This window comes from Anabrus simplex, chromosome 1 (assembly GCF_040414725.1).
Source record: "Anabrus simplex isolate iqAnaSimp1 chromosome 1, ASM4041472v1, whole genome shotgun sequence".
Classification (NCBI taxonomy): domain Eukaryota; kingdom Metazoa; phylum Arthropoda; class Insecta; order Orthoptera; family Tettigoniidae; genus Anabrus; species Anabrus simplex.
In genome coordinates, this window is record NC_090265.1 from 76,037,334 (window position 1) to 76,109,422 (window position 72,089).

A 72,089-nucleotide genomic window follows, 5' to 3' on the forward strand; every position below is an offset into this window, starting at 1 on the left:
CCACAGGAGCCTTGTGGGGGGGGGGGAGATGTGAATGGGGATGGGGATGGGGATAGACAAGGAAGAGGGAAGGAAGGGCCGTGGCCTTAAGTTAGGTACCATCCCGACATTTGCCTGGAGAAGAAGTGGGAAACCACGAAAAACCACTTCAAGGATGGCTGAGGTGGGAATCGAACCCACTTCTACACAGTTGACATCCCGAGGCTGAGTGGACCCTGTTCCAGCACTCGTACCACTTTTCAAATTTCGTGGCAGAGCTGGGAATCGAACCCGAGTCTCCGGAGGTGGCAGCTACACCACAGAGGCAGACTATTTATTTATTTATTTATTTATTTATTTATTTATTCCATCGTAAATGCTTAAGTTAGGGTTCTTGGCCTTTGTTTATACTTAAACCAAACCAAACGCCGTGGCGAAAGAGCTCCGAAAGGCCACTGTCAAACAACTTACCGCTGCTCAGTCCGAAAGCCTGCAGATTACAAGGTGTCGTGTGGTCTGCACGACAAATCCTCTCAGTTGTTAATCTTGGCTTTTTAGACCGTGTCTCTTACACGTACCTACATATTTCTTTTAAGATTTTACTGCACTAATTTTCAATATCGTGTATGGGACCCTCACCAGGATTACTTGATTCAAGAACTGGAAAAAATTCAATGAAAAGCAGCTCGATTTGTTCTGGTCGTTTTCCGACAAAAGAGTAGCGTTACAAAAATGTTGCAAAGTTTGGGCTGGGAAGACTTTTGAGATAGGAGACGAGCTGCTCGACTGAGTGGTATGTTCCGAGCTGTCAGTGGAGAGGTGGCGTGGGAGGACATCAGTAGACGAATAAGTTTGAGCGGTGTATTTAAAAGTAGGAAAGATCACAATGTGAAGATAAAAATTGGAATTCAAGAGGACAAATTGGTGCAAATATTCGTTCATAGGAAGGGGAGTTAGGGATTGGAATTACTTACCAAGGGAGATGTTCAATAAATTTCCAATTTCTTTGCAATCATTTAAGAAAAGGCTAGGAAAACAACAGATAGGGAATCTGCCACATGGACGACTGCCCTAACTGCAGATCAGTAGTGACTGATTGATAACCATTTAATGAAAACATATAAATTAAGTAAGGAGTAAACAATCATAAAACTCATTATTATTAATTATTTATTATTATTATTATTATTATTATTATTATTATTATTATTATTATTATTATTATTATTATTATTATTATTATTATTATTATTATTAAAGTTAATGAAAATAAGTGAAACATGAATAGGGTATAAACAAGTAACAGCAAAATCCACATTAAAAACTGAAGAACGTGTAATTCTCAGTTATATACTAACTAGCTTGAAGTAAAACTTATTATATTGAAAATTAGGAAAAAAAAGAAATTTAATAAATATTACTGTTACAATCTTTATTCACTAAGAATCAAGTCACTAAAGTTTGTACTATTTCTAATCTCAGGAACGAAAGTATAATCTTAAATGAGAAGAGTAAAATATAGTGCCGATTTCCTGAATATTAAGGCCCTTTAATAGCAAATAAGCATGAACAAGTAAAATGCAGGCGTGATAACCTAATACACTTACATTTAATTTATAACAGTTCATTCACAAATCGTTCACTCGTGCATTCATTCAATGCAGCTGGGGGCACTCTAGAAGAATGTCCGGCAGGCTGTTCTAAACGCGCTAGACGAAAAAGAAATGTCTCTAATATATGCCGGCACCATATTCCCTAGCCTAGAAGCAGTGACCGGGAAGGAATGGCTGTAGGCAGTGACGGCGATAAGGACCCCACTGACCCCGCGGGGCGGAGGGCTCCCTCGGCTTGTAAGGGGCCCATGAGTGTTCCTTAATTCAGTAGTTGAAGAGTGATTTTACCTATTGATAAAGCTACAGCACACAACACAGTATTATTTGTATTACAAAGGGTTATTCCAAACTTAGGCCGGCGTAGTGCAGAGCTTCTTTCGTCAACAGGAATGCGGTAGTTTTTTTAAATTTTTTTTATAGAATGTGGGTATCCCAACCTGTTTCAATAATAACCATCCCTTGCTGCCACTCACAAAAGTATCAAAAAGGCTTTTGAAGTAATTAGCCAGTTCTGAGAACCCAGCAGTCAGCTAGGATGTGATAACAAGGACAGCCTCCTTGTCTAAACTCCAAATACTGAAGTTTCAAGCCTGTTTATAACTCTCGGCATTCATTGTAGATAAGTAAGCCTACGATGGACGCTTGTGTTATAAATCGTGGTAAATTATTTGGTCCTAGGAACGAGATTATTTCTTAATGTTGTGACGGTCAGCGTGTTTTGGTTACTATAATTGGAATATGCATTTCTTGTGTGTGTGTGTGTGTGTGTGTGTGTGTGTGTGTGTGTGTGTGTGTGTGTGTTCGTACTATATGAGTGTATTATTTTTATTCCTTCGGATTTGAAAACTGAATTGTGTAACATTATTACTATTATTATTATTATTATTATTATTATTATTATTATTATTATTATTATTATTATTATTATTATTATTATTATTATTATTATTGCTGTTCATTGTAACAATATACAGCCTTGTACTACGAAATAAACTTGTAACTTACCTTATCAGGAAGCGAGGGGTCCATTTTCAATTATTGCGAGGAAGGGGGGGCGAGCTTCTTAACGCCGCTACTAGCTGTAGGTATTTGTTAGATGTGGTGATATTTGTCTGGAATGAGTATTAATTTCATGAAATGAATAAAGAAGCCTCTAATTGGACGATAGGTAGGTGGGACAGTTTGCAGAAAGCAATTGGGAGATGAGGGTCCTTTGGTGGGGTTTTCTGCGGTCGTTTAAACATAACCATAACAACTATCTTTTATACGATCTTATATGAGCATCATGTTGCACCTGGAAGATGTTGGTGGTGATTATTGTTTCAAGAGAAAAAACAACTAAAGAGCAACACTAATCAGAAGGGGGAAAAAGGAGGCCCGACACCTAGAACGAAAATATCGGAAAAGAAAACGCAAGGGAGACGAATGACGTGAATATAGAAGATTCCCTAGGCTTCGAAAACTTAATATAGTCGGGATAGGAAAATAACAACTGTAGCACTTGAGAGTCCAGAGAGGAGAGATTAAAGCTAGAAGACTGCTATAAGTGGGAGCAACGTCAGACTTAGCTAGTGCTTCCTTGGTCGCCAAGTGCACTCCCAGGTTAATAACCCCTAGGATCCCTTTTGGTCATACCTTACTACAGGCAGAGAATACCGTACGGGAATTCTATCGCTACGTGGGCGTCCAGGGGAAGAACATTAGAATGACGCTTTAGGGCAGGGCCTCTCAAACGCCCAAAATCTCACGCGTGCAAATCGAGGCGCAAGAGCTCCGTGCACTGTGCATCGGTCCCGCTCGGCTTAGCTCGGACCAACGCTTAGTCTCTGTGCTACTCGGCTAAGCTCGGCAGAGCTCGGCTCTACTCGGCACAACTCAGATCGGATTTGGAGCGCTACGGAGCAAGTGTGGAAGAGGGAGACAGGGGGAGCGAGCAAGACAGGCGTGAGGAAAGAGAGAGTAAGCGCTATTGCTCCAGATTGAGGAGTGGGGGGGGGGGCTGCACTCTGGTCAACCAAGCGAAGTCGTCTTTTGCACCGTGCACAGTGCATGCACCCTGATAGGCCCTGCTTTAGGGGATAGAGGGATGTATGACCTTTCTTTCCAGATTGAGGTCTCATTTATGGTGATGCAAAGGTTTGTAACTGTCTTGGAGTATGGCACTTCAGTATATCGAATAATTAATCGGAGGGGGAATTTGGTTATTGAGAGCACATAGTCATTTCTGGTGTCCTATAATAGTATTTTGAGTCTTCCATGTGTTGATGATTAAGGAGCTGCTTCTGGCCTGTGTAGTAAGTCGTTGTACTGTAGGTCAGTATTCATACACTGACTGACAGAGCAAATGCAACACCAAGAAGGAGTGGTCAGAACTTTATGCCAATTGCAGGGTAGACTGACGTCACTGAGGTATGCTCATGATGTGAAATGCGCCGCTGTGCTGCGCACGTAGCGAACGATAAATGGGACACGGCGTTGGCGAATGGCCCACTTCGTACCGTGATTTCTCAGCCGACAGTCATTGTAGAACGTGTTGTCGTGTGCCACAGGACACGTGTATAGCTAAGAATGCCAGGCCGCCGTCAACGGAGGCATTTCCAGCAGACAGACGACTTTACGAGGGGTATGGTGATCGGGCTGAGAAGGGCAGGTTGGTCGCTTCGTCAAATCGCAGCCGATACCCATAGGGATGTGTCCACGGTGCAGCGCCTGTGGCGAAGATGGTTGGTGCAGGGACATATGGCACGTGCGAGGGGTCCAGGCGCAGCCCGAGTGACGTCAGCACGCGAGGATCGGCGCATCGGCCGCCAAGCGGTGGCAGCCCCGCACGCCACGTCAACCGCCATTCTTCAGCATGTGCAAGACACCCTGGCTGTTCCAATATCGTCCAGAACAATTTCCCGTCGATTGGTTGAAGGAGGCCTGCACTCCCGGCGTCCGCTCAGTAGACTACCATTGACTCCACAGCATAGACGTGCACGCCTGGCATGGTGCCGGGCTAGAGCGACTTGGATGAGGGAATGGCGGAACGTCGTGTTCTCCGATGAGTCACGCTTCTGTTCTGTCAGTAATAGTCACCGCAGACGAGTGTGGCGTCGGCGTGGAGAAAGGTCAAATCCGGCAGTAACTGTGGAGCGCCCTACCGCTAGACAACGCGGCATCATGGTTTGGGGCGCTATTGCGTATGATTCCACGTCACCTCTAGTGCGTATTCAAGGCACGTTAAATGCCCACCGCTACGTGCAGCATGTGCTGCGGCCGGTGGCACTCCCGTACCTTCAGGGGCTGCCCAATGCTCTGTTTCAGCAGGATAATGCCCGCCCACACACTGCTCGCATCTCCCAACAGGCTCTACGAGGTGCTTCCGTGGCCAGCGTACTCTCCGGATCTCTCACCAATCGAACACGTGTGGGATCTCATTGGACGCCGTTTGCAAACTCTGCCCCAGCCTCGTACGGACGACCAACTGTGGCAAATGGTTGACAGAGAATGGAGAACCATCCCTCAGGACACCATCCGCACTCTTATCCCATTTATGCCCAAGAATTTTTCTTTCGAATTTTATGGTTTTGACTGCTGGAATCAGTTTATTTATGTCCAAAAACGCCCCGAAAATTGTTTTTAAAATGTTTGTTGTTGTTGTTTAAAAATTATAGCATGGGTCGTAAACGACCCACTGGGCATGGACCCCAGGGGCATGTCTCCAACATGGGCTTTGGCTATTTTCATGTTTGGGTTCATCATGGTATATTTTTAACGATAAAAGGAGAACAACTGGTCTATTTTATGACTCCTTATTATTGAAAAATGAATATGACATATCTACTACAGAGGTAAGTACTGATGTAAGTATTATAAAGCACATAGGAAATGATAATAAGAAGTCGCTCTTCACTAAATGCCATGAGAAGGAATATTTCCTAAAAATGTAAAGAGTATCAAAATTTAACAATAAGAATATAAAATAGACTATCAGTCGAGTTTCCTAGTCAGTCTTACACATTCCTTTGAATACTCAGTACTGAAATAGCACAACAGGCTTTGGCATCATTATTATAAAACATATTGTCTTGAATAAAAAAAATTGAATCAGTCAAAATTACTAAAACTACGAAGCTAAAAAAACGTTCTCATTTACACAGTGCACTTTACTTCTTGTGGAATTCTCCAAAACAATAATGGTGTAAGGCAACAGCACATCTTTGGCATGCTCGGACAGTTTTACTTTTGCTGACGCGACAACATCGCTGGGCTGATTGTCCACCAGAAGATGACCACCGTGGCTTTCCAGCACGGCTTCAGTCACTGGTGCACTCGTGTTAACATTGCGAGGAGAGGTTCCGTACTTCTCTAACAAGCTGGACACAATGAATCGTCGGAACGCCAGGGCGTCAAGCTTCATGCCGTGAGATCTCGACAAAATCCATCATTGCTCATCGCAACGTCTAGAAGCCAGAGCATATTTTGGCAGTACCGCCCAGCTTCTTCAACAGGTTCTACGCCATGCTCGTTTGACAAGATGTTCACAACATTGTTGTTTTCCATGTCACAACCACTATTTGGTCATCTTTGTCAACTGCACTTTAAAAGTATTCCCTTTCTTTTTTATTCGTCGTCTTATCTGGGAATGGGCAGTCCTCCAATCGGTTAGCCCGAACCGTGCCAGTGCATCGCATTCCTCGCTTTTTTTAACTCAGACAACAACTTTGGGCAAGTAAAAATTTATTTCAGTAAAAAGAGAAGCATATACTGGGGTAAAACTTTGATAAAATATCGCATAATTTCAAAACAACGCTTTCTCCTAAGCCAACGTCTTTAGAGCGCTTTTCGTTAGCTTTTGCACCTTGATAAATAGTCTTGTGCTTCAGTCCCTAGTTGTGACCCACTCATTTTGTCTGGATTGCAGCAATCATCTTCGTCGCCCGAATCGGCGTCTGATATAGGACCCGTATCATCCGATGGAGTGATAAAAACATCCACTAATGTTCCAGGAATATCGCCGGCAGTGAATACCTCAAGCTCTGACAGAATTTCAGCATTAGTTAAATTTTTTTGCCTAAAAAAGGAAATATAAACAAATTTTTAAAAACTGTAAATTGCTAATTAGTTAATGAATAAACGACTTAAATGTGCTCCGAATGGTTGGTATTGTTTCAGAAACACTAATTTAGAACATTTTCTGCCAATCCCTTGTGTTGTAACCATCTAAATGCAAAAATACGCTAAAGTACTGAACCCTTTAGGTCCTTATTGAGGGATACCTACCTTCCTTACCTATCAGCAAAGTTCATGAGATCTGTCTCTTGGGTCGTTTCGGGTTCTTCGTCACTTGCTGAGGTAAAGGTAGGGTTCATTAATTCTAATCTATCTACTGGAATGAAAGGTCTGTTTAAAAGATTCCTATTTATTCAGGAAATTCTGAAGCAATCTGTCACTGGTATCATAGAAGTCAACTGTATCCACTGGACACCACAATCATTTTTACATAATGGTCAGAACACTGGTGTGAGACTTTAACGTAATTGCCTGATGGGCATTCTTACTAGAAACCATTGTCTCAATTATTAATCATTTAAGAAAGGAAAGTCTGGAAATCCTTAAATTCGGCTTCCATGTGAGATCACATGTACCATCATAGTGATTCGTTATGGTCCAGCCCCCGTAACACGAACTCTGGACTCTGAGTATAATTAAGGCCGTCCAATCGGTGTGTGCCACACAGTGGTTCTACGGCATGGACCCTTAATTGAATCGATGTGACCTGCGTCTATGTCATGGACCGACCTCTAATCTTCTAAGTTACTTTAAAGTCATTGTGGATGATGACCGCAAGGAAATGATGCTACAATGGCATATGGCCCTAATCTAAGTCACTGAGGTTGATGACCCCCTGACCATCCAAGCTTCTAGGCTGAAGGCTAAACACAATTAAGTTACATCGGTTGATGACCAAAGTTTCCACTTTACTATCCCCAGCACATTCACTGCTCAATCAATCAAAGTTCAATAATTACAACAATAGCAATGCTCACAAACTTTGTGGCAGTAAAATCCATTTCCTTCGGATATGTCCCTTTAATCTTTACTTTATTTTTAATATTCCCCAGACAACAAACTAAAATTTCCAGAATGCATCTCCAAGTTATTCGCTTGATTAAAGTTATTTCAAAATGCGGTTTCACTGAATTTAATAATTTAATAAATTTAAATGATTTAACGAAATATTAACAAACAACAAATTTTATCTCCGCGGACTCTGGTTTCCTCACAAATTTCTACGCAGCTGTGATGTAAAATTCAATATTGCGATGTTTATCTGGCTGGAAAAGAATTTGTTACCTCATTCATGTCCAGCTATATATATCCCATCTCGTGATATCACACTTTAAAATTCAATATAATCCTAACCGTTATTAACACTTGGATATCCTAATAATCTACGTACAAACCAAACAACTCGCCATATAATTACGATGTCATATCTCGTCATTACCATCATGAAATTTTGCACACCCCTCACAGACAAATCGATCATCACGACCATCGCTCTATATTTTGGACAGCCCTGAAATTGGGTTACTCTGTTCCTTATACTCAAAGTTCATGGTTTCAAATGTTCATTACGTCCCCAATTACAGTATTTCACAATACTTAGATCATTACCGGCTATGAATTTTCAACTAAATCCAGCATTTTAACGTTTTCCTGGCCGAGAATACAGTCTCAATACCAAGCCTGTCCCGTTAGATAGCTGAGGTGTCTCACCCCCCTCGCTCGCTTGGCAGTTACAGGAACCACCTGGTTTATTCACAGTTGACTGACTTCTCAAATGTTCCCTTTAAACTCTGCCGACATAATTAAACAAATACGATATTCTAACCAACAAAATGCACAGATTATGCTTCAAGATGCCCACACTAATTATACACGTCGCCAATTATACCGCTACGGATTTCTATGAATTTCTTTCCATTCTCAACATTATAAATATTCCTCGGGCTATCATATCCCGGCTTCAATGACAGGACTCTAACCTGATTCGCACATCTCATCTCAACTCATATAAAACATTCCTCGGGCTTCCGTATCCCGGCTTCAATGACAGGTCCAACCTGATTCACAAAACTAACCTCTGTTTCCCAGCTCCACAATTATCATCGACCAAGAACTGGAATAAAATCCCCACTAGAAATCCCAACATCTAATATCGCACAATGCATTAATCATGAATAACTTCGCATAAATTATATCGTATTTAATAACTTGATTTTTACGAGAAATGACTGAAACATTCTACTAGATCTTTTTTTTGTCAGTCAGACACAGTTTAAAATGGGCATTAAAAAAGAACGTTTCTCTCCGTGACCAAATTCATCATCCTTGGCTCTCACCCGGCAGCGCGCTTCCTCTCGATTGAAAATGAGTAACCATGGATTATTATTATTAACGTCAAATTGCAGACAGAAGAATTTTACATCGAATGAACATCTTACTTCGACATCACAAATACAGGCAGTACACTCACACGGATGACGATCTACATTGGACGTGATATCACTTCGGAACCCTATTCAATAACTTTTTACAACATTATATGGCACTCGCAAGACTTCAAAAATTTATCCAAGTGGAAAATAAAACAAATGACTCCTTTAGTCGTACTCTCACATTTACAAAACTTAGTAGGGTGACCACTGCGTCGTATATCCCCATTCAAATACACTTTTAGAAATCACGAGACGAGATATAAGAGGCAGTAAGATGGGAAGTCACCTACCTCATGTCGTCACGCCAGTATTCGTCTTAGGGCTCACCTGTGACCCTGGCATTTTATTTAGCCATCTTTACATTCATGGCTGTACATCTCATTATGTTTCTTCAGGTTTCCTGGAATAAAGCATAAAAAAAAAATACCCTTCACTTGTTTGCTGGGCGCACACGATGGACTATAATTATTTCGGCACACGAATTACTTAATCACATTAGAATATTTCAGTACTTTGACCGTCCTATCTGATACACTTATTTCTCTCAAGAAAACTATCTCCCCATGGAGTCAAGACTTAGCCGCAATGGCTAAAATCTGCAGTCGAACTTAGTCTACTTTCGTTGATTTGATTTCGCAGAGCAGCTCAACAATTTCGTCCGCTTTGTATCACAAATGCCGGAGAAGGAAGCTTCGTCATGGCGTCCCTTCATATTTATAGCAGTTACCCCCTCTCTTCAGGTCTCTCCCTTTGCCGCCAAGAAAAATTTTATAAATTTTCTGACTTACCTAAACTGTAATTTCAAGAGTTTTGAAAGTGACTACATGCTTGCTACATTTCTGGCGGTAGTGTTCATGGACATTTAAAAATTTTACGGGTTCGATTTGTGAGATGATTGACCTCCTTTGATAGGCACTATATTTTTTTGACTTGGCGTGGTCACGCCGTGTACACGCGCTTTGAAATAGTTCATAAAAATGACTTGAGATTCTTCCGCCGTCGACACGTGTGGTTGACGTCACGTACCCCAGAGCGTGGGACCGAAGGTAATCACCCCCTCGTCACGTGTCAAATCCATGCTATCAAGAATCCAACTTTTAATTTAATTGTTATATAATGCATAATGTTCTTAGGGCACAAAGGTCATGGGTTCATATTTCCCCCAAGACACGAATTCCTTTCGCACAGTGACAAGGAATTTCCTTTAAATACTCCAGATGGCGAAATTTCTAATTTTGACGTCTGATGAAACATGACCTTTGAATGTAAATTCCTTTCCTCTCTCTTATGCAGTTGTTCATCTCCTGGTATACGGATGTTAGTTGATGCCTTCAGCTTCCTGGTGGTTCTTGGTTGCTTGGAGCGTTCGGGGTTGCGGGGTAGATCTCCAGTGAATTGTAGTTGACTTATTGGAAGTTAGGTGGTTTGTCCTTCCAACTTCTCGACGAACTTGCATTCACATCAAAATGCGAAGTTTCTGGGTTCAAATCCCTGTCCTCATTACTGTCGTTGTCACTGACTTTCTTCATTTTTGCAGGTGGTTTACCGTTCTTCTTCTTCATCATTCTCCTCATCTTCTTCATTTTAGCAGCTGGCAGACCCTTCTTCTTCATCATCATCATCCTCATCTTCATTTTAGCAGCTGATTTACACATCTTCTTCATCATCATCCTCATCTTCTTCATTTTAGCAGCTGGCTTACCCATCTTCTTCATCATCCTCATCTTCATTTTAGCAGCAGGCTTACACTTCTTCGCATTTGCTTTAGCCTTTCTTGACGGACTATAATCGTCATCGCTGGCATCCTCGTCTGAACGTTCATCACTCCTACGTTTCTTAGGCCTCTTCTTCTTATTGGTACCAAATCGTTTAGGTTTTGCTTTTTCCTCTTCAGACCCATGCCATAGATCAGAATGTCTGGATTTGTAATTATTCCACCTTCTATCGGCTTCATTTCCACAACGGCGTCTGCGTCTTTGGTAAGAATTTTCCCGACATCGACCCTGGTTCCTCCTACATGGATCACGGCGTCTATTCCACTTTCCGTACAGGTAGCTAGGTTGTTCCACGTTCTTACTATTCTGGTTTAGTATGGTTTCAAACCCTGGCCCATTATTCTCTTGTATGTCTGCCTGCGAAACATCCCTTTCCGGTCTACTCTCTTGGATATGAATTACGACATCCACTTGGTTTTCCACATGCGTAACTACTTGTGGCGCTGATTTAGGAGACTCCATGTTAGTAAAATATTCAAGTAGACGGGCGAATATAACCTCCACTGTTTCTAACTTCTTGTTCGAGTCTTTCGCATCCGCCTTTATATTTTCACTTGGTTCCTTCAAGTCTGCCTGTACCTCCTCAATACTCCTAGGCGTTTCTTCCTGAGTCGTACCTAAATTTCTTATATCCTCGTCTACCTCTGTCTTCAGATCGGCCTTAAGCTCAGCTTGATCTGACATCAACTGCTGATGTAGTTCCCTACTTCCGTTGACGTGCCTATCGAGGTCTCCTCTACTTATGTCCCGATTTTCCCTGAGAACACGATGTAGCTCGCGAGTTTCTATGAACTGCTGATCAATGTTATGTTTAAATTCACCAATGTCCTTCCTAATATCAACGCTAGCTTCCTTACAATTTTCCTGAGTGTTCTGCACTTTAATGTCAACATTTTGAACGACTTCCTTCATACCCTTCCTACACGCCTCTACACTATCTAACTTACTGTTCACTGTCTCTAGCTTATTATTCCACCTTACACTCATAGATTTAATATTCTCACTTAAGTCCTTCCACTCCTTCCTCTCGGCCTCCATTTTCTCCATAAAGTCCTTCATCATTTGGACCACCTGCCCTTGGGCCAATTCTCCCTCCTGCATAAACATACTGTATTTAACAGAAAACGATAGGTCATCGGTGAGCCCGAGACTTCAACGGCGTATAATACGACTACAACGATAAACATCACAACATCCTCCTATCTAACACATCACACTGTTAATGCAATATTCTCTAAAATTTTATTTAATAAAATGTGAAATTCAATGTTCACTCGATCAAAGTGATCAGCCAAAACACTCAAACCAGTATTCAAAATTTTGGGAAATTACACTAACACACTTAAATTATACCTTTCATTCAGCAGATAAATTATTCTCATAGTGGTATCTCCTAGCCTTACTCATCGGGCGTTTATCTATTTCTTCGAGTTCACTATCAACTCTGGCGCACGATTTTATCATCCATAATGTGGCATAGCCTCAACATTATTTCTCTTTTCCTCTAGTACACGATTTTTCCAAATATCCTTATCGTTATCGTGACTTAGGTTCCCTCATCGTTATCGTGACTTATGCCCCATCGTTGGTGCGACATTTTACTGAACCCTTTAGGTCCTTATTGAGGGGATACCTACCTTCCTTACCTATCAGCAAAGTTCATGAGATCTGTCTCTTGGGTCGTTTCGGGTTCTTCGTCACTTGCTGAGGTAAAGGTAGGGTTCATTAATTCTAATCTATCTACTGGAATGAAAGGTCTGTTTAAAAGATTCCTATTTATTCAGGAAATTCTGAAGCAATCTGTCACTGGTATCATAGAAGTCAACTGTATCCACTGGACACCACAATCATTTTTACATAATGGTCAGAACACTGGTGTGAGACTTTAACGTAATTGCCTGATGGGCATTCTTACTAGAAACCATTGTCTCAATTATTAATCATTTAAGAAAGGAAAGTCTGGAAATCCTTAAATTCGGCTTCCATGTGAGATCACATGTACCATCATAGTGATTCGTTATGGTCCAGCCCCCGTAACACGAACTCTGGACTCTGAGTATAATTAAGGCCGTCCAATCGGTGTGTGCCACACAGTGGTTCTACGGCATGGACCCTTAATTGAATCGATGTGACCTGCGTCTATGTCATGGACCGACCTCTAATCTTCTAAGTTACTTTAAAGTCATTGTGGATGATGACCGCAAGGAAATGATGCTACAATGGCATATGGCCCTAATCTAAGTCACTGAGGTTGATGACCCCCTGACCATCCAAGCTTCTAGGCTGAAGGCTAAACACAATTAAGTTACATCGGTTGATGACCAAAGTTTCCACTTTACTATCCCCAGCACATTCACTGCTCAATCAATCAAAGTTCAATAATTACAACAATAGCAATGCTCACAAACTTTGTGGCAGTAAAATCCATTTCCTTCGGATATGTCCCTTTAATCTTTACTTTATTTTTAATATTCCCCAGACAACAAACTAAAATTTCCAGAATGCATCTCCAAGTTATTCGCTTGATTAAAGTTATTTCAAAATGCGGTTTCACTGAATTTAATAATTTAATAAATTTAAATGATTTAACGAAATATTAACAAACAACAAATTTTATCTCCGCGGACTCTGGTTTCCTCACAAATTTCTACGCAGCTGTGATGTAAAATTCAATATTGCGATGTTTATCTGGCTGGAAAAGAATTTGTTACCTCATTCATGTCCAGCTATATATATCCCATCTCGTGATATCACACTTTAAAATTCAATATAATCCTAACCGTTATTAACACTTGGATATCCTAATAATCTACGTACAAACCAAACAACTCGCCATATAATTACGATGTCATATCTCGTCATTACCATCATGAAATTTTGCACACCCCTCACAGACAAATCGATCATCACGACCATCGCTCTATATTTTGGACAGCCCTGAAATTGGGTTACTCTGTTCCTTATACTCAAAGTTCATGGTTTCAAATGTTCATTACGTCCCCAATTACAGTATTTCACAATACTTAGATCATTACCGGCTATGAATTTTCAACTAAATCCAGCATTTTAACGTTTTCCTGGCCGAGAATACAGTCTCAATACCAAGCCTGTCCCGTTAGATAGCTGAGGTGTCTCACCCCCCTCGCTCGCTTGGCAGTTACAGGAACCACCTGGTTTATTCACAGTTGACTGACTTCTCAAATGTTCCCTTTAAACTCTGCCGACATAATTAAACAAATACGATATTCTAACCAACAAAATGCACAGATTATGCTTCAAGATGCCCACACTAATTATACGCGTCGCCAATTATACCGCTACGGATTTCTATGAATTTCTTTCCATTCTCAACATTATAAATATTCCTCGGGCTATCATATCCCGGCTTCAATGACAGGACTCTAACCTGATTCGCACATCTCATCTCAACTCATATAAAACATTCCTCGGGCTTCCGTATCCCGGCTTCAATGACAGGTCCAACCTGATTCACAAAACTAACCTCTGTTTCCCAGCTCCACAATTATCATCGACCAAGAACTGGAATAAAATCCCCACTAGAAATCCCAACATCTAATATCGCACAATGCATTAATCATGAATAACTTCGCATAAATTATATCGTATTTAATAACTTGATTTTTAAGAGAAATGACTGAAACATTCTACTAGATCTTTTATTTGTCAGTCAGACACAGTTTAAAATGGGCATTAAAAAAGAACGTTTCTCTCCGTGACCAAATTCATCACCCTTGGCTCTCACCCGGCAGCGCGCTTCCTCTCGATTGAAAATGAGTAACCATGGATTATTATTATTAACGTCAAATTGCAGACAGAAGAATTTTACATCGAATGAACATCTTACTTCGACATCACAAATACAGGCAGTACACTCACACGGATGACGATCTACATTGGACGTGATATCACTTCGGAACCCTATTCAATAACTTTTTACAACATTATATGGCACTCGCAAGACTTCAAAAATTTATCCAAGTGGAAAATAAAACAAATGACTCCTTTAGTCGTACTCTCACATTTACAAAACTTAGTAGGGCGACCACTGCGTCGTATATCCCCATTCAAATACACTTTTAGAAATCACGAGACGAGATATAAGAGGCAGTAAGATGGGAAGTCACCTACCTCATGTCGTCACGCCAGTATTCGTCTTAGGGCTCACCTGTGACCCTGGCATTTTATTTAGCCATCTTTACATTCATGGCTGTACATCTCATTATGTTTCTTCAGGTTTCCTGGAATAAAGCATAAAAAAAAATACCCTTCACTTGTTTGCTGGGCGCACACGATGGACTATAATTATTTCGGCACACGAATTACTTAATCACATTAGAATATTTCAGTACTTTGACCGTCCTATCTGATACACTTATTTCTCTCAAGAAAACTATCTCCCCATGGAGTCAAGACTTAGCCGCAATGGCTAAAATCTGCAGTCGAACTTAGTCTACTTTCGTTGATTTGATTTCGCAGAGCAGCTCAACAATTTCGTCCGCTTTGTATCACAAATGCCGGAGAAGGAAGCTTCGTCATGGCGTCCCTTCATATTTATAGCAGTTACCCCCTCTCTTCAGGTCTCTCCCTTTGCCGCCAAGAAAAATTTTATAAATTTTCTGACTTACCTAAACTGTAATTTCAAGAGTTTTGAAAGTGACTACATGCTTGCTACATTTCTGGCGGTAGTGTTCATGGACATTTAAAAATTTTACGGGTTCGATTTGTGAGATGATTGACCTCCTTTGATAGGCACTATATTTTTTTGACTTGGCGTGGTCACGCCGTGTACACGCGCTTTGAAATAGTTCATAAAAATGACTTGAGATTCTTCCGCCGTCGACACGTGTGGTTGACGTCACGTACCCCAGAGCGTGGGACCGAAGGTAATCACCCCCTCGTCACGTGTCAAATCCATGCTATCAAGAATCCAACTTTTAATTTAATTGTTATGTAATGCATAATGTTCTTAGGGCACAAAGGTCATGGGTTCAGTACTATTGTTCTGTGGTTTGTGCCCAGCGGGTCGTTTGCGACCCACACTATGTTATTCGTGGTATATTGTAAGAACCAATTGACATATTGAAATAGTAAAGGCATCTAAAGATGCGTCAGATATCCCTGAACAACATCAACACCCTGAACACTACATTTTAAAACTCTTAACCACTCTACTTATCAATAACGGCGAGAGAGCGATGCAGGTTCCACCATGACTCAACTAGCCGCCGCGCAGCATCTGCGTTGTGGCGGGAAAGCTGCTCCAACCAAGACACAGCAGTACGGGCAATCTTACTACACACACTGAATGTGCTACCAACGCGAAACAACAAAAAATACGCTCGGCAGAATTTTTTTTTTGGGTGGGTCGCAAACGACCCGCTGGGCATAAATGGGTTATTGACTCTGTACCTCGACGTGTTTCTGCGTGCATCGCCGCTCGCGGTGGTCCTACATCCTACTGAGTCGATGCCGTGCGCATTGTGTAACCTGCATATCGGTTTGAAATAAACATCAATTATTCGTCCGTGCCGTCTCTGTTTTTTCCCCAACTTTCATCCCTTTCGAACCATTCCTTCTTGGTGTTGCATTTGCTCTGTCAGTCAGTGTATATTGGACCACTTCGCATTTACGACCATACTAGTATGGTAATCCACCTGTAAGTCATCAGCATATAGATGGTATATACAATGAAGTGGTAGGGATGAGGTGTCATTGACATGAAAACTGAATAATACAGTTCCCAACACAGATTTGTGAGGGACGCCGGATAATCCGATAGCCCATTGGGATTTTACATTGTTTTTCGAGACACATCAATGAAGATTTGTGAGATAGGATATAAAGAAATTGAGCGCTCTCCTGTCGGAGGAAAGAAAGAACCTCAGCACCAAGAAAATCCTGAAGAAAGTTCCAGAGAGGCTTTACTGGCTGTGATGCCGAGCGGAAATGGTGGACTTCTGAGGCAGCAAGTGACCAAGCTTGAGACGTAAAAGTCGAATGAAGACGTACAACGTGGGAATGCCCCTCGAGAGAGTGGCATTTAGTGTAGCCGGACCATTCCCTACTATTGGCATGGACTATCACTATAGATCCGTCGTCAGTGACTAATTCACGAAGTGGCCGGAGGCGTATGCGCTCCTGAACCAGGGGGCAACTGCAGTGCCGGAAACCCTCGTGACTGAATTCGTCAGCACATTCGGCGTATCGTTAGAGGTACATTCAAAACAATGACGGAACTTCAAGACAGCGGTCTTTCAAAACTGCTAGGTATCTGTAAAATCAGAACCACGTCTTTAAACCCCAATCAGATGGAATTGTGGAATGATTTTACAGGACCATTGAGAAACAAAAGCTAACAGTCATCAGCAAACATCAGAGAGACTGGGGTCGTCATTATTCCCCATTCCTCTCGATATACAAGTCTGTGGTGAATGAGGCCACAGGATTCACTCCAGTAAGGATGCTGTTTGGAAGAGAACTGCGCCGCCTGCTGGATTTAGCATTTTGCCGAATTGAGAACCATCCTGCTCTCACCGATAAGTACTGCTTGGATTTGGAAAGAAAACTGGAGTGTATACCTGCCACTGTCCAGAATAGATTGAGAATAGAAAAGGACCTAATGAAGGCACGATACAACTACAGGGTATCATGAGAACGGCCAGGTGTCGCTTTATATTCTCACAAGGGAAATATATATTCCAAATACTTTGCAAACGTCCTGCGAGGGAATCGGCCGCACATGTGGGGAGGGGCAATGGACTTAACTGCCTCGTCTCCCTCTCCTTTCACTGCCCATTCTTCGTATGCAGACCGTGCCAAGCACTGTACGCAGTGGCTGAACACAAGGTGCCAACTAGCGAGTTAGCGAAATGGGAAGAGAGACAGCGTGCTAAGCAGACTTTCCACACTACCTATGTGACCACACCCCATCGGTCACTCAGAAAGACGTTTACTAACTATTTGAATTTTAGGTTTTCTCTCATGCTCCAGAAGACGTGGGAAGACGCTTACTACATTCCAAAGAGAATAAATGACGTCATCTACACTAGCAGAATTAGAAAATGTTATACCATGAAGTGCCTCTCCGATATTCATCAAAGTTTGAGAAGATGTTCATCACAAAACAGGTATTAAATGATTAAATTTATAGTCCTTTCGGAACTGTCCATTATTATCATCATAATCAGTATGAGGTATGACCCACACGGACACGAAAACACTCTTGTATTCGGTGTGGCATGGAAGCAAACAGTCTCCGAATGTCATCTTGAGGGATTTCTCCCCATGCCTGAAACACATGTTGTGTCAGTTCATGACGATTGCTGTCTGGTGGCTGGTATGACCGTATGTCTTCCCGTCACATCCAAGACATACTTTATGGCTGACAAATCAGCGGACCGGTCAGGCCAGTCAAGGATCCATACATTCCTAAAAGCGTTTCTGGTGTGAACTACAGTGTGAGCTCTTGCATTATCCTGCTGGGGTATGCCATTTGGTACCCACGTCATGGAAGGTATGACGACAGAGTTTAACATTCTTGCTACATACTGGCGAGTATTTAGTCTCCCTTCGACAAGTACCAAATCCATCCTGTTGTCATATCCAATTGCTCCCCACACCATGACTCCAGTATTTGGAGAGGTATACGCCTCGATAATCGCTGCTTCTTGTAACCTTCCACTAGGTCGTCTACGGACATGTTAACGTCGATCTGACCGCCACAAACCGAAGCGAGACTCATCGCTGAACACCACAGAATGCCACTCGATGTCCCAGTTGACTATGGCTCCATTCTATGCAAGTCTCGGTTATCTGTGGTTTGGTGTCAACGGTAAACAACACAAGGCAACTCAAGATCTGAACAAAGCTTCCAGCAATCTGTTCCCGACGATTCGTGGTGACACATTGCCTGTAACCTCTGACCGGTTTTCAGCTGTTGTCATCCATCCGTTCATTAAAGCCAGCCGACGAATCCTGCTATCTTCTCGTAGTGTAGTCCTTCTGGAAGGACCCGTGCCTGCTCTTCGTACCACACTGTTGCCCTGAGCCCATCTCGTTCTGCAAGTTATTGCACTACAGCCAACTGCCTGCGCAATCTGTCGGTATATTGCTCCCTTATCCCTCATGCCAATGATTCTACCTTTCATAAAGTCCGAACGACGACGATAAGCTGCCCTTGTACGTTCTCTAAGTATGTTGTATTGCAAATTCTACCTGAAAAGAGACAGTAACGTTTGACATACCTAACCGCCATTACGTACACACACCTGTCGCCATCTTTGAGAATGGCGTTTTCCTATACTAACAATTGGGTCGTATGAGGATAAAACTTTAATCACCATATCTCAAGGCCTAGAAATACTGGGGTATCAGTTTGATGACATTCGGTCAAGGTGTACCATTTACCATTTCCGCTAGTGTATCTCAGAATATGGAACCAAATATACTAGGTGAAGGTGGTGCAGTTGGATCGATTGGCAATTAGCAAGGAACAACTGAAGGAGATAAATTATCGGGATGATCAGATCTTGAAGGGGGATAATGAGCCCCCTTCAGTTAATCTTAGAAGGAATGAGTGAACTGGTTTGGGGAACTGCTGGGCGGCCTGCAGATACGTGACAACGTCCAATTCTCTTATCCCATTCGTCTGGTGACACCGTGAATTTTCTGGAAGGCGAAAGTAGAACACTCACATTCTGGCTGCACGTCGAAGATACTAGATCAACATCATCATAAATATATAAAAGCAGGCCTGCTTCGAAGAAAGTGTTATATAGAATGTTGAGTAACCAGTTACGAGTCGTGAGCGGAGATTTCAGTGACTGGAGCAGTCATGCGAGTTGAGTGTGCAAATTATCGGTTTTGTCTGAAGTCGAACCTAGTGTACAGAAGTCGTGTGGTATAGTAGCCAAACAACGTGCGTGGAGCCCGACTGCATGGAGATGCTGTGTGAAGTGACTGTGGTGCGTGTGCAGAGAAGTGGAACGTGAAACCGGTCAGTCAAAATTACGGAGAGTCGCCCGTTCCAGGTAAAGACTGCCAGTCGAAGACGCGTTGTGTAGACGGGTACGTTAGTAACTAGCAGTAATCTGTGATATGCTGTTACACATTTACTCATTTATTTATTTATTTATTGATTTATTTATTTATTTATTTATTTATTTATTTATTTATTTATTTATTTATTTATTTATTTATTTATTTATTTATGTGGCATACAGGGATGCTGTAGCAGAAACAGCAAGGGAATGCCTAGGAACAACTGTGTGTAAAGATGGGAAAAGGCGAACATCTTGGTGGAATGATGAAGTGAGAGCAGCCTGTAAACGTAAAAAGAAGGCTTTTCAGAAATGGCTCCAAACAAGGGCCGAGGCAGACAGGGATTTGTACGTAGATGAAAGAAACAGAGCGAAACATTTAGTTGTTGAATCCAAAAAGAAGTCATGGGAAGATTTTGGTAATAACCTGGAAAGGCTAGGTCAAGCAGCAGGGAAACCTTTCTGGACAGTAATAAAGAATCTTAGGAAGGGAGGGAAAAAGGAAATGAACAGTGTTTTGAGTAATTCAGGTGAACTCACAACAGATCCCAGGGAATCACTGGAGAGGTGGAGGGAATATTTTGAACATCTTCTCAATGTAAAAGGAAATCATCATGGTGGTGTTGCAAACAGTCAAGCTCATGGGGAGGAGGAAAATGATGTTGGTGAAATTATGCTTGAGGAAGTGGAAAGGATAGTAAATAAACTCTATTGTCATAAGGCAGCAGGAATAGATGAAATTAGACCTGAAATGGTGAAGTATAGTGGGAAGGCAGGGATGAAATGGCTTCATAGAGTAGTCAAATTAGCGTTGAGTGTTGGTAAGGTACCTTCAGATTGGACAAAAGCAGTAATTGCACCTATCTATAAGCAAGGGAACAGGAAGGATTGCAACAACTATCGAGGTATCTCATTGATTAGTATACCAGGCAAAGTATTCACAGGCATCTTGGAAGGGAGGGTGCGATCAGTCGTTGAGAGGAAGTTGGATGAAAACCAGTGTGGTTTCAGACCACAGAGAGGCTGTCAGGATCAGATTTTCAGTATGCGCCAGGTAATTGAAAAATGCTACGAGAGGAATAGGCAGTTGTGTTTATGTTTCGTAGATCTAGAGAAAGCATATGACAGGGTACCGAGGGAAAAGATGTTCGCTATTCTGGGGGACTATGGAATTAAAGGTAGATTATTAAAATCAATCAAAGGCATTTATGTTGACAATTGGGCTTCAGTGAGAATTGATGGTAAAATGAGTTCTTGGTTGAGGGTACTTACAGGAGTTAGACAAGGCTGTAATCTTTCACCTTTGCTGTTTGTAGTTTACATGGATCATATGCTGAAAGGTATAAAATGGCAGGGAGGGATTCAGTTAGGTGGAAATGTAGTAAGCAGCCTGGCCTATGCTGACGACTTGGTCTTAATGGCAGACTGTGCCGAAAGCCTGCAGTCTAACATCTTGGAACTTGAAAATAGGTGCAATGAGTATGGTATGAAAATTAGCCTCTCGAAGACAAAATTGATGTCAGTAGGTAAGAAATCCAACAGAATTGAATGTCAGATTGGTGATACAAAGCTAGAACAGGTCGATAATTTCAAGTATTTAGGTTGTGTGTTTTCCCAGGATGGTAATATAGTAAGTGAGATTGAATCAAGGTGTAGTAAAGCTAATGCAGTGAGCTCGCAGTTGCGATCAGCAGTATTCTGTAAGAAGGAAGTCAGCTCCCAGACGAAACTATCTTTACATCGGTCTGTTTTCAGACCAACTTTGCTTTATGGGAGCGAAAGCTGGGTGGACTCAGGATATCTTATTCATAAGTTAGAAGTAACAGACATGAAAGTAGCAAGAATGATTGCTGGTACAAACAGGTGGGAACAATGGCAGGAGGGAACTCGGAATGAGGAGATAAAGGCTAATTTAGGAATGAACTCGATGGATGAAGCTGTACGCATAAACCGGCTTCGGTGGTGGGGTCATGTGAGGCGAATGGAGGAGGATAGGTTACCTAGGAGAATAATGGACTCTGTTATGGAGGGTAAGAGAAGTAGAGGGAGACCAAGACGACGATGGTTAGACTCAGTTTCTAACGATTTAAAGATAAGAGGTATAGAACTAAATGAGGCCACAACACTAGTTGCAAATCGACGATTGTGGCGACGTTTAGTAAATTCTCAGAGGCTTGCAGACTGAACGCTGAAAGGCATAACAGTCTATAATGATAATGTATGTATGTATGTATTTATTTATTTATTTATTTATTTATTTATTTATTTATTTATTTATTTATTTATTTATTTATTTATTTATTTATTTATTTATTTATTTATTTATGTCTTTCTGTGCATGGCGGTGCTCAGGCTATGAGGCCTGCTATTATGCCAAACCATATAATTGCACACCTGTGTAAACAGAACATTATAACTACTTAAAATTAAAAATAAGTTTAATATAATTTAAAAATTAACGTGAAATGTAATTTAACTGAAATGTAAAGTATCATCATTTGTTTTTAACATTTTTAAATGAATTTATAGTATTTACTATTATTAAAACTATACCTCGAAAATTGTCAATGTTACCAATCTTACATTTACATTTTATTCATTTGACTTAATCTAACATTTGAGGGTACTTCCTGTAGTAAATTATTCTGAATGTAGATAAAAGTTCCAGCACATTCTTTTGAATACCTTTAGGTTGCTTATGTCTCTAATTTCAGCCGGGAGGGAATTCAAGGAACGTATTGTCCCCGGTACAAATGAGTTGTTATACATCCTACTGTGGTGAATGGGGATGGACAACAGGGATCGTGTTGATGACCTTGCGGGTGTTCCGCCTGAGGGAGAGAGGTAGCTGAAATCTATTCTCAGGTAGTCGTCGAGTATAATTGTGTATATGTGTACTGACTGGGTCATCTTCGATTCTGTTTTTAATGAAACAGTCAGTGTCTTATCCAGAACATTATTATTATTGTCATTATTATTATTGTCATTGTTACGTGGATACCCGTGGACCAGCAGAGGTGAAAGAAGGTGCCGGAGTGAATGGGTCTAACTACAAAATCAAAGTTAATCTAAAACTGTAACAAAGGTTATATTTTTTCCTTTTAAAAAAAAAACAAGTAACAATGTAACAGGTACCAGTAGCAATAAACAAGTCTTAAGAAAGACAAGATTGGTGGTATACACAGATCTTGGGCTTCAAGCCCTCACTTCACAATTCCTGAGCTACACGCTCAACTTTACAAAAATCACAACTTTACTTAAGGGCAGAATTCCCCTAATACGTGGAGCCCTTGCTCCAGCAATTACAATGTCCGGCCTCCCAGAGGCACTTTTACGACACTAGAAAAAGAGCTAACGTACTCTCAGTTTTCAAGCCTACTCAAGGCAATATCAGAAAAGTACAATTACTTGCCATCAAGGCACAACTTACAAAATTTGAAACCGGTATCTAGTACCCAACCTATTGAGCCGTACCAGAAGAGAACAGGTTAAGTAAATGGCCCAAAACACAAATAGAATGGAGGCGTGTATCTGCACTCCAAGATATGAAGTCTGAAAACCTAAGTGGCACCAGGCCGATGAAACAGGGGCTATTCCCAAACTATTGAGGTGACTCGTATAAGAATAATTTAAGACATTACGGAAAGGAAGAAAACCACTTACAAAACGTAGTCACCTCAAACCAATATGAAGGGGGGCTCGAGAGGGTACGTCACTCTCTATCCCGAATTACAGTTGGAGATTTTATGAAATTTTTACATTAGCCGGTAGAACTTACATTTTAGAGAAGTTGGTTACATAGTTAAGTTTTCGGACCTTTCCCTCAGGTTAAACTGCGGAGCTAGCAAAAAAGTAAGATGTTAGATGGCCATTACCTTGTTGAAGAACTGCTGCCTGATGAAAGAGGCGCCTCCGGCCTCCTGCTTGACACACACACTAAGTTAGATGACGATCAACTGGCCAAGAGACGTGAATATCCGCAGTTTATAAACCCTCGGGGAAAGTTCGAGACCTTTCATGAATAATCAAGACACACCCACAGGGTTTTATTGGTCAAATTTAAAAGTGACACTCAGAATCGAAGAAGAAATACGGGATTGGTTGGAAATTAATTACAAAAATTAGGGATTGGCTGGATTCAAAACTGCCGGAAAGAAAAGATCCAACAATGAATGAACGAAATTTAGTAAAGAAAAAACTTATGAATACAAAACTTCTTCAAATCAAGGTTCTTCCACTTCGCACCAGGGTGCATGATCAAAGTTTATGAGCAGTGGCATCTGTTGAAGAAAGTTCGAACTTCTTGATAAAAGGCTAACAAAACAATTAGAAATTCACACAGTACTGGAAACTTCACAATAACAAATTTACGTCAAATTACTGTAGTGACATCTTCTGAGTAAAAGTTTAAAAAGGTCTTGTCTCAAGTTCAGTGTTCCTCCCGTAGAGGAGTTCTATTAGACGCAACATTTAAATGCGCGGCGTCGGGGTGTACCTCCCGGTGCAGTCATTATTATTATTAATATTAATATTATTATTATTTACAATTTGCTTTACTTCACACCGACACACACAGGTCTCATGGTGACGATGGGATAGGAAAGTTATAGGATCTAGAGGGAAGCATCCGTGGCATTAATTGAGGTACAGCCCCAACAATTGTCTGGTGTGAAAATGAGAAACCACGGAAAACCATCTCTAGAGCTGCGGAAAGTGGGGTTAGAACCCACTATCTCCAGAACGCAAGCTGACAGCTACGTGACTCAAACCACACAGCCACTCGCTCGGTCAAAACTTATAATTTTTTTTGGTTATTTGTTTTACGTCGCACCGACACACGACATAGACAGGTCTTATTGCGACGATGGCATAAGAAAAGTCTAGTAATGGGAAGGAAGCGGCCGTGGCCTTAATTGAGGAACAGCCCCAGCATTTGCCTGGTGTGAAAATGGGAAACCGCGGAAAACCATCTTCAGGGCTACCGACAGTGTGGTTCGAACCTACTATCAGCCGGATGCAAGCTCGCACCTGCGCGCCCCTAACCGCACGGCCAACTCGCCCGGTATTATAATTATAAAAGAGGTCTTGTTGCATACTCATTGTCATCCAACAAAACTAAATTACGTTACTCAGTCATACAACAGTACAGTAGAATTCCACTTTCGTTGCTAGAAAGCAACACAAACTAATAGGCAGTCTGGTTGGCACCACGTCCAAGGGTCGCCCCTGCAGAAGCCTAGTACAGGTCTTTCGGGTGACCTGCGTAACTCCCTTTTCCTGCCTTCCTTCCTTCCTTCCTTCCTTCTTTCTTTCTTTCTTTCTTTATTTATTTCCCTCTCTCTCTGTGTGTGTGTGATGATAGTAAAGCAAGGAGAGATTGAAACCCGGTGTCGGCACGTAGCCAACTCTGCTCACTTCCACGTCCGGTGGGTGAATCACTTTCAACATAGTCAAACGCCCTCTCTCAACATGGACACTGCGGACAGGTTTGGAAATGAACCAGGCTTAAGGCTCGCCATCTAATGATTGCAAATTGTATGCCTTCTACCTTGACAGCCAACATTCTTTCCCACCAACTGGACCAGAATCAGCTAACTACGCGAACAGATCATGAAGGCTTGACACCATAGCAATCATGACAACCAGGTCGATTATATTGAACTCTGAAACGTGCAGCATAGGAAAAAATGTGCAATAATAGATCATTAATAAGGGGAAAAATGAACTTTGTATGTAACAAGCAACTTACATTATAATTTATTGTGCATGGCCAGCTACTTGGCTGAATGGTCGGCATAGTCGCCTTCAGTTCAGAGGGCCCTGGGTTTGATTCCCTGCCGGGTCGGAGATGTTAACCTTAAAAGATTATTTCCCCTAGCTTGGAGACTGAGTATTTGTACTGTTCTCAATATTATTGCAAATCACACACCACACACGGCACAATCCTGCACTATAAAAACATGCAGTTCCAATAAGCAGCAGATACCCCCCACCCTCTTTGGAGGGTCTGCCTTACAAGGGCTGCACCTGACGAGCCGAACATATCCTCGGACACTCCCTAACTGAAAAAGCCATTCGATAAATAAATAAATTGTGACTGTATAAAATGACAAACTAGGCACAGGGACCTGAAAGACGCGATTCGAAATTAATGGAATGAAGTTGATCTGAAACAGTATTTCAGAGTTGTTCGATGCTTCGAGAATCCACATGAGGTAAGGAGCCTTACCCTACCGAAACTAGTATTTTTTTACCTTTTTTTTTTTTTTTTTTTTTTTTTTTTTTTTTTTTTTTTTCAATTTACTTTACGTCGCACCGACACAGATAGGTCTTATGGCGACGATGGGGCAGGAAAGGGCTAGGAGTGGGAAGGAAGCGGCCGTGGCCTTAATTAAGTTACAGCCCCGGCATTTGCCTGGTGTGAAAATGGGAAACTACTGAAAACCATTGTCAGGGCTGCCGACAGTGGGGTGCGAAACCATTATCTCCCAAATACTGGATACTGGCCGCACTTCAGCGACTGCAGCTGCCGAGCTCGGGTAAAACCAGTCATAAATATGAATAAATTATTATTTTATCAGACACGTTTAGATAAATAATTCTCCAATATTTAAGCCTATACAGCGAGCATCAAACTTTAAATACTCATTTTAACTAAGACATTTTTTTCATTTGTTTTACATTGCACTGCCACAGACAGGTCTTACAGCGATGACGAATAGGACAGGGCTAGGACTGGGAAGAATGTGACCGTGGTCTTAATTAACCTACGGACTCAACTTTTACCTGGTGTGAAAATGGGAAACCGCTGTAAAGCATCATCAGGGAAGTCGAATCTGCTTTTCAAACCCACTCCCAGCTACATGGCCCAAACCTCGTAGCCAACTCACTAGGTGAGAAATTAATTAATCTGCTATTAAAACGCGAGGATTCATATCACTTGTATAAAGATATTCTCGCCATGAAAAGTAAGCATTCCTCAAAAATGAAAGAGCACCCATTCTTACAGGAAATCTCTCACGTAATTAGTCTTGAAGTAGAAAACAAAGTGTTCGGGAGATACTGTTGCTTAACGTACGACCTGCTCGTGGGACTTGTTCCTCTTCACGATCTAGTTACCTTGAAGATAATAATAATATATTCAACACGCGCAGTTAATCAACTAGTATAACTCGTAGATATGTAGATTATTGCCATTTAAGAACAGCCTTAATAAAGTAAGAACTAGACTCATTATGGAGACTTTAACTACTGACCTTGTAAATGAGGATTGCCCAGAAACGGAAAGAAGCAACTTACCTCCCTGATGCTCCATGGCTAAATGGTTAGCGTGCTGGCGTTTGGTCACAGGGATCGCGGGTTCGATTCCCGGCAGGGTCGGAAATGTTAACCATCATTGGTTAATTTCACTGGAACGGGGGCTGCGTGTATGTGTCGTCTTCATCATCATTTCATCCTCATCACGACGCGCAGGTCACCTACGCGCGTCAAATCAAAAGACCTGCACCTGGCGAGCCGAACATGTCAGCCAACACTCCCAGCACTAAAAGCCATACGCCATTTCATTTCATTACCTCCCTGATCATCAGGAAACTGTCCTTATGGTGATACATTGAGAAATTCCCGCCATCATAAAATAAGATCATTCACTGCCGAAGAGCTTCGTGGAAGAAGTTCACGGCGTGTCAACAAACGGAAGCACCAGAAGATAGATTTTAAACACGAGAGCAATAAAAGTTATATAATCGATCCCACAGCCAGAATAGGGCATCACACCGGTCAGCCTGACGTGGTTAACGCTGGAAAGAAGAACATCTACACACCTACAATCGAATTTTATAGGGGAAAATACCAAATAGAAGAGTTAGAAGTATCGAGTTTAATGGTAGTGGCACGTGGCATTATAAGTAGATTTTTTTTTATGAATTTCTAGAACAGATTCGGCTAACAGAAGAACAGAAACAATCTTTTGGCAATCGCCACTTTACGATGATCTTTGTCAATTCTAAAATCACATCTGTATTCACAACAGCTCCCTTTAATGTCCTAATAACCAATATACAGCATTGTTCTTTAATTTTTTGTTTTCATTTGCGTAATGTTTTAGATTGTATACATACATACATATATACATTATCATTATAGACTGTTATGCCTTTCAGCGTTCAGTCTGCAAACCTCTGAGAATTTACTAAACGTCGCCACAATCCTCGATTTGCAACTAGTGTTGTGGCCTCATTTAGTTCTATCTGTCAAATGGGAGTGGCACTCCATTACTCCCATAGGTCCGAGGCTTGCTTAAAGTGTTCTGAGCTCGGTAAATTCATGAAGCAGGCTGCTGCCCTACTTGCACATAGTCCAAGAGAGGATCTCTCCTCTAACGGGTTATGGACCACCGGTGAATTGTATAGTCCTAGCCGCCTGAGCACAAGGAGGGCCACGACTCAGAATATGTCCGAGATGCCCACTCCCTTTCCATAGCAACTGGTATCCCGACTCTCAGGACCACTTACTAGGCCACTCAGCCGTTGCCCATGGTTCACGAACTAGGACGTGACTACAGTGACTACAGTAACCCACAAACATTAACCATTTAGATTGCATAAGGTGTTATAAATTATTCAAATTTAATTTTGTTGTTTTTTGATGTACTTTGTCCTTGTGGCAATCCAGAATGTCTGGAAAGTCGTTCAGTTTCTCACTCTCTGTATATATGCACACACACGCACTGAGGAGAGGGCTGAAATAACGACTTAACGTAAGCTGGGTGGTTTTTCTAATTATTGCACAAATAATATCCTGCGTTCTGTTTTTGCCGACTTTGAAAGTATCAATTCGATACCTCTTCCATAGAAAGAGTGGTCTATATTTTATCATCTGAGCCTGCTAAGCAGTTATTCGAATAACGACTTAAGAAAGACGTTTCATTTACAGACTATAACGCACAGGATATGCAATTTCGTTTGATTTTTGTCACATATGCAACATAAATATTATCCACATTGATATTGCCAGAATTTGGTTGATCAATATCGACATGCAAGCACTCAATGTTGAAGACATCCTAAAGGTATGAGCTACGAATTTTAGGTAAATGAAATATAATACAAGTCCGCCTCTGTGGTGTAGTGGTTAGTGTGACTAGCTGCCACCCCCGGAGGCCCGGGTTCGATTCCCGGCTCTGCCACGAAATTTTACAAGTGGTACGAGGGCTGGGACGGGGTCCACTCAGCCTCGGAAGGTCAACTGAGTAGAGGTGGGTTCGATTCTCACCTCAGATATCTTGGAAGTGGTTTTCCGTGGTTTCCCACTTCTCCTCTAGGCAAATGCCGGGATGGTACCTAACTTAAGGCCATGGCCGCTTCCTTCCCTCTCCCTTGCCTATCCTTTCCAGTCTTCCCATCCCCCACCAAGGCCCCTGTTCAGCATAGCAGGTGAGGCCGCCTGGGCGAGGTACTGCTCATTCTCCCAAGCGTATCCCCCCGACCCAATGTCTCAAGTTCCAGGACACTGCCCTTGAGGCGGTAGAGGTGGGATCCTTCGCAGAGTCCGAGGAGAAAACCGACCCTGGAGAGTAAACACATTAAGAATATTATTATTATTATTATTATTATTATTATTATTATTATTATTATTATTATTATTATTATTATTATTATTATTATTATTATTATTATTATTATTATTATTATTATATCTTCATCAGCAGATAAAATACCAATTAATTGCTAATAAATCACTTCGGTGTGTTGTTGCTATGTGCGTGTTTGCAGGTTGTACAACATACATGAACATAAATTAGACATGCAATTGGGAACATGCATCATTTTCAAAAATATTTTTTTTGAAAAGTACACTAATGAAATAGTACGTAAACGTATTACATTGTGGTATGTTGCCTTGTTTTCTACCATTAAAAAAATATTTAATAGTGCCTTTCCGCAAGGCGAGTGAAACGGCCTCTGACGTAAGCGGCGCGCTGTGACGTCACGATCCAGTACCGCATGGAGCTCTACCAGCCGTTGTGCATCAGCCGTTGCTAAAAGCCGATTGTTTATTATTCATGATCGCGAATAACTTCGATATGACAGAAGAAAGGTTCAAAACAGCACAGTCAGACAATCTACCATGTGTAGATGTTATCATTCTTGAAAAATGTGACTTTTGTGGCCGCAGAAATTCGCGGATAACAAGCAAGTTTGTAAGTGGCGTCTTTTATATACGTGCAATGTACTGTAAACCATAGTATTAGGATAACGACGAACCTGGATAGATATCACATCACTTTCAACATTTCCTTCTAGACTGATTCCCCTATTAAAGAATAACATTACTAATGCTGAAAGCCCGAAAATGTAAAGTAAGAAATCGGATTTCAGCACTAACATAAACATATAGGTAGCATTATAGTACTAGTCCGCTTCTGTGGTGTAGTGGTTAATGTGTGCCACTCCCGGAGGCCCGGTTTCGATTCCCGGCTCTGCCATGAAAGTTGAAAACAAATAGTACGAGGGCTGGAACGGGGTCTACTCAGCCTCGGGAGGTCAACTGAGTAGAAGGGTTTCGAATCCCACCTCAGCCATCCTCGAAGTGGTTTTTCGTATTTTCCTACTTCTCCTCCAGGCACCTAAGGCCACGGCCGTTTCCTTCCCTCTTCCTTGTCTATCCCTTCCGATCCTCCCATCCTCCAACAAGGCCCCTGTTGAGCATAACAGGTGAGGCCCCCTGGGCGAGGTAATGGCCCTACTCACCAGTTGTATCACCATACTCAAAGTCTCACGTTCCAGGACAGTGCCCTTGAAGAGGTAGAGGTGAAATCCCTCGCTGAGTCCGAGAGAAAACCAACCCTGAAGGATAAACTGATAAAGAAAGAAAGAAGGAAAGAAAGAAAGATCATAGTACTATAGGGCTATAATCTATCATTCCCAAAAATATATATATATTTATGGTTGGGACAACTGGCCTACCCACTTCCGGGGCCCATGAAAGAGAATTAAATATCTTTGTGGAGGGAAAAAGTTAAACATGATAAAGGTAAATATGACTTCATCTAGTTTTCACAAGTCGGGCTGAGTGGTTCAGACTGTTGAGGTGCTGGCCTTCTGACCCCAACTTGGCAGGTTCGATCCTGGTTCAGTCCGGTGGTATAGTCGTCCCCGTGTAAGGACGTACCCTAAGGGTGCAACCTTACCCTTTCTCCCCTGTAATATTAAAGTATTGATTTATAGTAACTTTTCTTGCTGTTGGGTCTTTTTCAGTGTCGGTAACCATACAGTTTAGGGACCCTACTTGCCGATACGACGTCTTACATTTACCGTTAATCTGGCACGTTGGCAACGTTCAATCACTGTTCTAGCGTGAATTGCGTGTTGCCACCGCATTGGTATTAAAGTCACTAATGATACATTTGCGAGAATATTTAAAGAATATTTTCTTTTTCTGTGGGATTGTAAATCTATTTGGCTAATACCAGGTAAGTAGAATTGTGGCATGTTCGGATAATGCATTTAATAACATAGTTTGTGTGAAATGATGAGCACAACATTTTATTAATTACGTTCCTATTTCGTCCCATACTTATACGAACAGAATTCGATTGGGATGTCTAAGAAGGAATAAGGAAGAAAAATCTGCAAGAACTCCTCCGAAAAGGAAAGCAAGGTTACGTCCTTTACAAACATCAGGTCAAGAAATGCTTGTACATTGCTACGAGCAATTGAAACACGAACTACGACGAAGAAGGTATCAGTCGCAGTGATACGAAGCTAATGGCAAGAGTTTCATTATTAACTGGGGTAAGTGTTCGTTTTTATCTTGTTTCTATGATAAGTTTCTGACATAATGACAATCAGTTCAAATGGAGCAGTATTTCATTCTGAACCTAACCTAACCTAATCATGTAGGCCTATACCATGTCTTGTGTCGACTTCGATACGGTTTGTAGACTTAACCTTTGTGTATTCCTGTTGACGTACGGTGTATGTGTATGTAATATATTTCTGTGTGTGTATTCTTACAGGGTAGTGGTGAATATATATGTTATATTTTATTTAAAAATCTTAGAATAATTTATCTTCATCAGGTGTCTTTGGTTTCAAATGTGCATTTCTCTTTCAGGGTCGCCCACATACTCCTGGAATGAACCACACAAATCTGGACATGATGTTCAAGGAGTAATTCGTCGACCTGTGTCTTAGGGAGGAAGACTGGTTATTGTTCATGCTGGAAAGAAAGATGGCTTTATACCTGGTATGTTCTTACTTTATTTTACTTCATTTTATTATAGTGAGGTGATCTCTCTTTTCATAGTTATGAGGGTATTTAGGGTTTGTAGTACGGATGTAAAGGGGGAGGGCACGTAAGTCTCTGATAAAACCCCAACTTGAGTACAGTTCCTGTGTATGAGACCCTCACTAGGATTACTTGATTTGAGAACTGGAAAAGTTCAAAAGAAAGAAGCACGATTTGTTGTGGGTGATTTCTGACAAAAGAGTAGCGTTACAAAAATTTTGTCGAGTTTGGGCTGGGAAGACTTGGGTGAAAGGAGACGAGTGGCTGGACTAAGTGGTGTGTTCCGAGCTGTCGGTGGAGAGGTGGTGTGGAATGACATTGGTAGACGAATACGTTTCAGTGGTATTTTAAAAGTAGGTAAGATCATAGTACAATTATAAAGTTGAGGATGAAAAGTGGGGCAAATATTTGTTTTTGTTTTTTTTAAGAAGGGAGTTAGGGATTGGAGTAATTTACCAAGGGAGATGTTCAATAAATTTCCAAATTCTTTGCAATTATTGAAGAAAATACTAGGCCTATCCCTGAAACTACATCTTCCACCTGGGCGACTGATCTAAGTGCAAGTCAGTGGTGCCCGATTGATTGAAATTGACTGGCACGAGATCGGTAGTGGCATTATAACTTACCGCTCATTGGGTTCTGTACGTGGTTTTTGATTTTGACTTCTCCACTGTCAAGGGATCTCTTGGTTATTAAAAAGACTTGCAGGTATTCACTTTAGGCCAATGATTAACCTTAGAGAGGTACTTCAATCAAAACTTCCCCAGTGTATTTTCATATAATATTACTGGATATTTTTATCAGTAAATTACTTGTATTGCAGGCCTATTTATTATGTTTATTCTGCATTCGACAATCTCCACCTGAATCGGTGCTTGATACCTGACTGTTGAACACCTTCCAAGCTTCTTATTTCTTACTGCCTGATATAGGTTCAGTGTTCGCAGCAATTACATTTGTTCTAAGGTATTGAAATGGGTGTTTATACTTATATCTTTAATGCAAGTGATCGTGGACTTCTAATCCAGATATAGGCCTACTAATGGAAATACATTCATGAGAGATGTTAGGATAAAGTAGTGTAAGTAGTAATTCATTGACTTCATCATCAGGTGACTTTGCTACACAGTAGTTGGTTTCACTTAAAATCAGACATCTTTTTGTATCATTCAACAGAAATCACATTTTTTATCAATTAATAGGCCTATCCTTGAAGAGGATCTCATATTTTTAGGGAATACTTTTTTTTAGAAGAAATAACTTCAAACTAAAACTTAAAATTCTTACAGGTGCTGATTTGATGCTACAAGCTTGAAGAGAAATCAAGATTATGCTACATAAGATGAGCTGCAAAGGTTGTGTAATATGAATCGAAGTCACTTAAAGAGGTACAGAAGCACCTAAACATAAGTTTAGATAATATTGTTTACATTCATGTTGTTGACTTTCATGTATGCATAATAATATTTCTCTGTTTCTTTAAAACCAGGTACATTGTTGACGAGATGCTGCACAGTGAAGGCCATACTGTCCTACGATTTCCTCCATACCACTCATTTTTCAATGCCATCGAATTTGCATGGTCTGTGGCAAAACAGTATTATAACAAAACAGTGGCTTCAAGACCTGGTCATGGATTGGACAGAGCTACAGCTGTGTGGAAAGAATCTCTTGATCAGGTAGGCCAAGTGGAAATGTTATTTATTGGATATAGGCAAGTGGAGTTTATAATATACTTGTCAAGTTGTGATACTTCAATATATTCTACAGGTGACAGCAGAGATGTGGAGAAATGAAGTGAAACACACTGAGAAGAAGATTGTCGAGTCGGCCAACTAACTGGGTCATCTTTGAAAATGTCTTTTTCTATCGCCAGAGGCTTTTTTTAAATCGTCATATTTTGTATAGGCTACGCGAGATGGACAGTAGCCCACTGGTTTTCTGATTAAACATAATTTATTTAAGCTATTGCATCAGTCTACTTACATACTCACTGTCCACGTATACTGGTAACCTGGTGATTTGATTATTGAAGCATTGTGCAATGATGCGACATACAAACTGAGACAATTTCGAGTGGTCATGAGCATAACTCATAGTCATAGGGTAGGCTAAATAATAATGTTATTGGCTTTATGTCCCACTAACAACTTTTATGGTTTTTTTGAGATGTCAACGTGCTGGAATTTAGTCCTGCAGGAGCTCTTATGTGCCAGTAAATCTACTGACACGAGGCTGAGCACCTTCAAATGCCATCGCACTGAGCTCGGCCCTGCCAAGTTGGGTTCAGAAGGCCAGCGTCTCATCCGTCTGAGCCATTCAGACAGGCGTGGAGGCTAGAGAGCTGAGTTTAAGTAATTGTCGAACGTCAACTAGTTATAAAAATACTGATTGATTAAACTAATACGGTAATTAGAATAACCTAATTGCCTACCTACTTACAAGCTAGGTACTTTGGAATTATGTTCTGACTATCTTTTTAACACTGCAAATAAATCCATCTATTATTTAAAACTCCCTGTAAGAAGAGGACAGTGAATGCGAGTGGGTATTATTTTCAAATGAGCTGAGCTCGAGAGTCCATTGTAGCATATGATTTTTCCAGTGTACCATGACTCTGTATGTATTGCTTCAGAGGAAGTTTGGCTTCCCGCCAATGTCCAGTGTACCGATAATGAGCCGTGTGTGTGTGTTGTGTCTCACTGATCCGTGACTATGCACGATTCTTTCAGTGTGCCATGATTCACTGTGTCTCGCTGCAACGGAAGCTCGGCTCCCCGCCAGTGTCCATTATGCCGATAAGGAGCCGTGTGTGTCATGTGGCTCACTGAGCCGTGATTGTGCATGATTTGTGTGCCGTGAGCTTGCCGTTCCTGTGAATCGATTCACTCGGACACTTGAATGAATCGATACACTGCTTCGAATCATGCACTCAGTAGCCAACATTAGTACAGGTACATAGTACATTACCATTAAGACAGATAGCATTGCAAAGTAATTCGTCTTTACCATAATAATAATAATAATAATAATAATAATAATAATAATAATCGTATGGCCTCAGTTACCGTGTGTAGACATTTCAAGTTGACGCCATCTGGCTGTCTGCTCGTCAATTGTGACGTTCCGTTTTATTCTAGGCCCACTAGATGGCAGACCGAGTATACCGAAACTCTCTTGGGCGTCTCTGGCTGAGATTTAATTAATTTTGTCAGGTAAACACCAAATGTGTCGCCAGAGATCTTTTACATGCTGATATCGTACGGCATGGAGTGTCGAATGGACTTTTTTCTGCCCTTCAAAAATCCGACTACCTCTGCCGTGTTTGAACCCGCTATCTTGGGATCCGGAGGCCGTCACTCTACCACTGATTCACAGAGGCAGCTGTCTTTACCATGAAATACATCGTCAACATAGATTAGTGAGGTTGGACATCCCGCCCGTCATCATTCATGAGTCGCTGTTGAACATACTGTACTTGTCAAAACTAGTAAGTTTCTATTTTACACAATAATAGTGAAATGTTGATGAAGACGACATACACCCAGCCCCCGTGCCAGAGATATTAACCAACGGTGGTTCAAATTCGTGACCCTGTCGGGAATCGAACCCGCATCCTGTGACCAAAAGCCAGCACGCTAATCATTTAGCCATGGGGCCGGACAGTAATAGTGAAAAACCACGTTCACTGCAGCTATTGTTGACTGGATATTTCTTCTCTTTAAAGAACAGTGAGTACCACGAATTAATATCCTGTTTTGTTGATTCCTGTAAACTTTGTATGTACCGGTACGGTGTTGGTTCGCCAGTTCCTAGCGTATCTACTGAATGAAAACTTTGTAGATCAATGGATTCAGTTTTATGTTTATTGCCTTCAGTCATCACGGCAGTGCTTTCAATGACAACAGTCGCTCGAGTACAATTCCTGTCGAACCTAACCTAACCCTGTGACAATCAGTGGTTTTCGGTGGATCACAACCTAACCGGTCATTATAATTTGTTTTCGGTGGATCACAACCAAACCTGTCCCTATCAGTGGTTTTCGGAAGAATACTGTGGTTTTGTCACAAGCCAATACAGACTCTTGAATCAATGTGTGAAAATGGGAAAGTGCAGAAAACCCTCTTCAGGAATGCCAATCTCAAAGTCCATAGTCTTTTTAGCGTTGTCACACAGCTGAAATGTCACTTTAGAGGTAATTGTAAAAAGTCTTGTATATAGGCTCTACAGATACATAGTACATTACCAATTCCATCTCGATAGCTGTGAGACGCACACTGCATAGCGGTTTCACTCTATAGATAAATCATATTATAGTGAAAAAAATTTGTTTAAAAAAAATCTGACATGAAGGTCCAGAAGGAAAATACTTTCATTGGAATTCTTATTTATGTGTTCACCACCTTAGTAGGTTTAAATAAACCTTATAAATGCTTCGTAAGGCCCATTCTCGAATATGGATCTGCATGCTGGGATGCGTACAGGATGGGTTTAATAAATTCCCTAGAGAAAGTTCAAAGAAGAGCGATGCGTTTCGTAACTGGGAATAGGAGGAATACCATTAACTGGGAAAGTCTTGAATCTAGAAGAACTAGAGCTCGCCTGTGTGGTCTTTATAAGAGCTATACGGAAAGGGCTGCTTGGAGTTGTATTAGGAATAATTTGGAACCTCCCTCATACTTATCGAGAAATTATCATAAGCATAAAAACCAGCATACGGATGTGGGCAAGTTTTCCTTCGTCAACAGGATCGTAAGGGATTGGAATAAATTACCTTCAGCAGTCTTTGATAGATTCCCTTCTGGTATCAAGTCATTTAAGAAGACCATTAGTGTTTGTGTAAAGTGAAAAGTAAAAGTTGTAAATTATGGGCACTGAATTTGTGATTTTCTGCTTGGATTCGATTGTGAAACTGGGAGGTTTTTACTTGTGGTATTCTCTTTCCAGGAAATTGCTTGCTGTACTCATGTTTTTGTAATTGTTGTTGTTCTTGGTTAATTAACAATGTTTTTAACTTTATTTTTTATCACTTGTAACGTTAAGCTAGTAGTAAGCTCAATCTATAGTTTTGTAAGCCATAGTGGAAATAATTAAATTGTGTGTGAAACTGTACATGATGCTGGATTTAAAACGACTAGTAGTATTTCTTGTAATATTTTTTATGGAATTCCTTTTTGTACCGATACTTGAGTTGTTGTAGTTGTTGGGTAGTAGGTTTTAACTTTATCATCACTTGTAGTGTTAAGCTAGTAGCAAGTTCAGTCTGTAGTATTGTAATTTGTAGTGTTAAGTACTGGAAATACTTAAGTTGTGTGCGAATATGTATATAATGACACTGGATTTAGAAAGTTAAATTATTAGTATTTGTTGTTGTTGTAGGGTAATTACGGTTTAACTTCACTTTATTATCACTTATAATGGTAAGCTAGTAGTAAGGTCAACCTATAATATTGTAAGCCATATTGTTAAGCACTATAAATACTTAAGTTGTGTGAGAATTTGTATATGATGTTGCTCGATTTAGAATATTAAACTAGCAGTAATGCTTGCAATATTTTCCTTCCATATATCTGCTTTTTGTACTCTTGTTCTTTGCTTGTTTGTTTGTTTTTTTGTTTGTTGTTGTTGGGTAATTATGTTAACTTTACTTTATTATTACATTACTGTAAGTGACCGTTGCCACCGGGATATTTCCCATTTGCAATTTAATAATAATAATAATGAGTGACAGGGGTTTAACGTAATTTGGAAGGAATGTTTTGCGTATGATAAACGAGTACCAGGTTAACTACTGGGGGGCAAGGGCGGCATGCGTAGAGCTAACCACTCCACTCCACCAAGTGCCAACGTTATGGATAGTGGAAGCCTTCACCTTCCACCCTTCCAATGGCTTTCATGGTTTGTACGGAGATGACTTTGCTTTTTGCTTTTTAAATATTAGTATTCATGTTTATTATGTTTGTTTATTCATACCCCTGCTTTGTAATTCAGTGACCATGGAATGGCTCTAAATGTTGTAAATTATATTTACTTGTATTTATTTCCTTTTTCCATATTGCACATGTTTGTTGTTATTATTATTACTGCTACATATCGCTTAACATGTAAATAAACTAATATTTAATACAGTAAATAATGTTTATCTCTTTGGATTCATTTTTTCGTTGCATATTCTTTTTGCTATGACAACATTACTTCTTTATGATATAAATAAATATAAAATAAAAGTATTTCTTCCCAAACATATTTGTTATACGTGCACCAATCAGAGAACCAACTAGGGAAGTACCTTTTACTAAGGTGCATAATGTTTTTGCATACATGTATAATTGAAGAACTGAAGATCCATATACAGGTAAGTGGGTCGCCCATGTGGTAGGCCTATTACGCGTCATAGGAAACTGAGTGAACTGGCTGTGCAGTTTGATCACATTGCTGTGAGCTTGGTATCAGGAGATGGTGATGAATTTGAACCCCACACTCGGCAGGTCTGAAGTTTTTTTTTCGCCCGTCATTTTCATTTCAGGCTAGTGCTGTGTCTGTACGCTTATGTACATTTTAAACGTTTGAAATCTTAGCCCTCTTTCCTATCCCATTCTTGCCTCACAACCTGTCTTCATGTGATTTAAGGCAATGTATATGTAAAAATCTGGTAATGTTGTTTGACTCATAGTGCTCCTGTACATTGGTTTCTGTAATGTTGTAAGCTTGAGATACACCAACTTGTAAGCTGAAAATATTTTTCAAATGCCAAATTGCCGTAAAAGTACTTAGTGGGATGTAAAGCTGTTAGCATTATTATTAAAAGGAAGGACAGATATGTCTTATGTGGTAAGTCCTTGAACTTGCAGAAATCGCAATGAATTATACAATCTATATTCCCTCCCCCCTTCTTTTCTTTTTTTTTTTTTTTTTTTTTTTTTTTTTTTTTTTTTGCTTTACGTCGCTCCGACACAGCTAGGTCTTATGGCGACGACCCCCCTTCCTTTAAGAATGCAGTTATAGTAATGCGTACATCAGAATAAAGGCAGGATTTTTTTAATTAATTTAAGCAAGTGAAGGAGAGAATGTATGACTAGCTCAGGTTGGCGGATTCGAGTTAGGCGGTATTTGAAAGTGCTCAAATGCGCCAGCCTCATGTCTAGATCTACCGGTACATAAAGAACTCTTGCGAGACGAAATACTGGCACCTCGGCGTATATGAAAACGATAGAAGTAGATAGTAGAAGTAATATTCAATTCTGCAGTGAGCTTGAAAGCTGACCTAATTTCCGTTCACGTAGCTTGGCACATTAGTGTTCTTATATGGTGGGTTCGAGTCCGGCGGTATTTGAAAGTGCTCAAATACGCCAGTGTCATGTCTAGATCTACCGGTACATGAAATAACTTGCGGGACGAAATTTTTTGGCAGTAGAACTTACTACATTATTATTTTCAAATCCGCAGTGAACTTGAAAGCTGACCTAATTTCCGTTCACGGAGCTTGGCACATTAGTATTCCTATATGTTTCCTGGTAAGCTTGAAGATATAACCAGCCTGCAGGCTGAAAATATGCCCAGTAATCTCTCTCCTTACTGGTTACCGGTATTGAAGAGAGAAGGAAATGTTGCGCAAAAGAAAGGGAAGTCATTGGATGTCTGGAACTTTCGAAAATCACACTGCAAAGATTTATTAAATAAATTGTATCGTTTAACACGCCCCTCTTTTCAAGAATATGGTTAGTACGCCTACTGTATATCAAAATAAAGACAGATACATGTAACATTAATTTGAGTGAGAAAGTGTGTTTATTTCCTTAATTCCTCATTGAGCGTGGAAACCGACTTAATTATGAATATCTTGATTTATTTCATCTTAACTTTTAGCATTTACTAGGGTAGGGACACATTCATTATCGGTGTTTACATTGAGGTTAGTTTGTTATGGTTATGTCTGGTGATTTTAATATGTAACCAGGCAGGTTGGCAGCAGTGATCAGCCATTACAAAAAAGAGAAAAGAAGAGCTTCGGGCGGCGATATTTACTTTCTGGGGTATTTCCTTACGCGGCGATTACTATAGTTGAATGTGCTCAAATACGTCAGCCTCGTGTCGGTAGATTTACTGGCACGTAAAATAACTCCTGCAGGACTAAATTCCTGCACATCGGCGTCTCCGAAAATCGTAGAAGTAGTTAGCGGGGCGTGAAGCCAGTAACATTAATTGCATTTGGCTTTTAACAAGCTGAGCAGATCAGGAAAGAAAAGTGTCCTGGTGACATTTTAGTCGCTCAATACAGGAATGTCTTTGGGTGCTGTGACTTTTTTTTTTTTGGCTGTTCGCTTTACGTCACACCGTCACATAATGGCGACGATGGGACAGGAAAGGCCTAGGAATGGGAACAAAGCGGCCGTGGCCTTAGGTACAGCCTCAGCATTTGCCTGGTGTGAAAATGGGAAACCACGGAAAACCATCTTCAGGGCTGCCGGCAGTGGGGTTCAAAACCCACTATCTCCCGGATGCGAGCTCACAGCTGCGCGCTCCTAACCGCACGGCCAACTCGCGCGGTATTTTTATCCTTCGGTTTATTGACTTGGCTTGTATAACCTAAAACTTAGGCTAAGTTGGATTATATTTTAAACACCTACATCACTATTTTCACCTGTGTGCAATTATGTTATTTATTTCATTAATATTATGATAATTATTATTATAATTGAGCATTGTTAACTTATAAGACTCCAACAGACAAGCATTGGTTTTGTGTAGAGTTATACATTTGTTAAATTCACGTCGTTTCCTTTCATGCTGTACACGCCTATTCTTTGTTACATTATAGGGTATTTAGATATAGCCTAAATTTCTTTACCAATTAAGCTCTTCAATAAAGACATACATAACTGTCCCATGCCAAGATATATTGGTAGAATTAGAGCTGTCAAAATGGTTCATAACCCCTTTGATTTATTATCTTGACATGGATCACCCAAAACATAGGTTAGGTTTGGAGAATACTTTAATGATCAGCATTATTTAATGCACCGTTTATTAATTTCATATTCCAAGATGTAATTGAAGCATTTAAATAAAGCATCATACATTAAAATTTAAAGTTTTACCACTAGAACAGCTGACATGGAAAAGTGATTTGAAAATTCAAACAAATTCATCTTACGTTAAAATCTTCAAAAAAAGTAAACTGTAGACTTTTCCGATATATCACCAGCATTTATCCAGCTCGCCAATATCCATTTCTCCCTAGTTTTAGCGTCTTTGGAACGTTTATAAACAATTTGTTTGGGATGGTATGCGATGTGCTATTGCACATCGGAACTCTACATCATTTATAAGTTTTCTGCCTCACTGTCTGCGCAGGATTCATTTTAAGTCTAAAATATACCACTCAGATTATTATCCAATGTATAGACCTCGAATTTAACCATACTAGACACTAACGTAAAGTAGAAATACGCGAAGTGTATCCTGCTTCTCACAGCACACTACGTGTTATTTCGTCTGCTAATTCAGTCAACCTGTACGATGACGTCAGGCCAATGAGATCGCGTACTTGCGTGACGTGACATTTTCGTAGATTTTTATCATGTTTGGAGTTATTATTTGTACATTCTGATCACATTTTTGAATTCTGCATGCAATTTTGTATCAGATTAGCATATTTTTAATTAAAACCCCGGATCATGCATGTTCCCTATTATCAAAATTAATATATGGGATGTAGTGGTGAAAGGCCGAGATCTTAATAACTGAGGAACGATTAATTCAACATACCGTGCCAGTATAGTGAACATAACTCAATATGATGTGGCCGTACATAGCCGACACATTACTAAAGACCTCGACTAACTCAGCGGCACCAAATCTAACAGACGTAAGTTGCAGTCTTCAACGGGATTTTAGGTTACTGATTCTAAGTGTAAAGCTTGTCAATAAATAATCAAAGATCTTCCTTTTCTGTTCTTCTTCTCGAGCAGTCACATTAATCCCAAATGAATAGGCTTCTGTCGTGGTTGAAGTACGGCTATAGTCTAAGCATCCTGAGAGGTCGGTCAACTGCAACTCAAAAATTGGGTTAGAGGCATACCACACACTTCTGATCGTACGTCCACTAATCTTACTGACAAACACTTGTCTTGTCCACTCACATACTGCAACACCCACTCACTATTATAGATATTACACCATCATTATTACAATATTACTACTATTTACACAGATCAATGTCTTTTAACATGACAGAAATTCATTATTATTGCATAGTTGCGAACGTTGGTCCTCCCTTCTTTCCAGTTCAAGCGTATATATAACTTCTAACAAATTCCATTGTTGCTTTCACAGACGCGGTCACATTAACCGTGCAAAACACTAGTGTTGAAAAACTCCGTACAGGCCATTAAGGCCCTGGGAGGGGTGGAAGGTAGAGACGTCCACTACCCGTAATTTCGGCGCTTGGTGGGGTCGAGTGATTAGCTCTACGCCCGGTCACCTTCGCTACCAGAAATTAACCCGTTTCTTAAATTTTTCGACTTCCTGACAGGGAATCGAACCCATGTCCTGCCGGGTGAAAGGAGCGCGCCTTTACCACCTCGGCCAGGCAGCTCCTAAACAGGTAGCCTTGACCATCACAAATGAGCTCCACTAGAAGAATGATGTGCCCTCTTCCATTTACATTTAAATAGTAATCCATCCTCAATATGCCCTGTTCTGTGTCACAACGAATGATAAGGATTAACTTCCAGCTGTTTGACTCTTGAGTCGTAGAGATATTCAGTGCACTTCCTTATAATTTAGAAATACAGTAGTTCAAAACAATCTAACTTAACGTTAAAAATGCATTCGGAATGATTTACTTTCTTTCTTTCTTTCTTTCTTTCTTTCTTTCTTTCTTTCTTTCTTTCTTTCTTTTTCTTTCTTTCTTTCTTTCTTAATCCGTTTACCCTCCAGGGTTGGTTTTCCCCTCGGACTCAGTGAGGGGTCCCACCTCTACCGCCTCAAGGGCGGTATCCTGGAACGTAAGACTTCTGGTCGGGGGATACATCTGGGGAGGAAGACCAGTACCTCGCCCAGGCGGCCTCACCTGCTAAGCTGAACAGGAGCCTTGTGGGGAAATGAGAAGATCGGAAGGGATAGGCAAGGAAGAGGAAAGGAAGTGGCCGTGGCCTTAAGTTAGGTAGCATCCCGGCATTTGCCTGGAAGAGAAGCGGAAGACCACGAAAAACCACTTCGAGGATGGCTGTGGCGAAAATTGAAAACTTCTCTACCCAGCTGACCTTCCGAGACTGTGTGGACTCCGTATCAGCCCTCGTACCACTTTTCAAATTACGTGGTGGAGCTGGAAATCGAACCCGGGCCTCCGGGGAAGCAGCTAATCACTCTAACCACTACACCACAGAAGCGGACATGATTTAGTTTGTCTTAAAAAATACATCTTGTATACCATTAATAAGTCACGAAGTTCACTCAGAAATCTTCTACTGCTCTGGTTTTCAACTCCCTATTAATAGCAGGTCTCCGAAATTATTTTAAGTTGGACCTGAGTATGTTCCTAGTACTTCCTTTCATAAATTGTGCGGATTATTTGAATCTGGATTATGCCACACACTTTCCAAATATTACGAGCTTCAACGTTAAGTAGGTATGCACTTGTTTACTTAAGCTCCAATGAATATTCTGTCAGTTTCGCCTCTGTCGTATGACTCTCTTACTCAAGTATTTGCTTTGAGGGATAACTGTAACCGTTGCTCGTATACGAAAGGCCACAATTCATTTTAGTAAAAATGGATTCAGATAACTTGAATATGTCAGATTTACACCCCCCAAGGACTTCTCTAACAGTAGATAAACACAATAATCCCAGGCTTGGATTTCGGCTTCTATAAATGCATAACTCTAGGCAAGGGTCCGGCTCCATGGCTAAGTAGTTAGCGTGCTGGTCTTTGGTCACAGGAGTCCCGGGTTCGATTCCCGACAGGGTCGGGAATTTTAACCTTCATTGGTTAATTTCGCTGGCACGGGGGCTGGGTGTATGTGTCGTCATCATCATCATTTCATCCTCATCACGACGCGTAGGTCACCTACGGGAGTCAAATCAAAAGACCTGCATCTGGCGAGCCGAACATGTCCTCGGACACTCCCGGCACTAAAAGCCATACGCCATTTCATTTCTAGGCAAGGATCGAATCACAATCTCCTCTTCTGGAAACTAGAATTTAGACGCTTATCCTAAAATATTTCTCTAAATAATCCATGTGGAATTTAAAAAAAACGTATGTTAGCGTATTTTTACTGCTTCGTGAATATATGATTCCACAAACATTATATTCATTGATCGAAATATTTATTTCGATTATTTATAATATTTTATCTACAATAGACAATTCTCAACCGGTAGGATATATATTTAAAAAACTGAAATTCCCAACGGGTAACAACTTTTGATCGCCGAGTGGTATCACGTTCTCTTAGTCAATTCTGAAAGTCAAAGCCTTTGAGTTCGTTTAGTGAACAATCACGAATGCGGTGCAGCGAATTTAGTATATTTTAGATGAACTCCGTGTGTCAATTACATCACGTGCGATTTCATACGATTTCTTTATCAAAGCGCTGCATGTACATGAGTTGCACTTTTGAAATCACGTGGCGTAGCTCGCGGTTTCACGTTATCGCCTCAAATTACTGTCGTCATCGTCACGCAAATAATTCATGATGCTTTGCTCTCCGCAAATGTATGTTAATACCCCTCCAATGTATCTATCTGGCAGGCACTAAGAAGTACTTAGTTTTTAACAATAATAGTTGTATATATGTTGCTTATCAAGTCATAAGTAGCTTTGGTGTCACTGTAGAGGAGTTCTAGAGAAAGGAGGAGTGAGGTAGTTTCCCGCTGCTTTCCTCAACGAGCCAGAAGGTGCTCATACAAACCAGTCCTCGAAACCCACTAAACTGTACGCACTAACCGATCCTATGAGCAACATTTTCACACCATTCGTAACAGGAATCTCGCTGTATTAGGAATGGTATTGCTGGCAACGCGCATACCTCAGTCACGTTCACTGCGACAGGACGATGAAAATAACAAAATTGTTCTAGCTCGTACCAGAAGGCATAGTGTACTGTAAACACTAGGTCTTGCCAGCGAAGGGGTCCAGTTCAATACGTTAAGCTCACTTTTAACAGCCCTAGCTTCAAAACGATTCAGCAATTTGTAGACCATAGCTTTCAGCACTGACATACAGTAAGAAATGAATCTGTTTGACACGTGTACATAAAAATTCAATTAATTGTACTTTGAATAATGGAAACACAGTTTTAATTATATTTATTATTATTATTATTATTATTATTATAACCGTCACCATTAGATCTTTCACCTTCCTTGTTCATAATATTCAAGGTTTGTTTACTGAAAGGTATGAAAGGCTGGGAGGTATTCAGATTGGGTAGCAATGTGGTAAGCAGGTTGGCCTATGTCGGCTCTGGCATTGTGATCCCAACTTGGCAGGCTTGATCCTGGCTCAGTCCGGTGGTATTTGAAGGTGCTCAAGTACGTCAGCCTCGTGTAGATAGATTTACTGGCACGTAAATGAACTCCTGCGCGTCTAAATTCCGACACCTCGGCGTCTCCGAAAACCGTAAAAGTAGTTAGTGTGATGTAAAGCTAATAACCTAAACCTAACCGCACGGAACTACAGCCCTGGAGGGTCTTAGCCCATAGAGTTAGTATATTATACACTAGAGGTAGCATAGGCGCTGCAGTCGCGTGCGAAGTTGAACGAGCGCGCTGTTTGGCAAAAGCTAGATTGTTTGGCACTGTTACTACTGGAGCTTCCCGATAAATTGAAGTATATACTTCTCTGAAGGAAAATGCCACCTCCTGTGCAGCTTATGGCTGCATATATAGGTTCATAAAGGGCAGTGGCGTATCATTTCACAGGTATGTTTCATTGAAATTCATTTCCGTGCGTATAAAATAGTACTTTGCCTGACACTCATTGCCATGTGAATTGGCCTACTTGGGCTGACTTCGCGACTGATTCCCCTGTCGGCGTGAATAAGATTCTTTGGATCTTTGCTTGAAGACTGTAATTAAAGTTTTAGGAAATACAAGAAATGGCATTTTCCTTTTACTGAATGGCCATGCCTTTGAAAGCGAATATGCAGAAAAATCATGTGCACAATACCGAGCGAGTGGCTGTAGGCTTCAGGTCACGTAGCTGTCAGCTTGAACCCCACTGTCGGCAGCCCTGAAGATGGTTTCCAATTTTTACACCTTAATTAAGACCACAGTCGTTTCCTTCCCACTGCTAGCCCTTTCCTGTCCCATAGTCGCCGTAAGACCTGTGTGTGTCGGTGCGACGTAAAGCAAATTGGTACAAAAAAGAAAATAAGAAACTTTGTGCATTCTAGTCTGGAGTTGTGCCCAGTTTTTCAGTTCTGTGTGTATTTATGGTATTAAAAGCTAATGAATATATTTTCTGTATATACAGTTTGTTGCTTTCCCTTCGTATAGTACGTCTAGCAGTCCCCATTCATACCTTACCAGACTTTAACATTTAGAGACTAAATGTGCAACACCGTGTTAACATCTGAGTCCTTTACTTTCGTGAATATTATTCCCTTAAATGGCATATAGGACTATATACAACCATAATATGTAAATTATTGACCGAGCGAGTTGGCAATGCGGCTAGGGCCACGCAGCTGTAAGCTTGCTTTCGAGAAATAGTGGATTAAAACCCCGCTGTCGGCAGCACTGAAGATGGTTTTCCTTGGTTTCCCATTTTCACACCAGGCAAATGCTGGGGGGATGTACCGTATTTAAGCCCATGTGCTCTTCCTTCCCACTCCTAGTCGTTTCCTATCCCACCGTCACCATAAGGTCCATCGGTGTCGGTGCGATGTAAAGCAAATAGTAAAAATTATTGTATTTTTTCAGTTCTCTTCAATCATATAATTTACCACTTTGCCTTTCCATTAACACAAATCATTTTACAAGTTAAAATCTTAAAGCCAATCATACATTTCAGGAAAAGCTAAATAAAAACTCCATAATAGGCTGAAACCACAAGCGAGAGTCATATTTGCACTTGTAATCGCATTTAGAAAACATCGATGATAATAATAATAATAATAATAATAATAATAATAATAATAATAATAATAATAATAATAATAATAATAATAATAATCATAATGGTAATTGTACCGGGCGGTACACCTCCACGCCGGTAATTTAAAATGTGCGCCAGTTGAAACTCCTCTGCTGGAGGAAGTGTGAACTTTATCGACGGTATTAATTTTCAAGTTTCTCAGAAGATGTCACTACTTGGAAAGTTTGGAGTTTTTGAACTGTGCCACTTTTGATGTATTTTTGTTTTACCGGTAGTAAGAAGTGTGAACTTTCTCTTCTAGAGGACACTACTGAAAAACTACAATGGTGCACCCTAGTGCGATGTGAAAGAACTGTTTTTTGGAGAAATTTTTATTTCAAAAGTTTGTTTCTTGTTAAATGTTTTTTCTGTTATATTTTAAGTTGGCTGTATACCCCTCTCTTTCCCCTTGTTTTGTATTTAGCCAATCCCGAATTTCACTAATTAATTTCTGACCAATCTGATGTATCTTCCCCCAACTTGAATATGCTGCTTATCCCTAACCAATAAAGTGATTGTGGGCGGGTGTTTTCTTTCCAAAAACGCCTCGAACTTTCCGCGAGAGTATATAAACTGCTGATTTTTGGGTCTCTGCGCCACTTCTGTTCCATCTTTTAGTGTGTAAAGTACATAGCAGGGGGCGGGAAGCGCCTCTTTCTTCGACAGCGGTCAACAACAAGGTAATGGCCGATTAATAACTTCTTTCTTTGCTAGCTCAGCAGTTTAACTCTCGGGGCGGGTCCGAAGTTTTTCCATAATGTAACCTTCCTTAAAATGTAAAGACCCTTGGTATCTATTCTATCTTTAAACTGCATATCGGGATAGAGAGTGCTTAACCCTCTCGAGCTCCCACTCATATTATTTTGAGGTGAACTTATTTTTTTCTCAACCTATTCTTCTTTAACGTAATGTAAATTGTTCCTTTCTAAAGTCACCTCTTTAGTATGTAATTAGCCCCTGCATTAATGGCCTAGTGCCAAGTAGGTTTTAAACAAATGTATTAGGAGTGCAGGTCGCCTCCTCTCCAGTGGTTATTTTAGAGGTCATGTAATTAACCTTTTTTTCTTACTTAATAGACCTCAGTAGGTTGGGTATTTTACCCCTGTATCTATGTCCTTAGAGGACAACTTGAAGGTGGAGTTTGGTATGGTCTTTAATAGGCTTAATGTTGAGAACGAGTGGCTCTTTCTCGAAAATTGAGTGTTGTTTGCCTCGGGGAGGCTTTTCTGTGTAATGTGGAGCAAGTACTCCTGAGCATGAATGGGGTTTTCTGCCCCTCTGTTAAAACTTATTTTGGAGTAAGGTTGGGCTGATTGCCCAAGAATTGTGAAGTCGGGGCGCGAAGCCCAAATCCGGTAAATATTGTAACTACATTTTGTTGCCTTGCTACTCTGTACCTGCCATGCTTGTTATTTCTTTATTTTGAAAAGAAAATATAACCTTGTAAATTTTACATGAACTCTAATTTCGTAGCTTGAGACCCGTTCACACCCGCACCTTCTTTCACCTCTAACTACCGCAAAAACACGGTAACAAGTGGTAGCAGAGCGTGGTTGAATGGGTCTCAATTTAGCCCCTTTTGACGGCTAAACATTGCTTTGATTCAAACTCTAACAATTTTCTCAGTTGCTGGAATTTTTGATCTTTCCTGTTTCAAAATCTTTCTGTCATCATGCCCGGCCCTCGCGACGTTCTCCATCTTAACTATTTGCGCAAGGAGGAGTTGATCTATGAGTTAACTATCAGAAATGTGCAATCTGGAGGCACGGTTGCGATAGACACCAACAAGCTTAGAGAGTCCCTTGATTTGCTCATTTCCATCCCCAATTTGGGAGAGAAAGAAATTGACGACTCTCTTTCCACGATCACCGAGAATACTACTGGGCTAGCATCGGTAGTTAGTTCTTTTGACGAAAATGATCCTTCTCCTAATCAAATTAAGCGTGTGCAAGCCAGGCTATATCATTTTTCAAATAGAGTTAACGATCTGTTGTCTCTGAAGTTGAATGACGTTCAGAGGAAGGAAGCTAGTACGTTGCTTGAAAGTATTTCTGAATTATCTAGCAAGGTCACTCAATTGTTAACTGGGGAAGTTCCTCCCAAAATTGATCAACCCACCACGATGAATGTAGGTAGCGAGGAAGAGCCTCCTAAGGGAGAAGCCAATAGGATAACCGTTGCTGCTCAAAATATCTCTGCCCCATTGGACAACGAGTCTGAACGCCGTGCATCGTTGAATAATATACGTTCTGAATTAACTTCCTTGCCACTGAAACCTTTACCTACTATGTCACCCGGTTTTAGCAGCTTGCCTCATCCATTGGCAATGTTGCTCAGAGGTATCTCTAAGTTTTCCGTTAATACCACTAGTGACGTAATTTCATTTTTAAGATTTTTAGTTGAATTTCAGGATCATGCCCTTGTGTTTTCTCTTTCCCCATGTCAGATTTTGCAAATCATCTATCCCTATGCAATTGGTATTCTCTCAGACAAAATAGTAAGAGCCATTGCCGAGCAATCATCTATTGAGGATTTCCACACCCACTTGCTAGCTAACTTCATCCCGGCTAGGGCCAGGTCCTCCCTTATTCAGAAGTACTATTATCGTGTACAGCGTTTGGATGAAAACTTAGCAGACTTCATCCAAGATATTAAATTCTATACTAGGGTGTTTGCCCTTCATTTTCCTGAAGATCAGATTGTACAGGCTATTGTAGAAGGAATTTCACCATCCTATAGGTCATATTTGTGTTTCGCGGCGTGCCCGCAAACCTTCTCTGAACTTGAAGCATTGGCCGTCTCAGCGGAAGGAGTTAGATACGCCGATTCTTTGCGTGTCGCGAAAGAACCCCCTCCTTCTTTTGGTAATCCTCGGCCTCCTCCTCCTCGCCGACCAGTCACACCTCGTAAATGCTATGCTTGCGGGTCGCCCGACCAACTTCGGAAGAAGTGCCCATTGCTCAAGTCTAGTGGGACAAGGAATGGAACTGGTTCATCACAAGGCTGTTTTAAATGTGGGGCTTTCTCACATATCGCCAAGAATTGTCCCAATTCGAATAGCACCTCCTCCTGCTCAACTTCAGGTGCAACTTAGAACAACAATCAAAAGTGACTAGTGGCTTCGGCTGAGTCGACTAATCCATCTTCCCGAGGCTCAGCCCTTGGCAAACAGGTCGTAAATTCAGGGAATGTTCAATCTGCAAATCTATCTTTTGAATGCCCCAAAGAGTGTCTTAGGATTGCGGCGGATACCCCCGCACCGGCCCCTTTTCTCAAACTTGAGTTAAATAATGAACCTGTAACAGCTCTTTTAGATTCAGGCAGTGTTTGTTCGATTATTTCGGCTGAATGGTATTCTAAATTGAAATCTGTTTGTAAACTACCTGACTATGTCTCATCTTCTGTTCAATATGTTTCGGCTAATTCATCTCCATTGGAAATCCTAGGTTCCTTATTGGTCAAAATTCGTATTTTTAAATTTACATGGAAAATCAAATTGTTTGTGGCTAAGCACCGGTCTTGCCCCATCATATTGGGAGCTGACTTCATTTCTCACACTGGTCTTGTGCTCGATCTTCAGAGTAAGTCGTGCACATTCAAATTTGCGTCCAATTGTAAAATTCCCTTGTTAAAGTGTAATTCTGTATCATGTTCATCTATTTCGCCTACCCAGGATGAGATGTTGTTAGACCTTAGACATCTACCTGAGGAGCAGGCTGATAGTATTCGTAAATTATGTCAGTCATTTCCAGAGGTGTTCTCTGATACTCTTGGTGTTACTGACCTTATTGAATACAAAATTGAGGTCACGGATTCAATTCCTGTCCGTTTTCCACCTTATAGGCTATCTCCACCTAAAATGAAGGCTCTGAAAGAAATCATCGATCAGATGTTGTAGGATGGTATTATTAGGCCCTCTAAGTCGGCGTATTCGTCACCTATTTTTCTAGTCCCGAAACCCCAAGGGGGCTTCAGGCCTCTCATTGATTATGGGGCTCTCAATCGGAAGGTGGTGTTACAATCTGTGCCCCTTCCCGACCTTCATTCTTGTTTTTCATGGTTCCGTAAGGCCAAGTTCTTCACCATCTTGGATTTGAATCAAGCCTACAATCAAATTCCCCTTGCGGAAGAGTCTAAACATCTTACAGCGTTTGCCACGGACTGGAATTTATACGAATACAACCGCGTGCCTTTCGGGCTCCCCACGGGAGCAGCTGTACCCACTAGGCTGCTAGATAGGGTCTTCTCCGACATCAAATTTGAGTACTTGTATCACTACTTGGATGATGTCGTCGTATTTTCGGAGACTTTTGAAGAACATCTAGATCATCTGCGAGAAGTTCTCAATCGCCATCGTAAGGCTGGGTTAACTGTCAAATTGTCCAAGGTTGCCTTTGCTAAGCCCTCTATGTCATTCCTAGGGCATATTGTGTCACCTGATGGTGTTGCAGTCGATCATTCTAGAACACAGGCCATCCGTGATTTTAAACCTCCCAAGGACATCAAACGTATCGCCAGGTTCATTGGTATGGTGAATTTCTTCAGGAAGTTTATTCGTAACTTCGCTAATAGAGCGGCGCCCTTGAACCTTCTTCGTAGGAAAGGCATCAAATTCGAGTGGGGACCTTCTCAACAAGCCGCTTTTGAAGATCTTAAATTAGCTCTCTGTAATGCCCCTGTACTTGCTATGCCTGATTTCTCGAAGAAATTTATCGTCCAAACCGACGCGTCGTCGTCAGCAGTAGCTGCAGTCCTTCTTCAAGAGACTGAATTAGGGAGGCGACCCATCGCCTATGCATCTAGGACCTTGTCGGCTCAAGAAGCCAAGTATTCCATCTATGAGCTCGAAGGTTTGGCAGTCTTATTCGCCTTAGAAAAGTTCCGTCTCTATCTGGAACATGTCAAATTCGACCTGGAGACAGATAATCAAGCCTTAAGCTGGGTCTTAGGTAGGCCGCGTCGTACTGGTCGTATAGCCCGTTGGGCCATCCGAATTTCTGCCTTCCAATTCGATGTCAGGCATATCAGAGGTACCGAAAATGTTGTTGCTGATGGACTCAGCCGTATGTTTTCCAACGACGTCGAGACCCACGAACCGATCGACAGTTCATCACCTCCCGAGTCCATACTACCTGGTGTTAATGCCATCTTAACAGATGCTCCCATGCTCTTTAGGGATATCGAGAAATACCAACGTGAAGATCCGACGCTGGCTCCGATAATGGAAACCCTTTCTTCCGGGGAACATGTTGTCCCTTATGTTCTGAGGAATGGTGTTCTATGTTGCCCTTCGAGGCATGATAAGATGATGAAGGTTGTCGTTCCAGCTGTTCTTGTACCTATGATCTTCAAGTACTATCACGAGACCCCATTGGGGGGGCATCTTGGAATCTTTAAAACTCGTGAAAAGATTCGTGAAAGGTTCATCTGGAAGGGTATGGACGGTGAAATCCGTGAACTAGTAAAAGCTTGTAAATCTTGTTTGCTCAGTAAACCCACCATGTCCACCAAGGTAGGCCTTTTGTCTTCGCATCAAGCGTCGCGCCCCATGGAACGCCTGTACATTGATTATGTAGGACCCTTCCCCCAGTCAAAAAGAAATGCCAACAAGTTCATCTTTGTATGCGTAGATGGTTTTACAAGATTTTCCTGGTTATTTCCGACTAAGCTGGCTACCGCTCAGTCCACCATTACTTGCTTAAATTCTATTTTTGCCTCATTTGGTCCGTGCCAATATATTGTGTCTGATAATGCTAAGGCGTTTACATCAAATCTTTTTCGTAAATTCTGCTTTGACCTGTCCATCTCTCATGTGACTACTTCTGCTTATTACCCTCAACCATCTCTGGCTGAACGGGTTAACCGTAATCTCAGGTCCGCGCTTATTGCCTATCATCATGAAGATCATTCCAGGTGGGACACGTCCCTGCATTGGTTAGCTTTTGCTTTGAATTCGGCGGTTCATGAATCACATAAATTTACTCCAGCCTCTTTGATGTTCAAGTTTGTTCCCAACACGCCGCACTCTAATCTCTGGTCTCTGAGTGTCATTCTACCTGAGACAATAGATCCGGACAACATTAAAGATCTTTGGAAGAAGGCTAAAGCCAATCTTAAAGTGTCTCATGAAAAGGTTAGGGAAAGGTATGATCGTGGACGGAGACCCACCCATTTGAAGGTAGGTGAAAAGGTAATGGTCAACAATTTTGTTCCCGCGGGCAAGCTTGCCCCCAGATTTCAGGGGCCGTGTGTCATTCTCGATTTCCTTACGCCGGTTACGTTGTTATTAAGCAATCCAGCCACCGAGAGGATATTTAGGGTTCACCTGTCGCAGGTGAAACCTGTATAATTTCTGTGCTAACTTGCCTCATATTATCTTGAAAGGAATATGAAGATTATATTTTTTTTGAGTTTCACTTTTAAGGCTCTCTGCCGCTTCTATAATATTTTGTTTTATATGTAAGCATTTTTGTAAAACCTGCCCCGAACCGTTAAACTGCCATCCTGTCCTTGCCACGGCCGTTACCACGCTCCCGTCTCCTGCTCCACTCTACACAGTGGCTTATTTAATGCCATGGATATCTGCACGCCGCTGGCCCCTCAACCTCTCCACAAGCCTGTGCCCTCAAAAAAAAAGATGATGGTCCAACAAATTCTGCCGCCTAGCTTTAATGTTTCAGTGCCCCCGCAGCCGCGCGGCGCCGTGCCGCGACTGGGATAGAGGAAGGGCCCCCTCGACCCCAGCGAGGACGACATGTGCACGGCGAGCCGGAGCTCTCCTCCCGGCCAAGGCTGATGTGCGGCGCAAGACCTGCTACTGACCCGCAGCCTGTATATGTTCACCGCGGGCGCGGCGTGCTTCTACACCTCTGCTCCCCTCATAGTGCGGGCGAGCGGTATCTCAGGGTACTTTGGGGGCCCCGGGGGGCCTCCTCTGAACGCAAGCAGTGGCGGCTGGTCTGGCCGTTAAAATCATCAATGTTTGAAGTACATATCCAGCTATATGGACATTCCAGTTCAACTTTACTACCTTTTCTTGGGTATTCTACTGCAATATTCGGTGGACTTAGAAAATTTTCCTCAACTTTAAAAACTAAAGTTTTCCTTCTGAATTCAACTTCTACAAACATAAAGACTTTACTTCACCAGTTACAACAAAAAGTTTGAAACTGAATCAAACCAAATTAAGAAAATCTTATAAATACTTCTGCAATTAATCTCCATATCAACATCAAAACTTGGACCTTGTTTCCAAACAAATTGCATGTGTCACCCCTGGAGGAACTTTTGGGGGGGGAGGTCTGTACCGGGCGGTACACCTCCACGCCGCTAATTTAAAATGTGCGCCAGTTGAAACTCCTCTGCTGGAGGAAGTCTGAACTTTATCGACGGTATTAATTTTCAAGTTTCTCAGAAGATGTCACTACTTGGAAAGTTTGGAGTTTTTGAACTGTGCCACTTTTGATGTATTTTTGTTTTACCGGTAGTAAGAAGTGTGAACTTTCTCTTCTAGAGGACACTACTGAAAAACTACAATGGTGCACCCTAGTGCGATGTGAAAGAACTGTTTTTTGGAGAAATTTTTATTTCAAAAGTTTGTTTCTTGTTAAATGTTTTTTCTGTTATATTTTAAGTTGGCTGTATACCCCTCTCTTTCCCCTTGTTTTGTATTTAGCCAATCCCGAATTTCTTTAATTAATTTCTGACCAATCTGATGTATCTTCCCCCAACTTCAATATGCTGCTTATCCCTAACCAATAAAGTTTTGGTGGGAGGGTGTTCTCATTCCAAAAACGCCTCGAACTTTCCGCGAGAGTATATAAACTGCTGATTTTTGGGTCTCTGCGCCACTTCTGTTCCATCTTTTAGTGTGTAAAGTACATAGCAGGGGGCGGGAAGCGCCTCTTTCTTCGACAGCGGTCAACAACAAGGTAATGGCCGATTAATAACTTCTTTCTTTGCTAGCTCAGCAGTTTAACTCTCGGGGCGGGTCCGAAGTTTTTCCATAATGTAACCTTCCTTAAAATGTAAAGACCCTTGGTATCTATTCTATCTTTAAACTGCATATCGGGATAGAGAGTGCTTAACCCTCTCGAGCTCCCACTCATATTGTTTTGAGGTGAACTTATTTTTTCTCAACCTATTCTTCTTTAACGTAATGTAATTTGTTCCTTTCTAAAGTCACCTCTTTAGTATGTAATTAGCCCCTGCATTAATGGCCTAGTGCCAAGTAGGTTTTAAACAAATGTATTAGGAGTGCAGGTCGCCTCCTCTCCAGTGGTTATTTTAGAGGTCATGTAATTAACCTTTTTTTTCTTACTTAATAGACCTCAGTAGGTTGGGTATTTTACCCCTGTATCTATGTCCTTAGAGGACAACTTGAAGGTGGAGTTTGGTATGGTCTTTAATAGGCTTAATGTTGAGAACGAGTGGCTCTTTCTCGAAAATTGAGTGTTGTTTGCCTCGGGGAGGCTTTTCTGTGTAATGTGGAGCAAGTACTCCTGAGCATGAATGGGGTTTTCTGCCCCTCTGTTAAAACTTATTTTGGAGTAAGGTTGGGCTGATTGCCCAAGAATTGTGAAGTCGGGGCGCGAAGCCCAAATCCGGTAAATATTGTAACTACATTTTGTTGCCTTGCTACTCTGTACCTGCCATGCTTGTTATTTCTTTATTTTGAAAAGAAAATATAACCTTGTAAATTTTACATGAACTCTAATTTCGTAGCTTGAGACCCGTTCACACCCGCACCTTCTTTCACCTCTAACTACCGCAAAAACACGGTAACAAGTGGTAGCAGAGCGTGGTTGAATGGGTCTCAATTTAGCCCCTTTTGACGGCTAAACATTGCTTTGATTCAAACTCTAACAATTTTCTCAGTTGCTGGAATTTTTGATCTTTCCTGTTTCAAAATCTTTCTGTCATCATGCCCGGCCCTCGCGACGTTCTCCATCTTAACTATTTGCGCAAGGAGGAGTTGATCTATGAGTTAACTATCAGAAATGTGCAATCTGGAGGCACGGTTGCGATAGACACCAACAAGCTTAGAGAGTCCCTTGATTTGCTCATTTCCATCCCCAATTTGGGAGAGAAAGAAATTGACGACTCTCTTTCCACGATCACCGAGAATACTACTGGGCTAGCATCGGTAGTTAGTTCTTTTGACGAAAATGATCCTTCTCCTAATCAAATTAAGCGTGTGCAAGCCAGGCTATATCATTTTTCAAATAGAGTTAACGATCTGTTGTCTCTGAAGTTGAATGACGTTCAGAGGAAGGAAGCTAGTACGTTGCTTGAAAGTATTTCTGAATTATCTAGCAAGGTCACTCAATTGTTAACTGGGGAAGTTCCTCCCAAAATTGATCAACCCACCACGATGAATGTAGGTAGCGAGGAAGAGCCTCCTAAGGGAGAAGCCAATAGGATAACCGTTGCTGCTCAAAATATCTCTGCCCCATTGGACAACGAGTCTGAACGCCGTGCATCGTTGAATAATATACGTTCTGAATTAACTTCCTTGCCACTGAAACCTTTACCTACTATGTCACCCGGTTTTAGCAGCTTGCCTCATCCATTGGCAATGTTGCTCAGAGGTATCTCTAAGTTTTCCGTTAATACCACTAGTGACGTAATTTCATTTTTAAGATTTTTAGTTGAATTTCAGGATCATGCCCTTGTGTTTTCTCTTTCCCCATGTCAGATTTTGCAAATCATCTATCCCTATGCAATTGGTATTCTCTCAGACAAAATAGTAAGAGCCATTGCCGAGCAATCATCTATTGAGGATTTCCACACCCACTTGCTAGCTAACTTCATCCCGGCTAGGGCCAGGTCCTCCCTTATTCAGAAGTACTATTATCGTGTACAGCGTTTGGATGAAAACTTAGCAGACTTCATCCAAGATATTAAATTCTATACTAGGGTGTTTGCCCTTCATTTTCCTGAAGATCAGATTGTACAGGCTATTGTAGAAGGAATTTCACCATCCTATAGGTCATATTTGTGTTTCGCGGCGTGCCCGCAAACCTTCTCTGAACTTGAAGCATTGGCCGTCTCAGCGGAAGGAGTTAGATACGCCGATTCTTTGCGTGTCGCGAAAGAACCCCCTCCTTCTTTTGGTAATCCTCGGCCTCCTCCTCCTCGCCGACCAGTCACACCTCGTAAATGCTATGCTTGCGGGTCGCCCGACCAACTTCGGAAGAAGTGCCCATTGCTCAAGTCTAGTGGGACAAGGAATGGAACTGGTTCATCACAAGGCTGTTTTAAATGTGGGGCTTTCTCACATATCGCCAAGAATTGTCCCAATTCGAATAGCACCTCCTCCTGCTCAACTTCAGGTGCAACTTAGAACAACAATCAAAAGTGACTAGTGGCTTCGGCTGAGTCGACTAATCCATCTTCCCGAGGCTCAGCCCTTGGCAAACAGGTCGTAAATTCAGGGAATGTTCAATCTGCAAATCTATCTTTTGAATGCCCCAAAGAGTGTCTTAGGATTGCGGCGGATACCCCCGCACCGGCCCCTTTTCTCAAACTTGAGTTAAATAATGAACCTGTAACAGCTCTTTTAGATTCAGGCAGTGTTTGTTCGATTATTTCGGCTGAATGGTATTCTAAATTGAAATCTGTTTGTAAACTACCTGACTATGTCTCATCTTCTGTTCAATATGTTTCGGCTAATTCATCTCCATTGGAAATCCTAGGTTCCTTATTGGTCAAAATTCGTATTTTTAAATTTACATGGAAAATCAAATTGTTTGTGGCTAAGCACCGGTCTTGCCCCATCATATTGGGAGCTGACTTCATTTCTCACACTGGTCTTGTGCTCGATCTTCAGAGTAAGTCGTGCACATTCAAATTTGCGTCCAATTGTAAAATTCCCTTGTTAAAGTGTAATTCTGTATCATGTTCATCTATTTCGCCTACCCAGGATGAGATGTTGTTAGACCTTAGACATCTACCTGAGGAGCAGGCTGATAGTATTCGTAAATTATGTCAGTCATTTCCAGAGGTGTTCTCTGATACTCTTGGTGTTACTGACCTTATTGAATACAAAATTGAGGTCACGGATTCAATTCCTGTCCGTTTTCCACCTTATAGGCTATCTCCACCTAAAATGAAGGCTCTGAAAGAAATCATCGATCAGATGTTGTAGGATGGTATTATTAGGCCCTCTAAGTCGGCGTATTCGTCACCTATTTTTCTAGTCCCGAAACCCCAAGGGGGCTTCAGGCCTCTCATTGATTATGGGGCTCTCAATCGGAAGGTGGTGTTACAATCTGTGCCCCTTCCCGACCTTCATTCTTGTTTTTCATGGTTCCGTAAGGCCAAGTTCTTCACCATCTTGGATTTGAATCAAGCCTACAATCAAATTCCCCTTGCGGAAGAGTCTAAACATCTTACAGCGTTTGCCACGGACTGGAATTTATACGAATACAACCGCGTGCCTTTCGGGCTCCCCACGGGAGCAGCTGTACCCACTAGGCTGCTAGATAGGGTCTTCTCCGACATCAAATTTGAGTACTTGTATCACTACTTGGATGATGTCGTCGTATTTTCGGAGACTTTTGAAGAACATCTAGATCATCTGCGAGAAGTTCTCAATCGCCATCGTAAGGCTGGGTTAACTGTCAAATTGTCCAAGGTTGCCTTTGCTAAGCCCTCTATGTCATTCCTAGGGCATATTGTGTCACCTGATGGTGTTGCAGTCGATCATTCTAGAACACAGGCCATCCGTGATTTTAAACCTCCCAAGGACATCAAACGTATCGCCAGGTTCATTGGTATGGTGAATTTCTTCAGGAAGTTTATTCGTAACTTCGCTAATAGAGCGGCGCCCTTGAACCTTCTTCGTAGGAAAGGCATCAAATTCGAGTGGGGACCTTCTCAACAAGCCGCTTTTGAAGATCTTAAATTAGCTCTCTGTAATGCCCCTGTACTTGCTATGCCTGATTTCTCGAAGAAATTTATCGTCCAAACCGACGCGTCGTCGTCAGCAGTAGCTGCAGTCCTTCTTCAAGAGACTGAATTAGGGAGGCGACCCATCGCCTATGCATCTAGGACCTTGTCGGCTCAAGAAGCCAAGTATTCCATCTATGAGCTCGAAGGTTTGGCAGTCTTATTCGCCTTAGAAAAGTTCCGTCTCTATCTGGAACATGTCAAATTCGACCTGGAGACAGATAATCAAGCCTTAAGCTGGGTCTTAGGTAGGCCGCGTCGTACTGGTCGTATAGCCCGTTGGGCCATCCGAATTTCTGCCTTCCAATTCGATGTCAGGCATATCAGAGGTACCGAAAATGTTGTTGCTGATGGACTCAGCCGTATGTTTTCCAACGACGTCGAGACCCACGAACCGATCGACAGTTCATCACCTCCCGAGTCCATACTACCTGGTGTTAATGCCATCTTAACAGATGCTCCCATGCTCTTTAGGGATATCGAGAAATACCAACGTGAAGATCCGACGCTGGCTCCGATAATGGAAACCCTTTCTTCCGGGGAACATGTTGTCCCTTATGTTCTGAGGAATGGTGTTCTATGTTGCCCTTCGAGGCATGATAAGATGATGAAGGTTGTCGTTCCAGCTGTTCTTGTACCTATGATCTTCAAGTACTATCACGAGACCCCATTGGGGGGGCATCTTGGAATCTTTAAAACTCGTGAAAAGATTCGTGAAAGGTTCATCTGGAAGGGTATGGACGGTGAAATCCGTGAACTAGTAAAAGCTTGTAAATCTTGTTTGCTCAGTAAACCCACCATGTCCACCAAGGTAGGCCTTTTGTCTTCGCATCAAGCGTCGCGCCCCATGGAACGCCTGTACATTGATTATGTAGGACCCTTCCCCCAGTCAAAAAGAAATGCCAACAAGTTCATCTTTGTATGCGTAGATGGTTTTACAAGATTTTCCTGGTTATTTCCGACTAAGCTGGCTACCGCTCAGTCCACCATTACTTGCTTAAATTCTATTTTTGCCTCATTTGGTCCGTGCCAATATATTGTGTCTGATAATGCTAAGGCGTTTACATCAAATCTTTTTCGTAAATTCTGCTTTGACCTGTCCATCTCTCATGTGACTACTTCTGCTTATTACCCTCAACCATCTCTGGCTGAACGGGTTAACCGTAATCTCAGGTCCGCGCTTATTGCCTATCATCATGAAGATCATTCCAGGTGGGACACGTCCCTGCATTGGTTAGCTTTTGCTTTGAATTCGGCGGTTCATGAATCACATAAATTTACTCCAGCCTCTTTGATGTTCAAGTTTGTTCCCAACACGCCGCACTCTAATCTCTGGTCTCTGAGTGTCATTCTACCTGAGACAATAGATCCGGACAACATTAAAGATCTTTGGAAGAAGGCTAAAGCCAATCTTAAAGTGTCTCATGAAAAGGTTAGGGAAAGGTATGATCGTGGACGGAGACCCACCCATTTGAAGGTAGGTGAAAAGGTAATGGTCAACAATTTTGTTCCCGCGGGCAAGCTTGCCCCCAGATTTCAGGGGCCGTGTGTCATTCTCGATTTCCTTACGCCGGTTACGTTGTTATTAAGCAATCCAGCCACCGAGAGGATATTTAGGGTTCACCTGTCGCAGGTGAAACCTGTATAATTTCTGTGCTAACTTGCCTCATATTATCTTGAAAGGAATATGAAGGTTATATTTTTTTTGAGTTTCACTTTTAAGGCTCTCTGCCGCTTCTATAATATTTTGTTTTATATGTAAGCATTTTTGTAAAACCTGCCCCGAACCGTTAAACTGCCATCCTGTCCTTGCCACGGCCGTTACCACGCTCCCGTCTCCTGCTCCACTCTACACAGTGGCTTATTTAATGCCATGGATATCTGCACGCCGCTGGCCCCTCAACCTCTCCACAAGCCTGTGCCCTCAAAAAAAAAGATGATGGTCCAACAAATTCTGCCGCCTAGCTTTAATGTTTCAGTGCCCCCGCAGCCGCGCGGCGCCGTGCCGCGACTGGGATAGAGGAAGGGCCCCCTCGACCCCAGCGAGGACGACATGTGCACGGCGAGCCGGAGCTCTCCTCCCGGCCAAGGCTGATGTGCGGCGCAAGACCTGCTACTGACCCGCAGCCTGTATATGTTCACCGCGGGCGCGGCGTGCTTCTACACCTCTGCTCCCCTCATAGTGCGGGCGAGCGGTATCTCAGGGTACTTTGGGGGCCCCGGGGGGCCTCCTCTGAACGCAAGCAGTGGCGGCTGGTCTGGCCGTTAAAATCATCAATGTTTGAAGTACATATCCAGCTATATGGACATTCCAGTTCAACTTTACTACCTTTTCTTGGGTATTCTACTGCAATATTCGGTGGACTTAGAAAATTTTCCTCAACTTTAAAAACTAAAGTTTTCCTTCTGAATTCAACTTCTACAAACATAAAGACTTTACTTCACCAGTTACAACAAAAAGTTTGAAACTGAATCAAACCAAATTAAGAAAATCTTATAAATACTTCTGCAATTAATCTCCATATCAACATCAAAACTTGGACCTTGTTTCCAAACAAATTGCATGTGTCACCCCTGGAGGAACTTTTGGGGGGGGAGGTCTGTACCGGGCGGTACACCTCCACGCCGCTAATTTAAAATGTGCGCCAGTTGAAACTCCTCTGCTGGAGGAAGTCTGAACTTTATCGACGGTATTAATTTTCAAGTTTCTCAGAAGATGTCACTACTTGGAAAGTTTGGAGTTTTTGAACTGTGCCACTTTTGATGTATTTTTGTTTTACCGGTAGTAAGAAGTGTGAACTTTCTCTTCTAGAGGACACTACTGAAAAACTACAATGGTGCACCCTAGTGCGATGTGAAAGAACTGTTTTTTGGAGAAATTTTTATTTCAAAAGTTTGTTTCTTGTTAAATGTTTTTTCTGTTATATTTTAAGTTGGCTGTATACCCCTCTCTTTCCCCTTGTTTTGTATTTAGCCAATCCCGAATTTCTTTAATTAATTTCTGACCAATCTGATGTATCTTCCCCCAACTTCAATATGCTGCTTATCCCTAACCAATAAAGTTTTGGTGGGAGGGTGTTCTCATTCCAAAAACGCCTCGAACTTTCCGCGAGAGTATATAAACTGCTGATTTTTGGGTCTCTGCGCCACTTCTGTTCCATCTTTTAGTGTGTAAAGTACATAGCAGGGGGCGGGAAGCGCCTCTTTCTTCGACAGCGGTCAACAACAAGGTAATGGCCGATTAATAACTTCTTTCTTTGCTAGCTCAGCAGTTTAACTCTCGGGGCGGGTCCGAAGTTTTTCCATAATGTAACCTTCCTTAAAATGTAAAGACCCTTGGTATCTATTCTATCTTTAAACTGCATATCGGGATAGAGAGTGCTTAACCCTCTCGAGCTCCCACTCATATTGTTTTGAGGTGAACTTATTTTTTCTCAACCTATTCTTCTTTAACGTAATGTAATTTGTTCCTTTCTAAAGTCACCTCTTTAGTATGTAATTAGCCCCTGCATTAATGGCCTAGTGCCAAGTAGGTTTTAAACAAATGTATTAGGAGTGCAGGTCGCCTCCTCTCCAGTGGTTATTTTAGAGGTCATGTAATTAACCTTTTTTTTCTTACTTAATAGACCTCAGTAGGTTGGGTATTTTACCCCTGTATCTATGTCCTTAGAGGACAACTTGAAGGTGGAGTTTGGTATGGTCTTTAATAGGCTTAATGTTGAGAACGAGTGGCTCTTTCTCGAAAATTGAGTGTTGTTTGCCTCGGGGAGGCTTTTCTGTGTAATGTGGAGCAAGTACTCCTGAGCATGAATGGGGTTTTCTGCCCCTCTGTTAAAACTTATTTTGGAGTAAGGTTGGGCTGATTGCCCAAGAATTGTGAAGTCGGGGCGCGAAGCCCAAATCCGGTAAATATTGTAACTACATTTTGTTGCCTTGCTACTCTGTACCTGCCATGCTTGTTATTTCTTTATTTTGAAAAGAAAATATAACCTTGTAAATTTTACATGAACTCTAATTTCGTAGCTTGAGACCCGTTCACACCCGCACCTTCTTTCACCTCTAACTACCGCAAAAACACGGTAACAGTAATAATGGATTTACGCTGTTTTCAGAGACGCTGAGGAGTCGGAATTTTTTCCTACGGGAGTTTTTTCATGTGCCGGTAAATTTATCTACAAGAGGCTCACATATTTGAGCATCTTCAAGTATAACCGTACTGAATCAGGCTCGAACCTGCCAACTTGGGCTCAGAAAGCCAGCGTATAACCGGCAATGACAATATTTAGTCTACTTTACCCCCAAAATCTCGCCAACGCTTTTAGGCCTAAAAACTCTCTCATCCGTTTCGTACGAGAGAGGACATTTTCGGTCATTAGGCAGAATTATAACAAAGTCCTGGCCATTTACACAAAATATAGCGAAATATACGAGCCCTCCTTCTAAACGTATGTTGTTAGAAGACTTAATATGAACAGCAAATTGATTTTGTATTACTTAACTGCAACTGAACACCGTCCTCTTTTTTCACGCATTTCTCCTGCATTTATGGTTTTAGGGCTTTCTTTTTTACTGGAGAGAAGCGTCGCAAGTATACTGTAGTATCTGAGAATGTTTACATGTAAGAAATTTAAACCGTATCTACATCCACATAGTTTTAAAAGTCCCCAATTTACATTGATGAGTACGGCGGAGTGAGCTTTTTGCCAAACAGCTGCGATTTCAACATGCTCCGCTCGCTACAGTGATTCTCTCGTAGACGGTGGCGCCAATGCTACCTCTAGTGTGTTATTTACTAACTCTATGTCTTAGCCTACCAAGCGACTGCTGCTCAGCCCGAAGGCCTACCGATTACGAGGTGTCGTGTGGTGAGCACAACGAATCCTCTCGGCCATTATTGTTGGCTTTCTAGACCGGGGCCGCTATCTCACCGTTAGATAGCTCCTCAATTCTAATCGCGTAGGTAGAGTGGACCTCGAATCAGCTCTCAGATCCAGGTAAAACTCTCTGACGAGGTCGGGAATCGAACCCCCGGGCTGCGGGTAAGAGGCAGGCACGCAACCCGTGCACCGCGTAAAGCCAATAACGTCATTATTAATGTTACGTCGGCTACTTGGTGTGAAAGGCAGAAGTGCTGAAAGACTACAATCTAAAAAATGTTGCAGAAAATAAGATATGAAAATTAGCACTAGTAGGGAATAATTCGAAGAGGAATGAATGTCAGGTCAGGAATGCAAAGCTGAAACAGTAGATGATTTCAAGTATTGTAGTATAAGTCATTAAGTAGCTCCTTTTGTGAATCAGTGGTAGAGTGTCGGCCTCCGGATCCCAAGGTCGCGGGTTTCAACGTGGATTTTTGGAGGGTGGTAAAATATTCAGGGCTTCTCAGGGTGTATGAAGCGATGCATTGTGCGACGGAAGGTGCAAAAGACGACTTCTCTAGGTTGACCAGAGTGCAGAACCCCACTTCTCGATTTTGAACAATAGCGCTCTCTCTCTCTTTCCATACACCTTTCTCGCTCGCCCCGCCTGTCTCCCCATTCCTCTCTTGTGCTTCAACGCTCCATCATACGAGCAGAGTTGAGATGACGTTAGCCGAGTTGCCCGGAGGCAAAGCGCTCCTCCGAACCGAACCGAGTCGGACCGATGCACGGTGCACAGAACCTCTCCGCCTCGGTTTGCACGCGTAAGATTTTGGGAGTTTAAGAGGCCCTGCATTAGACACTTCTCCTCATATGATACCGTAATATAAGAAATTCTGGTGACACTTTCTATGTTTACCCAACAAAATTCATTACAACTCATCTACAGATCGACCAAAAGAGATCCAGTTATTTTCGAATTTGACGGAGTAAAACGGAACGTCGGAGTTGACACACAGGTAGCCTAAATGGCGTCAAATTAAAATGCCTCCACACAGTAGAGTATTATTATTATTATTATTATTATTAGTAGTAGTAGTAGTAGTAGTAGTAGTAGTAGTGCTAATGCATAGAGTTCGCAGTTGCGATGAAAGGAATCATGTGCAAGAAAGAAGTGAATTCTCGAACAAAATTGTCTTTACATCAGTTATTGCTGTACGGGAGTGAAATCTTGGTAGATTCAGGATTCTTTTTACAGTGTGCGTTACGTCGCACCGACACAGATAGGTCTTACGACGACGAAGAGATAGTAAGGGTTAGGAGTGGGAAGGAAGCGTGGTGCAGTATAGGCGACCTGCACATTGTAAAGATGGGGCTTTGCCCAAGACGAATTCTTATGCTGGAGTGTCCGAGCCAGAGGAATTAAATAATGGACGTTAAAATCCCCTAACTGACCGCGAAGCGAACCCGGGTCTGCTTGAGCGAAAGACCAGCTTACTAACAATTTACGTATGGAGTCGTACAAAAGCAAGCTCTTGTCCCCAGGTGGTGCAGCCCTTTTCAGGCACACCCTCAATGGAGGTGAACTGCATGTACAATTCTACTCACATACCTGCCTTCATGCCATTCTTAAATCTGTGGTAGTACTGGGAATCGAACCCGGACCACTACGCTACGAAGGAGGATGTAAGTGAATGCTGGTCCAAACAGTTGGGAACAATGGGAGCTCGGTACTCGGAATAAAGAAATAAAGGCTTTGTAAACCGACTTCGATGGTGGTGTCATGTGAGGTGAATATAGGAGGTTTGGTTATCGACGAGAATAACGGAATCGGCTGTGGAAGGTAGGAGAAGCAGAGGAAGACAAAGGAAATGGTAGCTTGGTTCAGTTTCTCATGATTTAATAACTACAGGTGTCTAACTAAAGGAGAGCTAGTTGCAAATAAACGATTGTGAAGACGCTTAGTCATTTCACATTGACTTGCAGACTGAACGCTGAAAGGCTTAACAGTCTATAATGAAGATTTATTCCTGCTCTGTGGTGTAGTGGTTTGTCTGTTTTGCTACAATTCCCCTAGGTCCGGGTTCGATTCCCGGCTCTCCCACGAAATTCGAAAAGTGGTACGAGGACTGGAACAGGGTCCACTCAGCCTCGGGAGGTCAATTGAGTAGAGGGGGGTTCGATTTCCACCTTAGCCAAACTCGAGTTGGTTTTACGTGGTTTTCCAGTTCTCCTCCAGGCAAATGCCGGGATGGTACTTAACTTAAGGCCACGGCCGCTTCCTTCCCTTTCCCTTGCCTATTCCTTTCAATCATACCATCCTACACAAAGCCCCTATTAAGCATAGCAAGTGAGGCCGCCGGGAGAAGTACCGGTCCTCATTCCGAGTTGTATCCCGGACCAAAATATCTCACGCTCCAGGATAGTGCCCTTTAGGCGGTAGAAGTGGGATCCATAGTTGAGTCCGAGGGAAAAACCAACCGTGGAGGGTAAATGGATTAAATATAAAACTGTAGATTTAGTCCTAATAGTAGTATTTATTTAACGTATAGCATTTAGTGCCAGGAGTGCCTGAGGACATCTTTAACTCTTACAGTGCAGGTCTTTCTATTTGGCGCCCATGAGTGACCTGCGCGTCTGGACGTGGGATGATAATGGTGTCGGCACATAGGCTACTCCTGTCGAAAAACGCCTAGGGGCCTCGTCAAGGCTTTTAACGTCGCCGTCCTACGGACGAATCACCATCAACAGCGTCATATACCCTCACTCCATATGAACGCTGCGAAGAGTTTAGAGTCGAATCCTACCGGGCGAGTTGGCCGTGCGCGTAGAGGCGCGCGGCTGTGAGCTTGCATCCGGGAGATAGTAGGTTCGAATCCCACTATCGGCAGCCCTGAAGATATTTTTCCGTGGTTTCCCATTTTCACACCAGGCAAATGCTGGGGCTGTACCTTAATTAAGGCCACGGCCGCTTCCTTCCAACTCCTAGTCCTTTCCTATCCCATCGTCGCCATAAGACCTATCTGTGTCGGTGCGACGTAAAGCCCCTAGCAAAAAAAAATCGAATCCAGGCTTTTGGTTATGATCTAGTGATTAGAAATCGTATACCATAACCTCTCCTACCGTGCCGAAACTGATGGTGAAAGATTTTCACCAACCCGTCTCGAACCGGCTAACCATGGTGTCAGGCCGCACTTAAAAATGAAAACGTCCATGCCATAAAGCCGTAATTCTCGTGAATACGTCAAAGCTTCATGAATCATACGTTGGACAAAGGCACTAAACTGATGATCAGAGACTGATATGAAGAAAGCTTCACATATTCTCCACGTGGCCATAAATAAAAAAGAAACAAGCATGCGGTCTGGCTCAATAAGGTCAAGGGCAGGGTGTCATTTGTTTCTTCACAATGATCACACAAGAGAGAGCTGACACAATGTCGAAATATGGTTTGTATTATATCTGTGGAACTTTCTTCCTTATCTCAAATTGCTGTCTTCATTGCGACATTGAACTCTATTTATAACATCGATAACTTAAAAATCCAATAGATTTCTAAAAAAAAAAAAAAAAAAAAAAAAAAACTGACAAGAATGTTTCGGTTGATTTGGGTTTCAGTTCAAAATAATCTTCATTTTTCAATGAGTAAATTATGCCTCTGTAACATTAATTCATGATTTTGTTTAATGAGTACACGTGTAACATAGAACACACGAGATGTCATAAAATCATTCTTCTTCTTCTTCCTGACCTTTTCTCAGTTAACTTGCGTCTGGCAACCGGATACCCTATTCGACGCAAACCCTATTTTGAGGTATGTATTCACTGTTGGGTGTTTCTATACTGTAATGCACTGTGTGGAAATATAAATGTGTATTGAAACGGACAGAATACCCCTGCTCTCCCCCTCACCGCCATAGCTAGAGGAATTAAACGAAATTAAATACATCGGGAATCGAATTGAGACCTCTGACCTGAAGGCCACTACAATGATTATTATTATTATTATTATTATTATTATTATTATTATTATTATTATTATTATTATTATTATTATCATCATCATCATCATCATCATCTGTTTACCCTCCAGGTTCGGTTTTTCCCTCGGACTCAGCGAGGGATCCCACCTCTACCGCCTCAAGGGCAGTGTCCTGGAGCTTCAGACTCTTGGTCGGGGATACAACTGGGGAGAATGACCAGTACCTCGCCCAGGCGGCCTCACCTGCTATGCTGAACAGGGGCCTTGTGAAGGGATGGGAAGATTGGAAGGGATAGACAAGGAAGAGGGAAGGAAGCGGCCGTGGCCTTAAGTTAGGTACCATCCCGGCATTCGTCTGGAGGAGAAGTGGGAAACCACGGAAAACCACTTCGAGGATGGCTGAGGTGGGAATCGAACCCACCTCTACTCAGTTGACCTCCCGAGGCTGAGTGGACCCCGTTCCAGCCCTCGTACCACTTTTCAAATTTTCGTGGCAGAGCCGGGAATCGAACCCGGACCTCCGGGGGTGGCAGCTAATCACGCTAACCACTACACCACAGAGGCGGACTTTATTATTATTATTATTATTATTATTATTATTATTATTATTATTATTATTATATTGCGAATGAGCCCATTAGGACTACGCAAAGTACTTAGAGACAGGCATTTGCCTTTCTTTGTGCCCACACTTCCTTCATTCGTTTGCTGTGTGCTTCTTTTCTCTCTTGAGACCATGTTGTTCCGGTCTTCTTCTTTGGTTTTTCCTCTTGGTCAACTTGCCACTTATGAACTTTGGTTCTGAAGATAACCCGGCTTTGGATGTCTTCAGGTGTAATTCCTGCCAGTTTGAGATCTGTTTTAATTTCGCCAATCCATTTTATTGTGTCCGTTTTAGCTTTACTTCGGTTTTCATAAAATTCAACTATTTGCTTGGTAAGTCGATCTGGGTCCATCCTTTTTATATGTCCAAAGAATCTTAATCTGCGTTTTCTGATGTAGCTGTGAATGTTAGAAAATTGTTTGATTTCCTGTTTCCCTCTAAGGCGGTACTGTTCATCTACGAGTTTTGGGCCTAAAATTTTTCTAATGATCTTGCGTTCCTTTTTCTGAATATTTTCTAGATCAGTTTTCCTGTTCAAAATTAGTGTCTCTGATCCATAGAGGCATTCTGGTTTAATAACTGTATTATAGTGTCTTAGTTTAGCATGCTTGGAGAGACACTTTTTGTTATAGATATTTTGGGTGAGTCTATACGCAGTTTCCATTTTTTTGGCATCTAACTTCATTGGCTTTTGTTTCCATTCCATTCTCCTGAATTATTTCACCGAGATATTTGAATTGCTGGACCCGTTTTATTTTGCCATATTTTGTCTCCATGAATTTAGGGGCTTCTTTGCTGCAGGTCATGTATTCAGTTTTTTCAGACGATATTTGGAGGCCGACTTTTTCCGCTGTTTCTTTCAGGAGTTCGATCTGGTTTGTGGCTGTTGAAACGTCACGAGTTAAGATTGCCAGATCGTCCGCAAATGCCAGGCAGTCTACTGCTAATTTGCCCCTACCAAGAGTGATTGGTTGGTCAGTCTTGAGGGCAGACTTCTGTTTGCGCCATTCCTGTATTACCTTTTCAAGGACGCAGTTGAAGAGTAGTGGAGAGAGCCCATCTCCCTATCTTACTCCTGTTTTGATCGGAAAAGGGTCTGAGATTTCCCCCATGAATTTAACCTTAGATTTTGTGTCTGTCAATGTCTCTTTTACAATTGCGAGTGTTTTCCGGTCTAGACCCTGTTCTTTTAATATCTGAAACAGTGATTGACGATCAACTGAATCATAGGCCTTTTTGAAATCAACAAAAGTACAAACTACATTTTTGCTACAAATTCTCTGATGCCTTAGGATTAACTTTAGGTTGAAAATTTGCTCTGGACATGAACGGCCTGGTCTGAAACCTGCTTGATATTCTCCAATTTTTGGTTCTAGTTGCTGTTGGGCTCTATCGAGAAGGCACTGAGATAAAATTTTGTAGGCAACAGATACCAATGAGATTCCTCTGTAGTTATTTACATCTGTTCTGTCTCCTTTCTTATGTAAAGGATGAATTAGTGCACTTTTCCAATCTTCTGGAATTTGTTCTGTTTCCCAAATCTCTTGGATGATACCGGTGAATTATTTTATAGTATTTGGGCCTGCTGATTTGAGAATTTCTGCTATGATCCCATCCTCACCTGCAGCTTTATTCATTTTAAGTCGTTTTATCTGTCTGGTAATTTCTTCTTCATCCGGTGGTACTGAATTTGGGTTTGTGAAGTCAGGTTCCTGCGGTGGAAATCTTTGTGTTGGCTCTGGGCAGTTAAGCAGTTCTTCAAAATACCTTGCAAGTTCGGTGCAGTTTTCTTGATTGTTCAGTGCAAATTGCCCATTTACTTTCTTAAAGCAAAGGTTTTGTGGCTGATACCCTGTTAGCTTTGTTTTGAAGTTCTTGTAGAAATTTCGTGTGTGGTTTTTTTCGAAGTCCTTTTCAATTTCCAGTAGTTGATCTTTCTCGAATTTCCTTTTGGTCTGTCGGATTAATTTCGCTGCCTCTTTCCTGACTGCCAAAAACATTTTGTGATTCTTGTCGGTCTTCTTGCTGTTCCACTTATTGTATGCATTCTGCCGGGATTGGATGGCTTGCTCACAGTCTGCGTTCCACCAAGGGTGTTTTTTTCTTTTCTGCAGAGGAATCAGTGTTTGTGCTGTTTCAATTAGTTTGGTCTTGAGTTGCTGCCAATTGTTGGACTGCTTTTTCTCTAATTCTTCGGTGAGAGATGGCTGGATCCGACTGGTATCAAATTTCGGAATTATTTGCTTCCTTCTTCTGAACCTTTGGGGTATCAACTGTAGTTTGACTCTTGTCAGATAGTGGTCTGAGTCTATGTTTGCACCCTTCCTTACTTGGACATTCATAATTTCTCTGTGGTTTGGGTACGAAATTGCCACGTGGTCAATTTGAAACTCGCCCAAGAGGGAGTTGGGTGATCTCCATGTCATTTGTTTAGAAGGTTTCTTCCTGAAGTGAGTCGACATGACTTTAAGGTTGAATGCCCTGCAGAATTCGACTAATCTCCGTCCATTTTGGTTCGTCCATTTATGTGCTGGGAATTTTCCAACTGTTTTCCTGTATTTCCTTTCCTTGCCTAGCTGAGCGTTGAAATCTCCTAACAGAATTTTGACGTGGTTTTGAGGAATTTTTGATGCTGTTTCTTCTAGTATTTCCCAGGATTTGTCTACCTTCTCGCGATCTGTTTTATTGTCTTCATTGACTGGCATATGTGCATTGATCAGTGTGTATGATTTGTTTGCACACTTTAGGGTGATTGTCATTAGCCTATTGTTTACACATTTCACACCTATTACTGAGTTAAGTATGCTCTTCTTGACTGCAAATTCAACTCCTAAATAGGGTGTGTTTTTGAGAATCCGTTTGTCTGTTTTACTTTTGAAGAGTCTGTAGTTCCCGAAATCCATTGCGTGTTCGTCAGTCAGCCTCGTTTCTTGGAGTGCCAGTATTTCTGTTTTTTGATCATTTAGGGTTTGCTCTAGTTCGTACAACTTCCCTGCCCGCAAGAGAGAATTTATGTTCAGTGTTCCGAAGAATGTTTTGCTGTTTGGGCGAAGTTGGCCAGAGGTCTCCGACTCCCTCTGTTTGCGTGTCGAGCCAGACTCCCCAGAATCCGATAGTCTGGTTGTGCTGCTAATGTCAGCAGTGGATTGGTTACCACCTGGGGTACAAATTTGTTTTCTGCCACGCCTCATGGTACTTGATTATCCAAGTATTGGACCGTAGTCCAGTTTCATAGGACTGGAGTGGATAGTTCCAGAACATACATTTCCAGCCGCACCTCTGGTGAACAGATGTTGACCACTTTGCCGCTTGCTGCAAGTCAGACGCGAAGTGGATTTCAGT